Source organism: Engystomops pustulosus, chromosome 9 (assembly GCF_040894005.1).
Source record: "Engystomops pustulosus chromosome 9, aEngPut4.maternal, whole genome shotgun sequence".
Classification (NCBI taxonomy): domain Eukaryota; kingdom Metazoa; phylum Chordata; class Amphibia; order Anura; family Leptodactylidae; genus Engystomops; species Engystomops pustulosus.
Window position 1 is genome coordinate 4,790,413 of NC_092419.1, and position 72,089 is coordinate 4,862,501.

The window sequence follows — 72,089 nt, forward strand, 5'->3', positions numbered from 1 at the left end:
AGATCATCACTTACATGCACCTGGAAGAAGAAGGTGAACTCCGGCGGATCTTGGTGCGGAAGCGACACATGCAGGAAATTGGAAGCACGACCTTAGTGAATCCCAGCAGAACCCAAATCCTGGTCGGACAACGCACCGCAGGATTGCGACAGGACCGGGTGAGTAAATCTGCCCCATTGTGTACAGATTTTACACCTATGAGATGAGAAAAGTGGAATTCTCTAATTGTTTTCCGGTGTGATTGTATACTGTATATATAGTTTTTCTTGCTGTAGTTGATAGATGTGTAACATTTCGGCCTTCCTCTCTCAGACAGTCACTCGCTGCGCTATCATTACACATTGGTCTCAGCCCCGGGCCCCGAGCTCCCGGAGTTCTCTGTAACCGGATATGTGGATGGTCTGGCTATCAGTTTCTACAGTAGTGATGTTGGCAGAACTGTCCCCGTGGCTCCGTGGATGGAGAGCCATGTGCCACCGGAGGAGTGGGAGAGACAGACGTGGGTTGATATAGTGACCGAGGTCCAAAGCCAACATGAGGCAAAGATAGTGATGAGCCAGTTCAGAAAGACTGAGATGTACAAAGGTAGGAAAATATACTATATCCATACAATATATACACAGAGTATACACCTCACTATATACAATCCAGTATGTACTACCTACATCGTGGCTAGACAGATACCACACATACTGACAGGACCCCCATAACAGAGACAAGGGCTGGGAACTATGATATTCACAGGACCCCCATAACATTGACAGTCAGAGACTAGGGCTAGGAACCAGGATATTCACAGGACCCCATAACAGAGACAGCCAGAGACAAGGGCTAAGAGCGGGGATATTCACAGGACCCCCATAACAGAGACAGCCAGAGACAAGGGCTAGGAACCAAGATATTCACAGGACCCCCATAACAGAGACAGCCAGAGACAAGGGCTAGGAACCAAAATATTCACAGGACCCCCATAACAGAAACTGAGACAAGGGCCAGGAACCAGGATACTGACAGGACCCCCATAACAGAGACAGCCAGTGACAAGGGCTAAGAGCGGGGCTATTCACAGGACCCCCATAACAGAGACAGCCAGAGACAAGGGCTAGGAACCAAAATATTCACAGGACCCCCATAACAGAGACAGCCAGAGACAAGGGCTAGGAACCTAAATATTCACAGGACCCCCATAACAGAGACAGCCAGAGACAAGGGCTAGGAGCTAGGATATTCACAAGACCCCATAACAGAGACAGCCAGAGACAAGGGCTAGGAACCAGGATACTGACAGGACCCCCATAACAGAGACAGCCAGAGACAAGGGCTAAGAGCGGGGATATTCACAGGACCCCCATAACAGAGACAGCCAGAGACAAGGGCTAGGAACCAAAATATTCACAGGACCCCCATAACAGAGACAGCCAGAGACAAGGGCTAGGAACCTAAATATTCACAGGACTCCCATAACAGAGACAGCCAGAGACAAGGGCTAGGAACCTAAATATTCACAGGACTCCCATAACAGAGACAGCCAGAGACAAGGGCTAGGAGCTAGGATATTCACAGGACCCCATAACAGAGACAGCCAGAGACAAGGGCTAGGAACCAGGATACTGACAGGACCCCCATAACAGAGACAGACAGAGACAAGGGCTAAGAGCGGGGATATTCACAGGACCCCATAACAGAGACAGTCAGAGACAAGGGTTAAGCACCGGGACACTCACAGGACCCCCATAGCAGTATTACCCCAAAACATATGACACCATATACCAGGCTCCGTGTAACATGTTCTTGTACTTACCTCCTTGCTCTTATGACACCATACACCAGGCTCCATGTAATATGTTCTTGTACTTACCTCCTTGCTCTTATTCCACCATATACCAGGCTCCATGTAATATGTTCTTGTACTTACCTCCGTGCTCTTATGACACCATACACCAAGCTCCATGTAATATGTTCTTGTACTTACCTCCTTGCTCTTATGACACCATACACCAGGCTCCATGTAATATGTTCTTGTACTTACCTCCTTGCTCTTATTCCACCATATACCAGGCTCCATGTAATATGTTCTTGTACTTACCTCCGTGCTCTTATGACACCATACACCAGACTCCATGTAATATATTCTTGTGCCGGCACAGGTGACGTTGTCTTCCAGGCCGTGTACGGATGTGACCTGAGAGATGGCTCCAGCGCCTCAGGATTCTTCACAGTTGTGTATGACAGGAAAAACTTCATCACACTCGACACCGAGACGGGGAAACTTATTCCATGGATGCCCCAAGCTAATATCACCGCACAGAAATGGAACAGCCCCGAGGAACGACTCGGGGAGAAACTACTGAACCACCTGCAGACGGACTGTATCAGCGCCATGAAGACTTTCCTAAAATACGGGAGAGAAGATCTGGAGAGGAAAGGTAGTTTAGGGATGAATTCAGCCGATAGTGGGGCAAATTTACTTACCTGGTCCTGACGCGATCCCCGATCCGGACAGTCCGCCGAAGAAGAAGTCCGGCACGATTCACGTAGCTCGTTGCGCCCGATCATGTCGCTTCCCCCGCTCAGGTACACCGGAGTTCACCTTCTTCTTCCCGGTGCTTGTAAGTGCGTGTCTTGCGACACAATTTGCTTTGTTAAATCCCACGCCTTGTCCGAATCCATCGGATCGTCCGAGGGCCCACCCCTCCCCGTTTTGTGTCACATGAAAGCCGGCGCCGATGCGCCAAAATCTGATCACGTGCGCCAAAACAGAAATCGTTGTGTATTCCGATGATAGTGCGGACCGCGGACCCTTAGTAAATGAGCCCCAGTGTGTTATCTAGCAATCATTACAAGTCTATAGTACGGCGGGTACAGCCATACAAAATATATGAAGGAGTCGTCCATAAATACAAACAGAGATATTTCTTACCTACATCTCTAAGTACCGATACATGATGCAGGATAATATAGTTAGAGATAATTCTCCCAGAGAAATCACTGATTATTATTAGTATTCTCATTTATAGAAGGAAGCGTATCTCCTGCTTAGAAACGTATACATATACTCACACATATTTATACACTTGTATACTGTATGTACACACATTTATAAACTCATGCACACATATACAGCATATACACATCACATACACACACATACAGTGCCATATACAATCATACAGCATATACACACACATACAGTATACACATATATACACACCATACACCACATACAGCATATGCACATCACATACACACACATACAGTGCCATATACAATCATACAGCATATATACACACATACAGCATACACACATCAAACACACACACAGTGCCATATACAATCGTACAGCAGATATACACACATACAGTATACACATATATACACACCATACACCACATACACATGCAGCTTATACACATCTCACACATATAGCGCCATATACAATCATACAGCATATATACACACATAGAGTATATATTCACACCATACACACATACAGCATACACACATCACAAGCACACACATACAGTGCCATATACAATCATACAGCATATATACACACATACAGTATATATTCACACCATACACACATACAGCATACACACATCACAAACACACACATACATTGCCATATACAATCATACAGCAGATATACACACATACAGTATACACATATATACACACCATACACCACATACAGCATATACACATGACATACACACACATACAGAATATATTCACACCATAAACCATACACACATACAGCATATACACATCACAAACACACACATACAGTGTCATATACAATCATACAGCATCTGTACACACATACGGTATACATATATACACACCATACACCACATACACATGCAGCTTATACACATCTCACACATACAGTGCCATATACAATCATACAGCATATATACACACATACAGTATATATTCACACCATACACACATACACATGCAGCTTATACACATCACACACATACAGTGCCATATACAATCGTACAGCATATATACACACATGAGGACAGTCAGCTCATGGTGTTGCCTTCTCTGGGGCTTTGCTCTAAGGAGTCAACTTGCAGCAGTTTTATGCCCTGCTGTACTATATACTTGTTCCGGCAGTAGTTAACCCCTGGTGATTGACAGCTCCGCACTCCTCTGTGCTCTCTGCAGCTCTGGCACAATCACCTCGGAGGCTGGGACTTCTTATCACATATCTCTCTTGCACCATTTGCTGGTCAGCTCCTCATCGTGCTAGTGTTTGTATTTCGCTCACTTGGTATTTAGACTTGTTTTCTTGGTTCTCCCTCCTGTCCGGTGACTATGTGCTGCTTTTCCCTCTCTGTTGTGACCTGTTTTTGGTCTCTGTTATTTGTTGTTTGTTTGTCCTGTTTCGTGCTCCCACTTTGGTGTAGGGATGGACTGTCTTCTAGTTGTCCTATATTACCAAGGATACACAGAGGCAAGCAGGCAGGGTCATTACGGGGGCTGGAGTTTTGTAGTTACTAGGAGTTATTTACTAAGGGTCCGATTCGCACATTTTCCGATTTGCGCCATTTTTCCCTGAATTGCCCCGGGTTTTTGGCACACGCGATCGGATTGTGGCGCACCGGCATGCACGCGATGGAAATCAGGGGGCGTGGCCGTCGGAAAACCCGGCGGATTCAGAAAAACCACAGAATATGAAAAAAAAGCACTTACAAGCACCAGGAATAGGATCGTGAACTCCGACGGACTTCAGCGCAGCAGTGACACCTGATGGACATCGGGTAAATGTGCCCCAGTGTGTCGTTTGTCCTGCCTGAATCCAGCCCCCTTGTTACAGGTATTTTCCTTTTCTTTCTTATGGACTTACTTGCAGGGATTTATAGATCTGTTCTATAAGATGATATGAAGCTGATATTTGTATGATGGAGAAAGGGTCAATACAAGACACACATTTTAAATTTTGCTTCTCAGTTCAGCCACAAGTAAAGGTCACAGGTCGCAAACCAGATGAGGTCACCAAACTCCACTGTCTAGTGTATGGATTTTACCCCCGGGACGTCATCGTACGGTGGATGAAGAATGAGAAGGACGACATTCCCTCCAACATATCTGATCCGATCCTTCCTAATCCTGACGGCACCTATCAGATCAGGGTCAGCGTGGAGGTGATCCCCAGGGAGGGCGACACTTACTCCTGTTATGTGGATCACAGCAGCCTGGAGGAGCCGCTCCTTGTGCCATGGGGTGAGTCTGATCTACAGAAGAGGTGGAACCAGAGGATGACTGATATCATAGTTTATACGGGTGGATGTCCTTCCAGTTCGACCAAGGAAGGGAAGGGATTGCATGAGGAAGAGATTTATGGGAAACAATTCTATATACCAATATCTTTATGTCATAAATATCTGGGACCTTTTACATTGTGCAAAAGAATAGGGATGCCCAAAATATATAACAATTTGTAAACATTTTATTGAAAATTAGAGTACATACATTTAAAAACATTTAAAAAGCACTGATTGTGCAAGAACAAACCAGTAAATCCCGTGCCTATTTAATGTTTGCTATAGTATAGTAAGAACACATCACCAGCAATGAACAAATAGAGTCAAAATAAATGGTAAGTCCACAAGTGTGGTATAAGTTGATAAGCTGTATGATAAGTCAGAACATAATTACCTGTATATCATAAGTACAGGAGCTGGGCACCGGGAACTGGAAAGATCCCCACGCATTTCGCCTGTTAACCAGGCTTCCTCAGGGGTCTGGGACCTTAGGAACAGGGGGACCCTGACTTCCTTCTGAGTCCATCGGATCCCACCCAAGGTGGCCATGGATGAGAAGGTGGCCATGGATGAGAAGGTGGTCATGGATGAGAAGGTGGCCATGGATGAGAAGGTGGCCATGGATGAGAAGGTGGTCATGGATGAGAAGGTGGCCATGGATGAGAAGGTGGCCATGGATGAGAAGGTGGCCATGGATGAGAAGGTGGTCATGGATGAGAAGGTGGTCATGGATGAGAAGGTGGCCATGGATGAGAAGGTGGCCATGGATGAGAAGGTGGTCATGGATGAGAAGGTGGCCATGGATGAGAAGGTGGCCATGGATGAGAAGGTGGCCATGGATGAGAAGGTGGTCATGGATGAGAAGGTGGTCATGAATGAGAAGGTGGCCATGGATGAGAAGGTGGCCATGGATGAGAAGGTGGCCATGGATGAGAAGGTGGCCATGGATGAGAAGGTGGCCATGGATGAGAAGGTGGCCATGGATGAGAAGGTGGTCATGGATGAGAAGGTGGCCATGGATGAGAAGGTGGCCATGGATGAGAAGGTGGCCATGGATGAGAAGGTGGCCATGGATGAGAAGGTGGCCATGGATGAGAAGGTGGTCATGGATGAGAAGGTGGCCATGGATGAGAAGGTGGCCATGGATGAGAAGGTGGCCATGGATGAGAAGGTGGCCATGGATGAGAAGGTGGCCATGGATGAGAAGGTGGCCATGGATGAGAAGGTGGCCATGGATGAGAAGGTGGCCATGGATGAGAAGGTGGCCATGGATGAGAAGGTGGTCATGGATGAGAAGGTGGCCATGGATGAGAAGGTGGCCATGGATGAGAAGGTGGCCATGGATGAGAAGGTGGCCATGGATGAGAAGGTGGCCATGGATGAGAAGGTGGCCATGGATGAGAAGGTGGCCATGGATGAGAAGGTGGCCATGGATGAGAAGGTGGCCATGGATGAGAAGGTGGTCATGAATGAGAAGGTGGCCATGGATGAGAAGGTGGCCATGGATGAGAAGGTGGCCATGGATGAGAAGGTGGCCATGGATGAGAAGGTGGTCATGGATGAGAAGGTGGCCATGGATGAGAAGGTGGCCATGGATGAGAAGGTGGCCATGGATGAGTAGGTGGCCATGGATGAGCAGGTGGCCATGGATGAGCAGGTGGCCATGGATGAGCAGGTGGCCATGGATGAGCAGGTGGCCATGGATGAGCAGGTGGCCATGGATGAGCAGGTGGCCATGGATGAGCAGGTGGCCATGGATGAGCAGGTGGCCATGGATGAGCAGGTGGCCATGGATGAGCAGGTGGCCATAGGGTAAATTTTTCATAAATGTCTTAGATTTTATTCACTTATATTTTGTGTCTTAATAGGGTCCAAAACCAATGTCCGCGCACGTGTGATCATAGGAGTGTTCTTGAGTCTTGTCGCGTTAATCGGTGGCTTTGCTGGATTTCTGATTTACAAAAGTAAGAAATGGACCTCATGCTCTATCAAAGCCGATTCTTACAGGGATTCACCGCTTAATGTTATCTCAGGGTCAGTTAAAAAACACTGAATAACAATAAAATTTAGGCTTCTTCCTCCAACCAACATTTTCTTACTCAACATTGAAAATCACTCTCAGTGGAGCAAAAATCTAGCAAAAATAATTGTGACTTTTTTTAGCTGTTTATTTCAAGAATTCCATACAACTTCCATCCTACATTTGTTTCATTACTACAGACAGTCCCCTACTTAAGGACACCCGACTTACAGACGGCCCCTAGTTACAAACGGACCCCTCTGACCTCTGGTGACCTCTCTGGATGTTACTATAGTCCCAGACTGCAATGATCAGCTGTAAGATGTCTGTAATGAAGCTTTATTGATAATCCTTGATCCCATTACAGCAAAAAAATTTGAAACTCCAATTGTCACTGGGGCAAAAAAGTTTTTTGCCTGGGTCTACCATTATAAAATATACAGTTTCCACTTACATACAAATTCAACTTAAGAACAAACCTACGGAACCTATCCTGTACGTAACCTGGGGACTGCCTGTACTGTATTGGAGAGACCGGCTAGGACACACGGAGGAGCTGGTCTCTCATGCAGCTTTCAGAAAAATCTTTGTAATTAATTTCATCTCTTATCCTTATTTCAGAAAAGAAAATTATTGGCGCAGCAGCAGGCAGTAAGTATTCTACATCCTCACTACACCGCTTCATGATCAGCAATCTTTTTTGAGATATAGTGATCTAAGCAGATTTAAATCTACGTGGGGCCCAATTAGATTTTGGCAGAATATTTTATCCATTGTAATTGGTGAAATCGGAGGCCAAATTGGCAAAAAAACAATCCTAAGTTAAAATTATTTTTTTTAGGCCCTGGAAGGGCCTTATATAATAGGACTATTACAAATGGAACAATATGAACGGCACATCTGCAAAACTCAGAAGTATTTAAGTATAGTATGGGCAGCTTTGGGTGTGAGGCACCAAGTTATTTTTTTTTATATATATTTACATTTATATATAATATAAGGGGGATTTAAAATTTTCCCCAAAAAAATTAAAGCGGTTGTATCATGTTTTTTGTATAATGTGTTTATAAGTGTGGGACAGGATATTTGGTAATAACTAATATACATCTATTACTATTTCTTCTATCTTTTACCTCATCAGCCGGAGATTCCTGTGTCATGTGATCTCTATCTGTCCATGAGCAATCGCCCTGCCAGGACCTTAATCTTATATTCATGAATACTATTCATAAGGTCCCCGGCAGGGCCATTGGACATAGACAGATAGAGATCACATGACCCTCCATCTGCCTCCATTTTATAGTCAGAATCTCCGGCTGATGAGGTAAAACAGGAGACATCACTTCACATATCAGGAAAGCAGAGCAGGACTATTACTAGATGTATCTTGGTAAATTACCAAATATCCTCCCCCCCCCCCCCATACAATACACACATTACAAAAAGCTTGAGATAAGTGGGCCAACCCATTTAACTTTCTATTTTTTTAACTCTGCTAAATTTGTAGTCAAAATCACCTTAAATTATATGTTATGCTGAGATTTAGAACTGGATATTTATTTGCATTTCATGGGTTATACTTAGGACGCGACCCAATTAATATCAGTCTATTGCATTTCTTATATTGCAGATCGGGCTGTGAAGTTAGAAGAATTTCCCATGTCATAGCCGGCGGAGGTCGGGCCGGTCTAATCCTATCATTTATTGACTCTGTGTATAGTAACAATAAGCCGTAGGTTCTAGAATGTTTGTAGGACAAGAAGAAGAACCCAACGTGATCAACCTTCATGCGTTTTATCTGTAAATTCCATTACAAAATACAACCTAAAAATACAACCCCACAAACAAGAGGAAATACAAAGCCAAAATGTAAAGCTGAAGATTGGCCGGTTTCTTCGAGAGGTTATTTCAGGCATTTTGGAAGCAATTTGAAGTAGAAGGTGACAAACAACGCAGTCTATGAGGTCGAGATGTGTCGCGGGCCATACAGGGAATGAACGGCCTATTGCTAGATGTGATGTGATACTGCAAACTTCATGATACACAACCAAAGTTTTCGTTTAACCCAAAATTTGGTCTCAGTCCTACAAGCAGTAGGGTCACTAGTCCAACGTAGACGACCACAGCTCAGTCAAGCACTTCTTACCCCCCCCATTGACAAGAGGTTCTCACACGAGAAATATACAACATGGTCATCCTCTTAGTAAGAGTAGACGCCAATCACCTCAATAGTAGTTACAGTTATGGAACGTCTCTCCACCGATCACCCCAATAGTAGTTACAGATATGGAACGTCTCTCCGCCGATCACCTCAATAGTAGTTACAGATATGGAACGTCTCTCCACCGATCACCTCAATAGTAGTTACAGATATGGAACGTCTCTCCGCCGATCACCCCAATAGTAGTTACACATGTGGAACGTCTCTCCTGTCCACTTTGAAGTCCACAGACCTTAACAGGACACATGAATACAGTTGAGGACATCATCTTCTTGCATGTACTATTCTTCATTTGTCATAGACTATGGAGATTCCAGCAGAGGTATAGCCTGGGGGGTGCAGTGGGTGTTTTCATACCCAAACAACAATAAAATATAAGCAATATGCCATAACTGGGGCCCCTGGTACAGATTTTGTAGTAATGTCTCCTTGTAGATCGTCCTTCCATGCAGTTCTCCACTTACCTATTTTATTTCATCTCCTGCTCAATGATGTATTAGGAACCTACTGTATAAAACTGCTACAAAGTGTATACTATTATTGAAGGACTTTGTTAGGACTTTGATCAGAAAATGGGGGAGATTCATTATGCCTCATCCGTTCCGCTTCTCTGGTGGAGAACACACATAAATCTCACGTTCCTTGCCAGGTTGGGCTGTTTTCCGCCAGACGCCTCTTTGGGTGTGTCGGAGAGCAGGGCCGGCGGTGGGCGAGCAGGGATGTGAATGCCCTGGCCTGTTGCATTTACTATGGTCTCCACTGATAATGGTGAAGACTATGGAAGAAATGTCCACCAGGTCAGACCTGGTCTTAGGTCCAAATTGATGAGGATAGCACTCAGATCTAGGAAGAGGCCGGAGCCTTTAAGTAGATATGGGCGCTGGAGCTCCGGCAGGGGAAATGTTAAGACTGGCGTTTGAAATGCCAATGTCTAATGTCTTAATAAATTCCCTCCAATGTTTTCGTGTAATATCCTGTTGATACTTAGTAAAACCTGTTTGTTATATTTCAATTTAACCAAAAAGAGAACCTCAATAGAAAGAGGGGTCATCACCCAATGTACCCACTCACTCGGCTCAGAGAGCCACTACTATACACCAAAAGAAGAGGGCGGGAGTATAATAATCATATAGACAAAATATAAAATTTCAAAATTTTATTTGATACAATACCATAAAAAAATATATGTGAATGTAAAGATTACAGAGACAAATTATCGTATGGAGAAACCAGAAAACAATTCACATGAGAGTATGACTGGCTACAAAGTGGGTAGATATAGAAGCTACCGCGGTGTGTGTGTGCACCTGGCAAGAGACTAATGCCAGAAGGCCCATGAGAACAATACCAGTTATAACATGTCCTCATAGATATACTAATAGTATTGGCAAACACAAGGGATATAAGTGTACTGTAGTACTACTAGAGGTGAAGATGTAAATGATCACCAACAAAGGTTAGATACAAGGGTTAACAGTCTAAGGATGAGGCAGTGGAAAAAAAAATCGCATGATAAGAGAATCTCTCCCACAATTAGATGCATTACTCGAACCCGTGTATACCTTGTGTCATCTTGCCAGGAGAAGCACAGACACGCCGCGGTCCAAGAACCTCGACGTACGTTTCACCCTGCGGCTTCGTCAGGAGGCGTGTAGTAAGAATGAAAACGGAAGTATATATACTCTAAATTGATTAACAGATGTATTATACCTGGGTTGGGATTCCGCGGCGCACTTCCGCTGTGATGTCGGGATCCCGTCACGTGACCGCGCACGTGATTGGAGCTCAAGCCGGCCCCTGGATGATGTCACCAGGAATATCCTGGCAACAAGGTAAATGGCGCAGCCACCAGACGGGATCACAGACAGCGCACGCGCGGAGCACGCTCATCTCAAACTCAGGTAAGTGTTGTCTAAAAACCGATATACAGCAACTTTAAAAAGATTTATGACACATTACAAAAAGAAGTCCATCAATAACCATCACAGGAGGAAGTACATATTAATTATACTTAAAAGATTGAACTTTTTGTTCAGCATATTTGTTCTGAGCAATTGGATATAAAGAAGATGAGCCAAATACAATAATTAATTCATCGATTAAAGTGCAATAAGTGCATAATGTGCCAATATACATAAGCCGTTGTGTATACATGTAATAGTACGGTATATACAAAGAATATAATCAATTTAAAACAATCAAGACAAGGTGCAATTGTGCATTATAATAGTGATACATTTGAAAGATCGTACATTAATTCACAAAAAATAGTAGTACATACATTTATCATGAAAAATATCATATGAAATACCATCAACATGTGCAAACCATAACAATTGGACTAAAGTGCATGGGTGCAAAAGTCGTAGTGAAATGACTAAAGTGCAATAGTGCTGTGTAGAAAATAGAAGGGGAAGAGGTGACATTAAGGGAATGTTACAATTTGCATACTAATGTGCAGAACAAAAAAAGAAAATAATATATACCGAGAAGAGTTCAGTTATTAGACATGGTTATTGTTGTAAAGGTTTAATATGATGATATATATTAGGCTTCTTCCAATAGGTGCCGATGGTATAAGTATATATATCAATTTCCAGACCATTTTTGGATTCAATCTAGATTGATACATCATCGAAATGGGATTTTTGGTTATCTCGCTTAAAAAACAAGCAAAAAACAGCCTATAACAGAAAGTTGGACAACATACAATCAGACAAACAAGAATTATGTATACTTCCAAAAAGAACAACATATATTACACATGTTAAAAATTATTATTATAAAACATAACACTATTTAAGGAATGAAGCAATAAGGATAAATACTATGGAGACTCACAAAAATGGTCTAAAGCTCACGGATTCATTAAGGCCCGAGGGAGAGTGTGTATTGAGAGTTACTATCCATTTGGTCTCTTTTTGTAAAAGGACCCGTTTGAGATCTCCCCCTCGACAACCCATGTATGCTCTATCGATACCCCGAACCTTGAAACCTTTTGGGTTGCAGGAATGATGTTCACGAAAGTGTCGGGGTATGGTGTCCAACAGATCTATGCGTTCGGCCTGGGAAGCCCTCGAAATGCGGCTGATGTGCTCCAACACTCTCACCTTTAGGGCTCGGGTGGTCATGCCCACATAAAGATAATTACAGGGGCATTCTGCCAAGTAAATGACACCCACCGTGTTACATGTGATGTTGTGTATGATTTTATATTCTTTATTCCGTGCCGAATTGGGAAAGGTGGTGCATCTTACGATGTTCTTGCACACTGCACAGTGTCCACATGTGTATGTCCCCCATTTTGGTCCTCGAGTACCAAATGTGTTTTGTTTGGGAGGTATGTAGTGACTGGCTGTTAGAATGTCGCCCAAATTTTTGGATCTCCGCCAGGTCACTGAGGGAGATGGTGGTAGATGGGGGGTCAGATCGGGATCAGTGAGTAATACAGGCCAGTGTTTACGCAGGATATCTTTTACCAAAGTCCAGTCTGAGCTGAATGTGGTGATGAATCTCACTTGTGTATCGTAAGTTCTGGTTGCTTGTGATGCATGTGTTTTACTTACCAGTAGGGAATCTCTTGATGTATTTTGTGCTCTTCTGAGTCCTTTTTTGATTTGTCGGGAACTATACCCTCTCTCATGAAAGCGTTGGGTCAGGTCCATAGATTGTTTTTTAAAAGATCTCTAATCAGAGCAAATACGACGTGCCCTCAGAAATTGACCAACTGGAATAGCTTGTTTCACCGGAGGGAAATGTGAGGAGGTAGCATGCAATATGGAATTAGTGGCTGTGGTTTTCCTAAAGATGTCGGTAGAGACAAAACCAGAGGCATCAACATTAATCAACAGGTCTAAAAATTCCACCTGTAAATGGCTGCATTTCCAGGTCAATTTTATGTTCAAGTTGTTGCTATTTAGACGATCTATAAATTGTTCCAAATGTGACGTGGAGCCCTGCCAGATGAACAGCACATCATCGATATACCTGTACCATTGGAGTACGGCCTCGTGTCCTGGAGTATTAAGTACCACCTCTCTTTCCCACAGTCCGAGGAACAAGTTGGCATAAGATGGGGCACAAGTTGCCCCCATTGCTGTTCCTCGGAGCTGCAGGAAGAGACGATCCTTAAATAAAAAGTAATTGTGAGTAAGAGCAAATTGTAATAATGATATTACAAAATCTGTCAAATCAGGGTCTAAATTTGACATATTCAAAAAGAATCTCGAGGCTCGTACTCCATGGTCGTGTGCTATAGAGGTATACAGGGACTCCACGTCACAAGTTACCAATAGCATGTCTTTGTCCAAATGCAGTCCATTCAATCGTCTTAACATGTCGGTTGTGTCTTTAATATACGACGGTAATGTTTCGACGCATTGTTGTAAATAAAAGTCCACAAACCTGCAGATATTGACACACAGGCCGCCTATGCCGGAGACAATAGGACGGCCCGGTGGCTTCTCTGCATGTTTGTGGACCTTGGGCAGTAAATAAAACGTGGGCTTGACAGGGAATTCAACTGTCAGGCCCTCTGCTAGCTTGGGTGAAATTATTTGTTGTGTGACTGCGTCCATAATTAGTCCGTCTAATTCAATTTTAAAACGTTGTGTTGGATCTGAATCCAAACGTTTATAACAGTCGGACGTTCGTAATTGTCGAAAGGCCTCCTCCTCATACATGTGTACAGGCCAAATCACAATATTCCCCCCCTTGTCAGCTGGTTTTATCACGATATCATCCAACTTTTTTAACTGTTGGATGGCTAGTCTTTGGGACCTGGTGAGGTTCGAATGAGATTTATGTTGGGGAATTAATCTCTCAAGATCATTTTTTACCAGCTTAAAGAAAATGTCCACAGAAGGACAAGCTGACAAAGGGGGGAAATACTGCGACCGCCTGTACAGATGCCTGGGAATATTGGAACTAGAGGCGCCTTCCTGTTCCTCCAGAAGTGCACATAAATCAATAAATGCCTGTCTCTCAGTGGGTGAAGTCGGGGTTAATTCATCATTGCCCTGACTGAAATGTTTCTTAAAAAGTAATTTACGTGAGAAGAGTGCTAGATCTTTAATTGTGTTGAAAATGTCTGACTTATCTGTAGGAGAAATGGTAAGCCCTTTTTGCAGAACCTCAATCTGGGGTTCTGTCAGGGTATGTGTAGAAAGATTAATTACCTTTAATTCCTGCTTCTTTTGTCGGGCACCTTTGCGTTTTACTGAGGGGGTTCGGAGATTGAAGGCGGGACCGACCTCCCTGGAGTCCCGCCGTTCCCCTAAAAAAGATTCTCCACATTCTGTGTCCGAAACTGAAGATGTTGTAGAACGTGTTTGTGAGGTGGAACGGTACCGCCTCTGGTTTATAGCTTCTATATCTACCCACTTTGTAGCCAGTCATACTCTCATGTGAATTGTTTTCTGGTTTCTCCATACGATAATTTGTCTCTGTAATCTTTACATTCACATATATTTTTTTATGGTATTGTATCAAATAAAATTTTGAAATTTTATATTTTGTCTATATGATTATTATACTCCCGCCCTCTTCTTTTGGTGTGTTATATTTCAATTAGCAGAAGATCTTTTATAATTATAATTCAATTATTTTGTTTCATTGATCTTGGCAAGTTTCAGTTTCCTTCTTAACGACATCTTGACATCTCTATTTTTTAAGCTGTAGATCATCGGGTTGAGCATGGGGACGGCAGCTGTGTTGAACAGTGAGAACAGCTTATTGGACTCTAAAGAGTCCGATGTTGTGGGTCTCAGGTACTGACACACCAAGGTCACGTAGAGAAGGACAACAACCGTAATGTGGGAGGAACATGTGTAGAAGGCCTTATGCCTCCCTGTGTTAGACTGGATCCTTAGTATGGAGGCAATGATGAATACATATGGAGTGAAGGTCAGAACAAAGGGGGTAAGGCTTAGAAGTAACAAACCTTCGATAAGGCTGAGGAGCCTCAAGGTGGAAGTATCACTGCAGGAGAGATCAAGAAGAGGAACAAGATCACAGAAGAAGTGATTGATGATGTTGGATTTATAACAAGAAAACTGTGATAGTAATGCAACATATGGTATGACTTCTACAAGAGATGTAACCCAGCAGACCGTGGCTAGGAGAGCGCACATTTTAGAGTTCATGATAACAGAGTATCGTAATGGTTTGCAGATTGCGACGTAACGGTCATAACTCATGGCGGTCAGTATCAGCAGCTCACTGCAGGCTAACCAAGAAAAAATGTAGAACTGTATCAAGCAACCAGGGAATGAAACTTTACTATCTCCAGTCATGAACGCTCCCAGGATCTTATGTAGACTAACAGTGCTGGAGGAAATGTCCAAGACGGACAAGTTGGCCAAGAAAAAGTACATGGGAGTATGGAGGTAGGAGTCAAGGCAGACCAGCAGAAGAATGGTCATGTTTCCACCAAGAGTGAAAAGATAAATGATAAGAACGAGGAAGAAAATGAAAACCTGCAACCTCGGAAGACTAGAGATTCCCTGAATGATGAAGAAGGTCACCATGGTCTGGTTCATGGGCTCCATGCGTGATGCTGGGTTATGAAGGGACTAAAGAAATAGTGAGAAAGATGAGGACGAGGAAGACTTCTATGGTGAGAACTTTATTGTGGAACATCAACTATGGCCTCAACGTCTGGTCAACGAAGATCCAACCGGAACTCCAAGATCTGTCTCACTAGGAAGTGACTCTATGTGCCGATTGTCATCAGAGGGTCACAATACCAGACACAATTGTGTTACTGTCTACTGTACTCCATATAATGGTTATACTTACAGTATTGACTCCATATAATGATTATACTTACAGTGAAGAACATCTGAAACTGTTGTATTGAGACACCAAACTGTGATTCACAGAATGCCCCAAAGTGGTCAATCTAAAGTCTGACACAAATGTAGCTGATCTATAGAACGAAGTAGTAAATATATGACCAACATAATCTCCTCTCCAGTGCTGTAATTTTATATACAAATGGGATTTGTCTATATATGTAGTCATACGAGGGCATCATAGATTGTCATCACAGTCACCACTTACCTGCTACTCAGATGATTCGCATCACACGTTACCTTCACGCTAAGCTGAGAATTTAATAGTCCTCGACAGACCATGGAAGACGTCTCCAAGGGGAAAAGATTCCCAGAAGATCAATCAGTACAAGATGATAGTAAATATATATAACATTATTAAATCTAAAAATGTATTACATTCTATATAGAACATCTGGTGTTTACGTTGATTAGAGGACTTATTATTTCTTAGAGGGATTCTACTGGCTACAAGGTCTCATATTAACGAAACATTTGGTCTTGTAGGGGATGTGCCCTGAATTAAAGCTGCGTTGGTTGATTAAAATCTATGTCCTAAACAAAGAGAGATCATCTTATCTGCATATCAGCATTTTGGTGCATTATGGGAGTATTCACAAGCTTCCCGACCTACCCAGATCTACTTACCCGCAGCGTTAGCCGTGCTCTTCTCTGCCCGGTGAAACTGGACAATACAAGGCATTCCAGGTCACAGGACACAGGAAGCCCTCACAGAAATGTTCTACATATGTGAGGTAGATTGGAAGGAGGAAGCCACAGCACCGAAGAGTAAAATATGAAGAAATCTTTATTGGTGCATCATCAAGGCATAAAACAGCGACGTTTCGATTCTAATGCGAATCTTTTTCAAGCATAAAAAACATGACCATGACAAACATATATATAGAGAAATTAGTGATGACATCATTTCCTTTAGTGACGTAAACAGAGCTTAAAAGTGCATATTTATCATATTAATTCATATATACATAGTTTTGACAAGAAGTATAGATAGATTATAACAATCAAAGGTGCAATCTATTGTGCAATACAGTGTAGGACAGATAAGTATAGGGCCGAGATCAAAGCTCTACAGGTGTATCTCATTAGTGACGCAAAATAGAAAGGTCCTCAATACGATCGGGGCCGACTGCCCCCACTGCGCATGCGTGGTTATTGTGGTAGTCAAGACAACATCCTTCCTTCATTTCCGGTTTCTTTGCCGGCTTTGTCTGTCCCGATCATGTGATCCATAATCACGTGACCCGAGCCTCGGACACATGACCCTCTGAACATCAGAGGGGCCGACGATTGCGATGCCAGCATAAACAACATATTAGGTAAGTATATTATACGAATATATTGCAAAAAGGATCACAAGTATCTGGAGCAATCAGACAATGTATATCGATAATCAACCAATATTTAAACGGTATCTTTATGTGTAATATCCATATGATCCCCACACCCGGAGGTCCATCAATTGTATATCGTAATTTATAACTGTCACGTATTAGTATCGGATGGCACACCCATGAATCCCCACAGCAAAAGAATAATTTACCATAAAAAGATATAGTGAATTCGGAGGTCCACTCATCCATCTCATAGATTCCATTCTGATTTATTGAGTACCGTAGGGGATTTATAACGTACATTGAATATTCAAGCCAAATTTTAGCCAGATCATATAGATCAGTATGTGCAACCCCTCAATGTTTGGTACCAAACAGAAGAGACCAATCAGACCACACATAACGGACATGTATAAATAAATTCGTGAGGACACCGTAGGAGTATATCACTACTTGGGTCGACCAATAGGTCCAAAGCATAATATATTTGTCCGGGTGTGGTATAATATATAGAAGGTCATCATATAGTGGCTCTTTCAACATAGACATACATGCACCTCCATGCTATAAAAAAATCAAAAATCAAAACCAAAGGAGAGAAAAAAAAGGGGGGGTTTCAAATTGATATGCCATACTGGTACCTGAAACACGTAACAGTCTCTATCAAAGAAGGGGATGGAACCACACAAGGAAGTAGAAGGGTGTCAGATATCGATCTATGAGGTAATAAGTTCATATGATATGTCTGGAAAGAAACATATACAGGTGATTAGGTATGTGAGCATGCGCAGTGGGGGCAGTCGGCCCCGATCGTATTGAGGACCTTTCTATTTTGCGTCACTAATGAGATACACCTGTAGAGCTTTGATCTCGGCCCTATACTTATCTGTCCTACACTGTATTGCACAATAGATTGCACCTTTGATTGTTATAATCTATCTATACTTCTTGTCAAAACTATGTATATATGAATTAATATGATAAATATGCACTTTTAAGCTCTGTTTACGTCACTAAAGGAAATGATGTCATCACTAATTTCTCTATATATATGTTTGTCATGGTCATGTTTTTTATGCTTGAAAAAGATTCGCATTAGAATCGAAACGTCGCTGTTTTATGCCTTGATGATGCACCAATAAAGATTTCTTCATATTTTACTCTTCGGTGCTGTGGCTTCCTCCTTCCAATGAGCCATTTTTGAAGTCCTGAACGCCTGGACCTCTGGCTGCGGGCACCAAATCCCTGAAGGGATAAGTGTGGATTGCTGTCCTCCCTCTCGATTTTCTTCTACATATGTGAGGTCCATTCAAGGTTTCAATAAACCAAAACCGTGATCCCATCAAACTCAGAGACAAAAAATCCAGGTTTCACCAAAAACAACCCTGTTGGAAATCAACCTGGGCGTTTTGTAATATATGTGGCAGAATTATCCTTGGTCAACAAGGTCCATCTGAGAATGGGCCGATAAACATTGTCCTGTCTTCACTGTCAGCATTGATTAACTATGTACCACACCATGTAGTCTCCTTCCTGGTCCACTAACAATTGAACTGCTGTGATGGGCAGAATCCGTCTCCGATCAGCATTTAAAGGAAGCCTACCATGTGATGTGATGCAGTATGAAGCAAACATACCTGGAGAGTGCTGTAGCTACACTGATGCAGGGTCATATCTTGGTTAATCCCTGAGCTGAGTGGTTTTGCTGAAAAAACGATTATACCATTCAGGACCTTGGGAAAGCTGGGACAGACTGGCTTACAGAGCTTGGAATCAGGGCTGGCGCCAAGGGGCGGCAAACTGGGCATTTGCCCAGGGCCCCCTGTCCTGTCTTGATATACTGTACTGAATGTCACTGTTCATAAAAGTGTTATTTTGGGGCCCCACTTTTAGTTTTGCCCAGGGCCCCACTTTGTCTAAAACCGGCCCTGCTTGGAATTACAAATGGCTGAAAGTAGAGCATGACTAGTCAAGCACTAATCAACCTGAGCTGGACCACTCATAAGCAGCAGCTGGAGGATGGTGCAGCAATTGATTATTCTGTCTGGCAGGAAGAGAAGTGCAGGAGATGATGATGCAATCAGAGAGAAACTCTCCTGCTATGAGAAGCGGCAAAGCAAGCGCCAGAGCAGACATAGAAGCCACAGAGCTTCATTATCATAATGTTATATCTGTTTTATCAGCAAAACCACTGAGCTCAGGGATTAACCAAGATCTGATCCTGCGTCAGTGTAGCTACAGCATCTCAGGGTATGTTTGCTACATAATGCATCAAATCAAAAGGTAGGTTTCCTTTAAACCAGGATTCTGACATCACATAAAATATCCTGGCAACCGATTCTCAGTGCTAGTTATAGTTCACACTTGACCGACCTTTCATGTTTTCTATCTACTTCTATCTGGTTTCTTGTGACCCCTTGGCTTGTCTTCCTGGTTATCCCTTTGGTCTATTGATTTGGTACTTTGTTGTGCTTTAGGTTTTGACTCGCTCTGGCGACTTTTTATAATCCTTTGCTTTTTTTGTCCACTTTTGTTATGTCTTCCCCTAAGCAGGGACTGTCTCCTAGTTACTGGCCACTGACTAGGGTTGTCACGAGTAAGTAGGTAGGAACGGTCTAGTGGGTTTAGTTTTAGGGCTTAGAGTCTGTGTCCGTCTCTCTGTTCCCAGTCTGCCCTGTTACACATTTCCAATATTCCTTTTTAGGTTATTTAGTAGCTAAACTACATGAGAGATAATATATTGGGGCCCATATTGGAAATCTGACTGTATGATAGTTGAGAGCTCCAGAGCTGTCACGTGTGAATGGACATATATGGCCACTGAGGCCATCCATTGCAAACATCACAACACTTACAGTCCTGTGGGATCTGCAGCCCCATGAAATCAGGTGGAACCATGGCGGCCTCCATGGAGGTGAGGATAGCTGTTGAATTTTTTTACACAAAAGCTAAGCCCTGACACTTATTCAGTAAATGTACAACTGATAACAGATGTCCATACAGGTTAACTTTATTTGGAAATCCTCATTAATAAATTAGGTTTAAAATTTTGAAATTAATTGGTGCAAAATTCTTGCATCATTCCAGCCGGCCAGACCTTCACAGTATGTGATGATGGTGGCATTGAAGGAGTCAATCTATTTCCTCTGACTTCAGTTCACCCTGCACCATGCAGAAATGGCACCCTAACAATAACCACGCACCCTTAATGATAACTCGCTGTGACCATCTGCTGAGTTTTGGTTCCAAATCCACAAGGGAAACTCCCACCTGCTGAGATCTCCGGCAGTTATGGGATCATGAATGTGACTCTTTGTTGTTTCTCCATATCTTCCATATCATCTCTTGTCTCCATTTGCCCATCATTTTGGAGTTTAAGGGGTTGTCCAAAGTTTGACTGTTGTCCACGATAAACAGGAACGGAGTGGTCAGACCCAAACCAATCGCAAGAAAGATGTCCCAAATTACCAAATTAAGTTAAGAAGCTACAGATTAAAGGGGTTGTCCGACTATAATAAAAATGATCATCCGTGCTGGGGAGAGCTTTTTAAAAGAATAAAGCTTTACTCGCCTCCTCCAGTGTTCCCGGTGTCCTGTGCCTCGGTCCGTCAGAGCCTCGGTCCTGGCATTCCCATCCGTCTCCTGTCTTAGTGCCTGATACAATGCTGGGACATAGGGACAGGTGGTCCTGCCAGGACCTGGAAGTTGGGTGACCCCTGAAACTTTAGAAAAAGGTGGAGGTCCCAGTGGTTGGATCGTTCCCCATCTGGAGTGGTGGAGTATTTAAACTAGGATCTTGGTGGGGGGGCAAGAAAGAGTTTAAAGAGGTAAACAGGTGAGAGAGGGGGCAACCTATGATGGCAGGTGAAGTAGACGGTGAAGGGGGTGAGTAGGGTAGTGAATAGAGAGATCCACAAGTTACACACCTATAGTTAGGATATTTGTGCCCATTAAATTACTATTAATCAAATTTTTTAAAAAATGAATGTGGAATTTGTGCCAATTCGGACATTTAGGCACAGTTTCCTTTATGGGTTTATCGCAGGGAATAATTGTTTTTAATAAATCGTAAGCTGCGTTATCTAACATGTGAATCATTTTACTTGTTCTAGGAAAGGGGGGTGATTTCAGTTTTTTATTTTTTTACATTTTTTTAAAAAGTTTTCACATTTTATTTTGCTATTATTTCAGACCTTACTTGATCAGTCAGTATGACCCTCCTCTCTGGTCGCGGGCGCACCCCTGTCCCTCCCTTTGCCCCTTCCACTGTGCGGCAGGCTCACTCACCTGTCAGTGATCCAGCGCGGTCTCCCGTGATCTGGCGATCCCCGCCTCCTAAGGCTTCTCGAGATTTAAAGGGCCAGTACTCCGCTAGTTGGCACTGGCCACCTGGCAATCTAATAAATAGCCAATCTCTTCCCTAATGCCATGCCAGATATTTGAGCTTCGATTGCAATTGAGAAAGCTGTGTCCTGTGTTCTTTGCCCTGTGTATTTGTGTTTTCCCGTTGTGACTTCGATTCCGTTCCTGACTTCGCTCCTGTGATGCTTGTCCTAAACTTCCGCCAAGTCCCCGACTCTAATCCTCTGTCAGCCTGGATAGAGGAGCAGCTGTGGATATTGTGTTCCTGGACTTTACAAAGACATTCGGCACTGTCCCTCATAGACGCCTGATGGGTAAAATTAGGGCTATTGGTTTGGCAGGAATCATTTTCAATTGGATTAAAAACTGGCTGAAGGATCGTATCCAGAGAGTTGTGGTCAACAATGGACACCAGTTATACAAGGTGCACCCAAAGGTTCTGTGATACGCCCTCTAATATTTGTGGTCAGAATTAAGTGTTTGAGAACTGAGTGTTTGGTTATTCACTTGACAAATGAGGTTCAATGTGGGTAAATGTAAGGTTATGCACCTGGGGGCTAATAATCCAAAGGCAAAATATGTCCTTGCTGGAGTAAATCTGGGAGAGTCTCTAGGGTCTCTAGAGAAGGACCTGGGGGTACAAGTAGATCATACATTAAATAACAGCAAGTTCTTGTCATGCAACAGAGGTCTCGGGATAGGGATGTAATATTACACTGTACAAGGCATAGGTTCGGCTTCACCAAGAAAAAACGCACCAGTCCATAAAAAGGAGGCCCTGAGCTATGAGTCTCAGTTATTAGGAAATATTAAAAGAATTAGATTTATTTAGTACTGAAAAGAGACGACTAAGGGGAACATAATTAATTTGTGCAACTATATGAATTGTCCATACAAAAAATATGGTTAGATCAAATCAAAAGACAAGGGGCCACTACTGCTGGTACCTTAGTTTGAATACAAGTTAGATTGCATGTTCACTTTTAGAAATTGTATAATTTTAAGCTGAATGAAGATATAAGTTTAGTAGTATTAAGAGCAAGTGGTCAGATGCCAGGGTGGCACTGATATAGGACCACATATCTTCTTTCCGCCCCCCCCCCATCCTACCCCGTATTGTTTATAAATTTTTGTCCCTAGTCTTTCCCTAATCCCTCTTCCCCAAAGGTACAAAGAAGAAGAAATGTACGCAAATTGTTTTAATCAAAACATGTATGTAACCGCTGGATTTGGATTGTTTCCTATATGATTGTACCTCTCAGGCCCGGCGCCAGCACCCGGCCAACCCGGGCAAGTGCCGGGGCCCCGGGGTACTGGAGGGGCCCACTCAGGCCCCCGGATCAATTATACCAGTGTCGCTATAAGACACTGGTACAATTGATCACCATCCGGATCGATCACATTTCTGCCTCTATGCTGCGCTGGTCGGGAGCGCAGGGTATGCTACGGGACGGCTCTGAAGCCGGCGCACATGATGACGTCATTGGATCACGTGTGCCGGCTTCAGAGCCGGCGCGTACGGGAGGCCCAGGCCGAAGACAGCTGCAGGCGCTGCTCCGGGGAACCAGGAAAGGTAAATTTTTTCTTTTTTCTTTTCCGGAGGGAGGGGGTCAGTGTGTCTGCAGGGAGAGGGGGAGGGGGTCAGGGTGTCCGCGGGGGGCGGGGGGCTCAGTGTGTATACAGGGGGAGAGGGGGGGTGTTAGTGTGTCAGCATGGGGGGTCATTGTGCCCACAGGGGGATGAGGGGGGGGTCAATGTGTCTGGAGGGGGTCATTGTGTCAGCAGGGGGGGGGGTTCAGTGTGTCCGCAGGGGAGGAAGGGGGGTGTTCAGTGTGTCCGCAGGGGAGGGGGAGTGTTCAGTGTGTCCGCAGGGGAGGGGGGGGTTCAGTGTGTCTGCAGGGGGAGGGATCAGTGTGTCCCCGGGGGGGTGGGGGGGGGGTCTGTGTGTCCCCAGGGTCAGTGTGTCCGCAGGGGAAGGGGGCGCAGTGTGGCCACTGGAGGGCGATCCATGGAGGGGCCCACTAAGGCTCTGTCGCCCAGGGGCCCACTAAAACCTGGAGCCGGCCCTGGTATCTCTTATTGAAAATTAAATAAAAACGAGTTATACAAAAAAAAAAAAAAGACAAGGGGGCACAGTCCGTGTGTGGAGACACAAGGTTTCTTTACTCCAAGAGCTGTGATTCTGTGGAAAAGCTGAGCTCAGGAGCAGAGCACGGCAGGGGCAGCAGAGAGATTCAAGAAGCTGTTCGCCCATCCAATCCCTTCCCTTTCTCGTTTGAACCTGATGGAAATATGTCTCTTTTGTACCATATGAACTATATTAGCCCTAACCTGGATGAAAGATGACTATTCTATGACCATGACAATGACATAGAAGATAGTTGGCCTTATCTTATATCTATAGGCCAAGGTGGAAATCTGCACTTATGGAAAGTGTTGGGTTTTAGTAATAACATGTGTAGCTAACAGGAATCTGAGATGTAACCATCTATAATACAATAACATTTCTTGAATTTCTTGACAGTCCTAACACTGGCTAAGATTGGTGAATTTCGGAAAAATCAATTGGCTTGCCTGGAAATCATCCAATGTTTATGGCCAAATCCAGCCTTTGTATAAGTAAGGGGAAAGCTGCTGCTGCTACTTACATTTAACATGCCCAATCCTTTTCTCCCCAATATAGGTTGAACAAATGATGGCCGAACATCGAGTGTAAGATATACGCCGGTCTCGCTAAGGCTGGATTCACACAAACGTATGACGGCCCGGCTACGGAGCGATGAAGAGAAGGAGGGGTGACCCCTCTCCTCTCCATAGAGATGACGGTGTACTGCCGTGGGAAAGATGGGACATGGTATGGAGTGGTAGGGTGCCACACACTTCGTACTTCTGTGAGGGACGTATGTACAGCCACAAACTTTCGGCCGAACATACGTCCCCCATTGGGTCATGTGAATTTGGCCAAAGTATGGTGGGTTTGGCCAACTCAACTGAAATGTCTATACTCAACTTAAAGGCCTTCCAGTGCCTGCCTCCAGTGCCCAGAGAATCTGATTTGCATAAAAATTTACATAGCCAGATAAATGGCTATTTATGAAGGGAATTTGGAAAGGTTACACCGTGCCCTATACAATGCTAGTAGTAACTATGAATAAGAGGAAAAGTTTAAGAAATATACTCCCAAATTACAGTAGCTTTGTCATTGCTACAATATATCAACGACTGGAAACACAGCAAACAGAATTTGGTAAATTATTATAAATATGGCACCAAAAAAATCACATAATAATACAGAAAATTTTAAGAAAAACACTAATCATTTGAAAATTTCCCCGAGACAGAGAAGTAACACTGATTGTTATGTCATTAGTGATTTCAGCTGCTTTCTCGCTGCCGTCTTAACATCTTTATTTTTCAAACTGTAAATAAATGGATTCAGGACGGGGACAGCCGCTGTGTTAAATAAGGAGAAGACTTTGTTGGAGTCCAAAGTGTCGGTAGAACTCGGCCTCAGATATTGGCAGACGAGACTCAAGTAGAGGATAATGACCACGGTGAGGTGAGAGGAACAAGTGTAGAAGGCCTTGCGTCTACCGGAGCTGGAACGTATCCTCAGGATGGTGGCGATAATGAAGACGTATGAGATGAAGGTGAGAAGGAAAGGAGTGAAACTCACGAGGAGCAAACCCTCGATAAATATAATCATTCTCAAGAGGGTGGTGTCACTGCAAGAGAGCTTCATGATGGGCAAAATATCACAAAAATAGTGGTTGATCTCATTGGACTTGTAGCAGGAGAAGCGCGAGATGGCCAACATGTGAGGGACGACTTCCATGAAACCCAACGCCCAGCAGGATGCGGCCAAAGCTAGGCAGATCCCATTGTTCATAATCATGTGGTAGTGCAATGGATTACAGATGGCCACATAGCGGTCGTAACTCATGGCCGTCAGGATCAACAGCTCGTTGCAGGTCAACGAGGAGAATATGTACATTTGGGACATGCAGTTGGTGAACGACACAGATTTGTCTCCAGACATGTAAGACAGGAGTATCTTGTGTAGGGTTATAGTCAAGCAAAAAACATCTAAAAAGGACAAGTTGCCCAAAAAGAAATACATAGGGGTGTGAAGTTGAGGCTCGAGACAGACGAGGAGAAGGAGAGTCATGTTTCCACTTACTGTTATAAGGTAAATGATTAATACCGAGATGAACACAAGGGCTTGGATGTCGGGGGCTTCGGAAATCCCCTTGATGATAAAATATGTGATGGGGGTCCGATTCTGGAACTCCACATTTTCAAGGTCATTTGTGTTCTGGAAGAGAAATCATGACATATTCTTACGGCTTAGATTTTGAATTCTAACAAAACTTATCTTAAAGGTCAACATAGAAGGGATTAAAGGAATAAAACCCCTGGGAGGTCCAGAGCAAGGATAACAAAAACAATAATACTAACCTTACCCTACTGGTTTCAAATCACTGGGTCCCTCTAAGGCCAGTACAGGTTCTGTGACCAGCGACACTTACCCCAATGGGAAGCCTTACCAAACTGATGCTCGAGCCCGATAAGGGTAAGTATGTAACTATCATCTGAGATTCTTGAAAAACCCATTTAAAGGGAACCTGCCACCAGGTACCTCATTTTCACTAAATACAGGTCACAGAAGCCCATAACACAGGCATTACAATATAATTGTGTTTTAACTTACCTTGCACCCTGACAGAATCATGTTCTGAGTACCAGGGGTTGGGCTTTGGTTTGGATGCATTTCAAAACATACATGTGACTTGTCGGAGCTGCTCACTCCTCAGCTCTCAGCCCCCACCTTTGTGCTCCTGTACAGCTCCTCCCTCCTGCTTCTTCACTCACACAAGAACAGAGCTCACGCATGGCGAGCTGACATTAATGAGGAGGGGGGAGTTCTACAGGAGCAGCACAGAAAGGTGTATTTTTTTTTAAATTGGTTTAATGTGTTACATGAACTTCTTCCCATCGGAAGAAATAAGGTTGGATCCAAATATATAAATATAAATTATTTCAAAATGGCTGCCGTGGTCAACACCCATCTTGAAAAGTTTCCCCCTCCTGTATAGGAATGTGCCAAAAACAGGAAGTTGATATCACCAACCATTCCCATGTTACTTAGGTGCATCAATATAAATGGCCCACCCTGTATTACATTAGTGGACCACCTGGATTGGCACAAAACTCTTCAAAAACTTTACATAAGGATTTTTCCAGGTCTAATTTTTGAGTCTTGATGTGGTAAATTGTGATATAAACATAGACACAAAAATCAACCACGATGGGGGATCTACAAAATTTTACCTACAAGGTCATTGTCCTACAAAGTTGATTGTTTAGAAATTGTCCATCTGTATGTACCAGGTAGGTCAAGGGTTTCAGCTACTCCAACGTCCCATGATTCTAGATTATGATCTAGATCATTGGTGGCGAACCTATGGCACGGGTGCCAGAGGCGGCACTCGGAGCCCTTTCTGTGGGCACCCGGGCCATCGCCCCAGCACCAGACAGGACTCAAAGAATCTTCCTGCAATTGCAAGCCACTTAAAAGATGCTGTTTTCAGACATATTTTGATACTTACTTCGCTACTTCAAATAGTAGGAAGAGGGAGAATGAGTAGACTGGGCCGAATTATCTTTGGAGGATTCTCTGTGTGCAGAGGGACACTGGAAAGAAGCTAAAGTGATGCAAATTTTCCATCTTTCTACTGTGTTGCTGTCCTCAGGAGGCCAATCTGATTGAAAGTTGTTGAAGAACAGGGATCAAAAACCTACTGCTTTAATTTTTGGTTGGCACCTCGCGATAAATAAGGGGGGTTTGGGTTGCAGTTTGGGCACTCGGCCACTAAAAGGTTCGCCATCACTGGTCTCGATCAATGAATTCCTTTGAATGTGGCAATTCAGTTTTCATGATAAAATGTTATTTCTCATTGCTCCTGCACTGACCAACTCCGGGGCTGGTGACATGTGACTGAGTATTTCATAGTTCCATTAGTCTTTATATTATAAAATGAGTGGTGCTAAGCTCGGGATTCCAGCTTCTACCATATCCATTTATCATAAAGAGTATATAGATTAAAGTCTTAACCCCTTAACGCTCTGCGCCGTAGCTCTACGGCGCAGAGGTATAAAGGATGTATGAAGAGGGCTCACAAGCTGAGTCCTCTTCATACAAAGGTGGGGGTTGTTGCATATTGCAGCAAACTCCCACCGCTAATAACCGCGGTTGGTGCTTGCACCGATTGTGGCTATTAACCCTTTCAACGCCGCCGGCAAAGTCGCGGGCGGCGCTTAAAAGACGGCGGCGCGCGGGGGCACCCCTATCTTTATTACGATCGCCGCGCCCCCGAACGTCATCGGGGGGCGGCGATCGGTTGCCATGGTAGCCTCGGGTCTTCGTTTGACCCGAGACTATCTGGCATCTGCAGATTCGTTACAATGAGCCAGTGGCTCATTGTAATGAATGTGCTGCAAAAATGCCATATACTGCGATACAGAAGTATTGCAGTATATGGTAGCAGCGATCTGACCATCTAGGGTTAATGTACCCTAGATGCTCTAAGAAATAGTGAAAAAAAAAAACTGAAAAAAAAAAGTTTAAAAAAAAAAAAAATTTATAAAATATTAAAAATTCAAATCACCCCCCTTTCCCTAGAACGGATATAAAACATAATAAACAGTAAAAATCACAAACATATTAGGTATCGCCGCGTCCCAAAATGCCCGATCTATCAAAATATAAAAACGGTTATGGCCGGCGGTGACCTCCGAGGCGGGAAACGGCGCCCAAATGTCCGAAATGCAACTTTTACACCTTTTTACATCACATAAAAAATGAAATTAAAAATGATCAAAATGTCGCACAGACCTCAGAATGGTAGCAATGAAAACGTCGCCTCATTTCGCAAAAAATAACACATTACACAGCTCGGTGCGCCAAAGTATGAAAAAGTTATTAGCATCAGAAGATGGCAACATTTTTTTTTCTTTTTTGTACACATACTTTTAATTTTTGAAAATGTATTAAAACACAATAAAACCTAGAAATCCGGTGTCACCGCGATCGCACCGAACCAAAGAATAAAGCTGAGGTGTTATTTTGAGTGCACAGTCAAAGTCAAAACAACTGAGCCCACAAGAACGTGACGCACATGCGTTTTTTTTAAAATTTTTCCACATTTGGAATTTTCTTTCAGCTTCGCAGTACACGGCATGTTAAAATAAATAACATTACGGGAAAGTAAAATTTGTTACGCACAAAATAAGCCCTCACACAGGTCTGTACACGTAAAAATGAAAAAGTTATGGATTTTTGAAGTTGGAGAGCGAGAAATGAGAGGAAAAACCCTGCGTCCTTAAGGGGTTAAAGGACGTGTACTGATGGTAGACGTGTCCTACTAAGAAGCTCCTGGGAAGATGTTCCTCAGGACTTCTTCTACCGTATCTCTATACGCTGTGATTGCGGTCTGGGGCGCTCCGGTAACGTATGTATGTGAAGGGGTCCAGGTGTAACTGCTACCGAAACAGGGGAGTAACTAAATTACAGGACAAGGCGCTCCGATGACATAGCCGGAGCTTCTCAGGCCAATAACCATCATTTTTATAATCCTTTATTGCCGTAATCCTGGCGTAAAGAGTTATAATACAAGAAGAACTAAGTTGCTGAGGAACCTCTGAGTAGGACCCGTCTATCAGTAACACTAATGGTACAAGTCCTTTAATAATTGAACAAGTCCATGGCTACATGATGACACAATAATAAGCATTGATACCTTACATGTTTCTCCCTGTGTTAGAAAATTAAAAAAAATTTAGTAAAAACCTTCTATTGATCAAGAAGAAAAACTAAATTGTATTCAAGTCTAACGATCCCTTTAAATTATACTTCAAAGACTAATATGCAATAACCTGCAACACAATCAGTGTAAGTTCTCTGTGTAATGTGTAGGTTGTACAGAGGGTTACTAGGGGTCGTGTAATGTGCATTGTTTAGGTGCTGAACAGAGGGATCTAAGTACAGGCAGTCCCCAGGTTACGTACAAGATAGGGTCCGGAGGTTTGTTCTTAAGTTGAATTTGTATGTAAGTCGAAACTGTATATTTTATAATTGTAGATCCAAACAAAAAAAAATTTGTCCCAGTGACAATTGGAGTTTAAACATTTTTTGCTGTAATGGGACCAAGGATTATCAAGAAATCTTCATTACAGACACCTTACAGCTGATCACTGCAGCCTGGGACTAGAGTAACATCCAGAGAGGTCACCAGAGGTCAGTCTGTAACTAGGGGTTGTCTGTAAGTCGGGTGTCCTTAAGTAGGGGACCGCCTATATATAAGTTCAAATACAATTAGCCTGGAGAACCTCTAGAATAGTATCATCTCCAAATCAGATGGTAGGGGCCATAGAAGGCCCATTGTCTGGCCGGCCAGAACCTGAAGTCACTTACCTGAATGAGTAAATCCATTCTTCACTGTATCACTGGGAACTTTGCTTTTATAATCTTCTACAACTGAGAAAAGTCCCTAAAGGATGAAATCTCTAAAGAAATGTAGAATAGAGGGAATTGGTCGTAGAGATCATTTTTTTTGAAAAGTTCTGGATCATAAAAAGTAAATCAGATTGAGATCTAACAATGACCCAAGATGTATGAGCTGGTCTTAAAGGAAACCTGATATCATGGAGCACACCACCCTGAAGGCTATTTCATCCTGATGCCGGCAGATACTTTGGTTAGGCACAGAAATCTCTTTAGTTTAGCTATTCAAATGATTTACTCACATATGTAAATTAGCCTTGTTGATGCCTTCCGAGTGTAAATTACTCATGCCTCCTTCAGATGCCGAGAGCCTTTACGTCACCGAGCTCCCAGGGTTTATCGCGCATGCGCAGGCAATAACTCTCGCACAGCCGGCCGGCAATAAGTGCCGAGAGCCTGATGACGTCACAGCTCTCGGCACCTGAAGGAGGGCGGGTAGCAAGACAGAGGCGTGAATAATTAACACTCGGAAGACATCGACAGACAACTGATGAAGTAGGGGTAGCACCGGAGGGTAATTCACATATGTGAGTAAATTGTTTTTTTTAAGTTAAACTAAAGATCGCCATACCTGACCAAAGTATCCAGGATATCCAAGTATACAGGAGGACTAGGAACAGAAAAACAGACAAGACAGTAAGACCCAATTGGAACCCACCAATCTCACCTAACTTACTGGAACCACCCTAAGTGGTGGCGAGTAACTGGTCGACAATCCCTTCTAACACCATAGTGTAAAGTACGTAGCAAAGACAGAATAGAACCAAATCACAAAACAGTAGTAGTCTGAACAAGAGCCAAAGGTCACGATACCAGGAATACAATGAACAGAGTCACAAGCAAGGTAAGTAGCTAGCAAAGAAGGAACTCTATAGCCAGCATCTTAGTAAGGCCAGGCAGGGCTCTTATGTGATCTCAGAGCCCCAACCTCAATAGTGATTGGGCCAGAACTCAGAGATTCAGACAAATCAGGGAACAGATGACTAGTGTGAGCAGCTATCATTCACAATGGGTTAACTAACAAGGAACCAGAGCTAATGCTGCAGGAAAGAGACAGGGGTGGTGCTAATCAATCCAAACAAACTAGCCAGCTAAGCCCCTTGTCAGGATTCAAGGTTAGTGGACCCACTGAACCACCATGGACGATGACGTAAGCTGATACCTGGGAGCAGAGTATAAGTAGCACCTGGTTTTCACCAGAGCCCACCGCAAAGTGGGTTGGACTTTGTGTGGTACCACCAGGTGGCTCCACAAGCTTGACTTTGGCCAAGGCGGATCAGGATGACTGACTTCAGGAGGAAAACATGGAAGGAGTTCGGAATGTGCATGGTAGGAACACGGCAAAGCTTATAGGCCACAAGATTTACGTGATTCAGCACTTCAAAAGGACCCACAATACATGGCCCAAGTTTGTAGCTGGCGATCTACAGGCATACGTATTGGGAGGACAGCCACACTGGCCTGCCTTCCTTATCAGTTTGGATCTTGGTGTGGGTGGATGCCGAAAATAGAGACTGATGAGTCTGCTCCCGGACGGATTGGAAATCTTGAATCAAATCTTCCACCAAAGGAACATCCAAAGGAACAGACAGAGGGAGAAGTGGGCGTGGGATTTGTCCATAGACATTTAAGAAGGTGGCAGCACCAGCAGATTCAGTCCAAGGAATTATATGAGAATTATGCCCAGAGTACGAGAGTAGACCAGTTGTCTTGTCGAGCAGAGATAAAGTGCTGTTGGCAGCAGCCCAGAGACTGATTGACTCTCTCCACTTGTCCATTAGATTGTGAATGACATGCTGAAGAAAAATCCAGCTTTACTTGTAGTTGGTTACACAACGAACGCCAGTACTTGGAAACAAACTGAACCCCACGGTCTTAGACGATATGCTGAGGAAGTCCATGAAGCCAGAAGATGTGGAGGAAGAACAGGCTGGCAAGTCATGTAGCTGACGGCAGACCGAGTAGAGGAACAAAGTGAGACATCTTGGAAAACTGGTCTGCTACCACCCAGATGACGGTATTACCGGAAGAATATCCATAATAAAGTCCATGGCCATGTGAGACCACTGGCAGCAGGGTATCAGCAACGGGAGTAGATCAGCAGGCTTGAGATGACTTGTTTTGGGCACAGGAAGCGCAGGAGCTCACATAGTCTCGTATATCCTTGACCAGACCTGGCCACCAGTAGAAATGAGAAATGAGAGCGGCAGAGCGTTGCACCACAGGGTGCCCGGCCATACAAGAGTCCCCAAGTTAGTATACTCTTCCGAAGAGCAGGTTGGACATAAGTCTTGCTAGGATGAAGCTGCTGTAGGTCCACAGGAGCGGCAACAACCAGTTGTTCCGGGGGAACAATATGTCAGGGAGCAGGTTCTTTCCTAACAACATCAGAGGTACGAGAGAGGGCATCGGCTTTGACTTTCTTCTCAGCTGGAGGAAAGTGAATCAAGAAGTTGTAATGAGAAAAGAAGAGGGACAGTGGGCTTGTCGTGGGTTGAGACGCTGAGCAGTCTGGAGAAACAAAAGGTTCTTGTGATCTATATAGACACAACTGGATGGCGGGCACCTTCCAGTAGATAGCACCATTCCTCCAGGGCAAGTTTTATAGCCAGAAGTTTTCGATCTCCTATGGAGTAGTCCCTTTCTGCAGTAGAGAGGGTTTTAGAGAAGAAACGGGTGAGAGTCCGCCCTTTGGGCCCTTTCTGGGTAAGAACAGCACCCACTGAGGAAGCGTCAACCGCTAGCGAGAAAGGTTTCTCTGTATCAGGCTGTGTAAGAACGGGGTTGTGAGGCAAAGGAAGACTTCAGTTTAGAGAATGCTTCTTCAGCCCCCAGAGGCCAAAGTTTAGGATCAGTGTGCTTTTTAGTTATTGCAGAGTCCAAAGGGCATTACCAAATACTCAAAGTGTCCGACCTGAGTGTTGAAGGCGGTCTTCCATTATCCCCGCTTCTTATATGAGCTATGCCGATGTCTTTTCAGAGAAGCAAGTGGAGATTTTGCTCCCACACTATCCATGCCACTGTCCCATTGAGTTAGTCCTGGGCACATCTCCTCCACGAGGTCAGGTATACCCATTGTCTGTACCCGAAACAGTGGCTATGTTGGCCTACATCAAGGAGAATCATAGTCCATCCAGAGACTTGGGGGTCACCGCGGAGAGCACGGTGGACACAGGATGCAGAGCCATGAGACAGCGAGATTGGCACTCCGGGCCCCAACGCAGAATCTCCACAGTCTGCCAGTCGAGCACAGGAGCATGTTGCTGCAACCACAGGAGGCTCAAAAGCATGGAAGAATGGACCAGGAAAGCACATATAACAATAGTCTCTCTTTCTTCAATGCCCCAACATGCAGAGATAGAAGCTTGGTGCGGTAATGGACTGGATCACAGAGGATCTGCCCACTGACAGACAAGATGACCAGGAGCTTTTCAAGGTGGCCCACGGGAAGGTGATACTGAGAAACTAGTGCAGCATCCACTAAGGTGTGGAGAAGCTTTGCTCTCACCTAGGGATGCTTCTCCCAGGTGCGTTCAATTCCCGGACACTGAGGACGGACTGAACAAGTCTGAAGGAAGTGCTCTGGGCTGGCACAATAGAGATTACCTTGCCTTCGTCTGGAACGCTCTTGGTGGTCTTTGGAAGACAGGAGCCAGACGGGGCTGGCGGCTGTGGAGTGCTGGCTCTCCCCCAGTCACTGCTCCAGCTCCAGATCTCGTGTTCGGACGGGCGCTGCCTCTTCTGGTCATCTCCCCTTTGGCCTTTGGCGCTGACTGTGATGTAACAGCATTGTGCATGTCCTGGTCCTCTAGCAGGTATTTATTAGATCCTGCCCTCTTCCTCAATTCCTGAGGGTCACAGTACCTATAGTCTGCCTGAAGAGGTGTTTCTGCCTCTCTTCCTGTCTTGTATTGTTTCCTGGATCCCGCTATGCCTCAGGTCCTGTGCTGCTGTTCTTGTGGTATCATCGTCCCTGCCCGTCTGTACCACTGACATTTGTCCTGTAGTTTTTCCAGGATAAGCTGTCTCGTGTACCCAATCTCCTTAGAGGTGCAACTGGTGTCCCCGTGGATCAGCCATCTCCACCATTTGGAGCTCTGTGAAAACAAGGTATTCACTGGGACATTGCCCTCTATGGAGGTGGGTCTCGTGGCACAATGGGTTCGCATCCTTGCATCATGACACCTAGACCAAGTATCTCACTGCTCCATTATCTCACTGTCTTATAGATTAAAGGAAGGACGGCCACATAACGTTGGAATTACACTCGAGAAGTATTTCCTAGTGGAACACATGGTGGCTGATCCGTACTACAGACCATACAGTGTATGCATGAGGACCATCTATAGGCAGATGACTGGGACTATTCAATGACTATAATACTAGACCCCATAAGTTAAGGAGAAATACGCAAATGAATATTACTAATGTCAAATACTTCATATCAAACTACAAAAAAAATACCAAACATTACAGAATCAAAAACATTCAGATTATTCAACCACAACTTTTCTCCAAACTATAACTCAAATTATTCCCTTTCCTTAGTTTTACTCCTTGGCATTTTTCTGGTACATTCTATTTTTAATATCTATTAATCTACAAATTATTTCTGCCAAACAATAAGATAAATTCCCACTACCAGGTCTCTGATGACTCTTCATAGTTATCATCTGACTAATAAGGACCTGGTGGTGGAAGGCTCCTTGGGGGATCTCAGATAATAAGAAATGGAATGTTTCCAGCGGTAATGAGTCCCCGAGAGGACAACATGTAAATTATGGCGGTATTATTGTATAATTCATGGACTGAAGACCAAGTCACATCCATGAATGATGTCAGTCTAATGTCAATGGCCAGGTGTGTTTGTTATTTTGTATTGAATCTTAACAAATATTAAGGATTTTTATACAGCTCCAACATAATTGGCAACACTGTACAATATGGCGGGCACATATACACACAAAATCGGACATTACTATGTAATCAGCGAATTAACATTTCAATCAAGTGGAGTGAGGATCTAGCTTACAATATGAGAGGAGACAGAGGGGCACAAGAGGAGAGAGGACACTGATCAATCTATGAGGAGATGGAGACACATGAGGAGTGAGGACACTGATCAATCTATGAGGAGATGGAGACACATGAGGAGTGAGGACACTGATCAATCTATGAGGAGATGGAGACACATGAGGAGTGAGGACACTGATCAATCTACGAGGAGATGGAGACACAAGAGGAGTGAGGACACTGATCAATCTATGAGGAGATGGAGACACAAGAAGAGTGAGAACATTGATCAATCTACGAGGAGATGGAGACACAAGAGGAGTGAGGACACTGATCAATCTATGAGGAGATGGAGACACAAGAGGAGTGAGGACACTGATCAATCTATGAGGAGATGGAGACACAAGAAGAGTGAGAACATTGATCAATCTATGAGGAGGTGGAAACACAAGAGGAGTGGGGACACTGATCAATCTACGAGGAGATGGAGACACAAGAGGAGTGGGGACACTGATCAATCTACGAGGAGATAGAGACACAAGAGGAGTGTGGACACTGATCAATCTACGAGGAGATGGAGACACAAGAGGAGAGAGGACACTGATCAATCTATGAGGAGATGGAGACACAAGAGGAGTGGGGACACTAATCAATCTACGAGGAGATGGAGACACAAGAGGAGAGAGAACACTGATCAATCTACGAGGAAATGGAGACACAAGAGGAGAGAGGACACTGATCAATCTACGAGGAGATAGAGACACAAGAGGAGTGAGGACACTGATCAATCTACGAGGAGATAGAGACACAAGAGGAGTGAGGACACTGATCAATCTATGAGGAGATAGAGACACAAGAGGAGTGAGGACACTGATCAATCTACGAGGAGATAGAGACACAAGAGGAGTGAGGACACTGATCAATCTACGAGGAGATGGAGACACAAGAGGAGTGAGGACACTGATCAATCTACGAGGAGATGGAGACACAAGAGGAGTGAGGACACTGATCAATCTACGAGGAGATGAAGACACAAGAGGAGTGAGGACACTGATCAATCTACGAGGAGATGGAGACACAAGAAGAGTGAGAACATTGATCAATCTACGAGGAGATGGAGACACAAGAGGAGTGAGGACACTGATCAATCTATGAGGAGATGGAGACACAAGAGGAGTGAGGACACTGATCAATCTACGAGGAGATAGAGACACAAGAGGAGTGAGGACACTGATCAATCTACAAGGAGATGGAGACACAAGAGGAGTGGGGACACTGATCAATCTACGAGGAGATGGAGACACAAGAGGAGTGGGGACACTGATCAATCTACAAGGAGATGGAGACACAAGAGGAGTGAGGACATTGATCAATCTACGAGGAGATGGAGACACAAGAGGAGTGAGGACACTGATCAATCTACGAGGAGATGGAGACACAAGAGGAGTGGGGACACTGATCAATCTACGAGGAGATGGAGACACAAGAGGAGTGGGGACACTGATCAATCTACAAGGAGATGGAGACACAAGAGGAGTGAGGACATTGATCAATCTACGAGGAGATGGAGACACAAGAGGAGTGAGGACACTGATCAATCTACGAGGAGATGGAGACACAAGAGGAGTGGGGACACTGATCAATCTACGAGGAGATGGAGACACAAGAGGAGTGGGGACACTGATCAATCTACAAGGAGATGGAGACACAAGAGGAGTGAGGACATTGATCAATCTACGAGGAGATGGAGACACAAGAGGAGTGAGGACACTGATCAATCTACGAGGAGATGGAGACACAAGAGGAGTGGGGACACTGATCAATCTACGAGGAGATGGAGACACAAGAGGAGTGGGGACACTGATCAATCTACAAGGAGATGGAGACACAAGAGGAGTGAGGACATTGATCAATCTACGAGGAGATGGAGACACAAGAGGAGTGAGGACACTGATCAATCTACGAGGAGATGGAGACACAAGAGGAGTGGGGACACTGATCAATCTACGAGGAGATGGAGACACAAGAGGAGTGGGGACACTTATCAATCTACGAGGAGATAGAGACACAAGAAGAGTAAGGACACTGATCAATCTATGAGGAGATGGAGACACAAGAGGAGTGGGGACACTGATCAATCTACGAGGAGATGGAGACACAAGAGGAGTGGGGACACTGATCAATCTACGAGGAGATGGAGACACAAGAGGAGTGAGGACACTGATAAATTTACGAGGAGATGGAGACACAAGAGGAGTGAGGACACTGATCAATCTATGAGGATATGGAGACACAAGAGGAGTGGGGACACTGATCAATCTACGAGGAGATGGAGACACAAGAGGAGTGGGGACACTGATCAATCTACGAGGAGATGGAGACAAAAGAGGAGTGAGGACACTGATCAATCTACGAGGAGATGGAGACACAAGAGGAGTGAGGACACTGATCAAACTACGAGGAGATGGAGACACAATAGAAGTGAGGACATTGATCAATCTATGAGGAGATGGAGACACAAGAGGAGTGAGGACACTGATCAATCTACAAGGAGATGGAGACACAAGAGGAGTGAGGACACTGATCAATCTACGAGGAGATGGAGACACAAGAGGAGAGAGGACACTGATCAATCTACGAGGAGATGGAGACACAAGAGGAGTGAGGACACTGATCAATCTACGAGGAGATGGAGACACAAGAGGAGAGAGGACACTGATCAATCTACGAGGAGATGGAGACACAAGAGGAGTGAGGACATTGATCAATCTATGAGGAGATGGAGACACAAGAGGAGTGGGGACACTGATCAATCTATGAGGAGATGGAGACACAAGACGAGTGAGGACCCTGATCACCAGAGGTTGCAATCTATGAGGAGATGGGAAATACACAAAAGTAGGGTGGGTCATGGTCACCAGAGCTTACAATCTATGAAGAGATAGGAGGGGCACAAGAAGTGCGAGAGTCCTGATCACAAGAGCTTACAATCTATGAGGAGATGGGGGAGGCTCATGGGGAGGAACATAGTGTAGACCGTTTATGAGAGCCCGTGCAGCACATGGGATGTAAGTATTATGAAGGTTGTCAGTGTTTTAGTAGAATGTTAGAGGCCTGGTAGGATGTAGAGCTGTGGTGAGTTTTGTGGCTGTGATGGACAGATCCCGCCTTCAGTCACTTTGTGGACCGGGACTCTGATACCTGATAAGATCTTTATCTGTTCAATTCCCAGTGCTTGTTATAATTCTTCTTAAGAGCAGTCTAGCTTTTCTGGACTTATGTATTTTTGTAGTCTGACCATCCATTAGCCTCTGGATTCTGTACTGCGCTGTCCTCTTGGTTTAAACTCATATCTGTATGACTTTTTATTTGTGTGTTTTGTCCTGTTTGTGTCTTTATATTTTCAGAGACTGGTAGAATTTGCATTATGGCAAGAAAAAAGCAGCTAAGTAATGAAAAATCAGTGGCCATCATTACTTTAAGAAATGGAGGTCATTCTGAAAAATAGGAAAAACTTTGAAAATGTCCCCAAGTGCAGTTGCCATCAAGCTCTACAAAGTACCGTATATACTCGAGTATAAGCCGAGACCCCTAATTTTACCACCAAAAACTGGGAAAACCAAGTATAAGCTGAGGGTGGGAAATGCATTGGTCACAGCCTCCCAGTATATAGCCAGCCTGCCCCCAGTAGTATACAGCACTGCCCAGCCTGCCCCCAGTAGTATACAGCCAGGCCAGCCTGCCCCCAGTAGTATACAGCCAGCCCAGCCTGCCCCCAGTACTATACAGCCAGCCCAGCCTGCCCCCTTAAGTATACAGCCTGCCCAGCCTGCCCCCAGTAGTATACAACCTGCCCAGCCTGCCCCCAGTAGTATACAGCCAGCCCAGCCTGCCCCCTTAAGTATACAGCACTGCCCAGCCTGCCCACAGTAGTATACAGCACTGCCCAGCCTGCCCCTAGTAGTATACAGCACTGCCCAGCCTGCCCCCAGTAGTATACAGCACTGCCAAGCCTGCCCCCAGTAGTATACAGCACTGCCCAGCCTGCCCCCAGTAGTATACAGCACTGCCCAGCCTGCCCCCAGTAGTATACAGCCAGCCCAGCCTGCCCCCTTAAGTATACAGCCTGCCCAGCCTGCCCCCAGTAGTATACAACCTGCCCAGCCTGCCCCCAGTAGTATACAGCCAGCCCAGCCTGCCCCCAGTAGTATACAGCCTGCCCCCTTAAGTATACAGTCAGCCCAGCCTGCCCCTTTAAGTATACAGTCAGCCCAGCCTGCCCCCTTAAGTATACAGCCTGCTCAGCACTAACAAAAAAAAAAACTTATATATTCACCCTCCGGTGGCCCCGATGTCCGCGCTGCTCACCCGATGTCCGCGCGGGTCCTCTTCTGTCTTCTGTCTTCCTCTGTCTTCTGTTTTCCGCAGCGCGTCGCCATGTTTCTCGGGCGGCAGGCGCATAGTATGACGCGGCCGGTGCTGACGTCATACTATGCGACGGCCGGAGAAGAACATGGAGGCGCCCTGCAGAAGACAGAGGAAGATAGAAGACAGAAGAGGACCCGTGCGGACATCGGGTGAGCAGCGCGGACTGCCGCACAGAGGTCCAGCAGCAGACACATATCTACAACATCTAGTAAGAGGAGACTGTATGCAGCAGTAAAATAGAAGCTAGGAAACCACTAAGAACCAGCACCAAGCACAAGAGACGCAAGGAATGGACATTACATCAGGGGAAATCAGGGCTTTGGTCTGATGAGTCCAAATTTGAGATCTTTGGTTCCAACCACTGTGTCTTTCCACGACACAGAAAAGATGAATGAATGGATTGTACATGCCTGGTTCCCACCGTGAAGCCTGGAGGAGGAGGTGAGATGGTGTGGGGGGCTTATACTGAACCAGTATGGTTACCACAGCATCTTTCAGCGGCTGCTATTCCATCCGGTTTGCGTTTAGTTGGACCATCATTTATTTTTCAACAGGACAATGACCCCAAACACCTCCAGGCTGTGTAAGGGCTTTTTGACCAAGAAGGAGAGTGATGGAGGCTGCACCAGATGACCCGGCCTCCACAGTCACCAGACATGAACCCAATCCAGATGATTTGGGGTGAGCTGGACCGCAGAGTGGAGACAAAAGACCCAACAAGTGCTAAGCATCTCTGGGAACTCCTTCAAAACTGTTTGAAGATCATTTCAGGTGACTACCTCTTGTATCTCATCAAGAGAAGCCAAGACTGTGCAAAGCAGTAATCAAAGCAAAATAACCTAGAATATAAGACAGATTTTCAGTCTTTTCACACTTTTTCTGTTAAGTCTATAATTCCACGTGTGTTAATACATAGTTTTGATCCCTTCAGTGTGAATCTTCAATGGCTTCTGGTGACATATGCGCTCAGCATAAAAATAGAGATGTGCACCTAGCCTAACAAGTGTCACTAGTATAGAGGTCTGGAAAACCCCTTTGAGCATCTGTAGTAAAGTGAATACAATAATAAGGGCAGAATTTAAAAGCGACAAATTGGAAATAAAAACCATATAAGAAATAATTGGTGACAAGGGAGTAGAATCCACGAGGACCGGTTCTGGAGCTCGTCTGGAGAGTGAAAGGTTTGTATAAATATCAAAGATGGATTTCTATATAGACTTGGCAGAGCTGATTGTTATGTATTGCACTGTATGGATATATACGTGTACTGGAACACTCGGTATATAACAGACTGTACATCACGGATGTTCTATGGCGCTTGACTGGGTCAATCTGTAGAGCACATGTTTTCTATTACCATCCATGGAGCGTTACATCACAAACTTTCCAGGACCTTCTATGGACCAGAAAAATGAGACAGCGGTGCTTTACTTCATCTTGAAAGGGATTTCCGACGTTCCTAAACTCCAGCCTCTGGTCTTCTCTTTGGTTCTGCTCATATATCACATCACATTTGGTGGCAATGTTACCATCCTCCTCTTGGTCTTCTTGGACTCCGAGCTGCACACCCCCATGTACTTCTTCTTGTGTAACCTTTCCGTCTTAGATATACTGTCCACCACAGTTACCCTACATAAGGTCCTCTCCATAACAGGCCATAGTATCATATCTTTTACTGGGTGTATGTTACAGATGTCTATTTTTTCCTGGCTCTCCGGCAATGAGTTGATACTTCTAACAGCGATGAGCTACGACCGGTACGTGGCCATCTGTAACCCGCTGCGTTATACCATGGTCATGAGCAGTAGACTCTGCGTGGCCCTGGCCTCCTTCTGTTGGGTTATTAGTCTTCTGCAGATATTACCTGCCGTGGTTCTTCTCTCGAGGCTCACGTGTTACACGTCTCACGTCATTGACCACTTCTTCTGTGACATCATGCCACTGATCGATTTGTCCTGTAGTGACACATCTGTTTTACAATTACTAATATTCACCGAGGGCGCCCTACTTTCAACCTTCACCCCGTTTCTTCTCACCTTCATCTCTTATGTGTTCATTATCTCCACCATAGTTAGAATACAGTCCTCCAATGGAAGATCTAAGGCTTTCTACACCTGCTCCTCCCACCTGACTGTTGTCGCTCTTCATTACTCGAGCCTCGTCTGTCAGTACCTGACACCAGTCGGAACCATCGCGGCCAATAAATTTTTGGCTCTGTTGAACACGGCCGTGGTTCCCATGCTAAACCCAGTCATCTACAGCTTAAAAAATAAAGATGTGAAGTCGGCCGTGCAAAGGAAACGCCAATATTTTACCACTCGGTTTAGCCATTCGCAAATTTTTGGGCTGAAGGACCAGATACTTTTGTAAAATGTTTTTGTCTTTGTGTTCAAGTGTTCAGAACTTTTTAGATTTTCTTTATTTGTGCATTTACACAATGATAAGTTTAAAGGGTCAGGTCTGAGGAGACGTGTCCTTCTGTTGGGTGGATGGTGTCTGACCCTACGCTTGTCTGCTGAAGGTCAAGGGACACGTCTCGTTGAGTTCCCTTGCTGTATAATTGATTGAAGCACAATGGGGGTCATTTACTAAGGGTCCGATTCACGCATTTTCGTCGGGTTTCCCATAATTTTTCCAATTTGCGCCGTTTTCCCCTGAATTGCCCTGGGATTTTGGCGCACACGATCGGATTGTGGCGCATCGGCGCAGGCTTTCACGCGACGGAAATCGGGGGCCGTGGCTGTTGGAAAACCCGACGGATTCGGAAAAACCACGGAATTTAAAAAAAAAAAATGTGCCGCTTGACACGCACTTACCTGCACCAGGAAGAAAATGGTGAACTCCAGTGAACTCCAACGGACTTCGGTGCAGCAGCGACACCTGGTGGACATCGGGCGCACTACCCTGGTGAATCGCCGGAAGACACGAATCCACGACTGAGAACGTGCCGCTGGATCGCGACAGGACCGGGTAAGTAAATCTGCCCCAATGAGCCCAGAATTATTCATCAGTATTACATTCTATACAGTTTCTATCTCTTTTAATGAATGGAATATCTATTTCATTTGACCTACTGCACTTTGACCTATCTCTTGATGTGATAAAATGCTAATGAGCGCTGTTTACATTTTTGTACCCTATGTTTTATTTTACTTTGACGGTCACTTATTTTGTAAACCATTATATTATTATTAAAGACAGGAATAAAAGTAAAGTAATAAAAATATGCAAACAGGATGTGTACAATGTTTTTAATCTTTGTAAAAATTATATATATTTCAACACTAGTAGAGATGAGCGGAACTTAAAGGGAATGTGTCACCACATTCTCACACATACAGCGAGTGACATGTCCCCAAAGAGAACTATTAAAGGAAACCTACCACCACGGATCTACCTATTAGGCAGACAAATGTAAGGATAGCCCTTTTTATGGCTAATCCTGTAGTCCCCAGAATCTTTTAGAAAGTTTAATGGCCTTGATATGCACATTTTCTGGAGCTGAGGCTACAAGGCACGGCTACTCCACGCTCCAGTAGCCTCTTTGATCCTCCTAGCAGATATCTCCTTCTAGCTGCACGCACTTGTCCACGAAGCTGGAGTTCTGTGCATGCGCAGAACGCAGGCCAGCGGTTGCGCGATCTCGGCTCCAAAGACGGAGCTACTGCGCATGCACAGAACTCCAGCTTCACGGACAAGTGTGCGCAGCTACAAGGAGATATCTGGTAGGATGATCAAAGAGGCTACTGGGGAGTGGAGTTTTTCTGTCTTCTCTTTGGTCTGAACCCACAAGGTTTCATCCTCCACTTCTACTATTCCCTATTCACACTTGCTGCAAGGCACAGCTACCATCCAGGTATACACACAGGTATATACACAGGAATATACACAGTTATATACACAGGTATATACACAGTTATATACACAGGTATACTCCATACTCTCTCCTATATGACCTGTCTTTCTGATGGAGGGTGGAACCCTAAAGGCTGAGACCCTTCTTTCATGAGAATTGTAACCATGTCACACCAACTTCATCAATGTGTCCCTCTAATACCCTGACCTACCCCGCTTCACCTGTAATACTTGGGGTATTTGTTAACATACACTTTAATTTTCCACGTCCATCTTTTGGATTGGTATTTATTGTAAGTTTGTGGGGGCACATTCCTTCCCTTGATTTTAAAAATATAGAAAATAGTTGGGTGCCGCCTGCAGATATCATATGGGGCATACAGAACAAATCCTGCAGAACAAGGGGAGGACTTTACACTTCATATTGAAGTTATCCAGTTAAAAACTAAACAGGGGCTTGAAACTTCTGATTGGGACGCAAAAGGAATCGATGAAGTTTTTCTTATCTCTAAACAAAATGTAATAATGTAATATGTGTTCATCTTTTTGGCTGCTGTATCTTGCTTTGAAAGTAGCCAATTGCAAGGGAAATTTACCCAAACCCTTAAAGGGGTTTTCCCACGAACAAAAGTTAGGCCCTTTCCAAGGGATAGGGCCTAACTTGCTGATCAGTGGGGGTCTCAGTGCTGAGACCCCCACAGATCACGAAAACGACGTGTCCAACACAGAGCAGACGGCCGTGCTCACCGATTTCCATCAGCTCCATAGAGATTAATGGAGCAGTCAGCTCTAGGAAGACTCCATGTTTTTCCAAGTTTCTTTCTTTTAAGACTTACTGAGGTCACTACCCTCTTGGGAAATTTAGTTGAAGCAAAAACATTTTTGTCTCTTTCTATGCCTACACATACGTCTGTCTTTGAGTTGTAGAGACAGTTCTTTCTTCCATATGTCATGTTTTTGGTTGGATATTCATTGTTAGCTGTGAGACCTTATACAGGCAGTCCCCGGCATACATACAAGGTTTGTTCTTAAGTAGGTTTGTTCTTAAGTTGAATTTGTATGTAAGTCGGAACTGTATATTTTATCATTGTAGCTCCAGCCCGAACTTTTTTGGTCTCTGTGACAATTGGATTTAAAAAATGTTGGGTTGTCATAAGAACCAGGATTAACACTAAAGCTTCATTACAGACGCCTGTGATAACTGCTACAGCTGATTATTGTAGCCTAGGACTAAAGTACAATAAATTACCAATATCCAGAGGTCTGTTTGTAACTAGGGGTCGTATGTAAGTCAAGTGTTCTTAAGTAGGGGACCGCCTGTATAGGCAAAGTCTTTACAAATCATGACCAATCAACAAAATTTACCACAGGTAGAATCCAATAAGGGTGTAGAACCATCTAAAAGAGGATCATGGAAATCGGAGGCCCCTGGTGCTAAACTGTTATAGCAAAGAGTTTTGAATACGGTCTTTTTATAGGGTATTATCAACCGCAGAATAAACAGGAGGTGGGAGGTGTGTAAATTAAATGTTTAATTTTGGCACAAAGCATATTTATAGCTAATATTTTTAGTTTTGTGAAGCCATGCCGCAATTATTAGAAATGATTAGCAATTATTAGAAATTATTGGGTTATGTCCCCTCTTCACATAACTGGGAATCTTGTGTTATGCAAATATAATGGCCACCACAACGTAGAGTTATCTGTTTACTTATATATATATTTATTGCCCCAAACTACCCCCCACTAGTGTGCCCACACAGTATTATATTCCATTGTGCCAACACGCCAAGGTAGAGAAGCAGCACTCCGTAACAAATAAGTGTTTCATTCACAAGTGGGAAATATAACATTTCAGCTATCTCAATGTAGCCATTTTCAACATTGAAACATTGACATAGCTGAAACGTTGTATTTCCCACTTGTGAAATAAACACTTGTAACATATGTTACGGAGTGCTGCTTCTCTACCTTGGCTTATTGGAACTTTGGGATCCTCGAGTCGGACCTCCATAAGCTTGCACCCTATCTTTGGATCTAAATCCGATTTCACAGTGCCGCTTCATCTCTCTATTTTTTTCTCCATTGTGCCAACACAGTATTATACCCCTTTTGCTTGGACCGAAACCTATAACGCCCCCTTCATTAGCCACCCATATATATAATGCCCCCTCTCAAAATTCCCCCTTTCTATAGTTCTCTCCCTTATGCCCCAGATCATAAGGATCAGTGGAAGTCCAAGAGTTTGAACCTCCAGAATCAAGTGGTAGAATTTATTTTAAGTGCGTTTAGAACATTGTCAGAACAACTGATGCAAATTGCCCTAATCTTTTAATTTTGACTTTTTGAAATATAAAACTGTCCTCCGCATTAGAGCTGACTTCACAGTCTTATTTTTCAGGCTATAGATTATGGGATTGAGCACAGGGACGGCAGCTGTATTAAAGAGGGAGAACATTTTATTGGAGTCTAATGTGTCCATTGTTGTTGGTCTCAAATATTGGAAAAAAAGAGTCCCGTAGAGGAGGACCACCACTGAGAGGTGCGAGGAACAAGTGTAGAACGTTTTTCTCCTCCCTGAGCTGGATTGTATCCTCATGATTGATGTGATAATGAAAATATAGGAGATGATGGTGAGAAGAAATGGTGAGACGCTTAGAAGAAAAACTCCCTCTGTAAAGATCAGGAGCTCGAGGGCGGAGGTGTCGCTGCAAGACAACTTCATGATAGGATTGATATCACAGAAGAAGTGGTTGATTATATTTGATCTGTAACAGGAAATCCTAAGCAGAAGAATCATATATGGTACAAATTCTATAAAACCAACCAACCAGCAAGCCAAAGCCAACACGACAGAAGCTCGAGGATTCATAACCACGGAATAATATAATGGTCTGCATATGGCCACATATCGATCGTAGCTCATCGCCGTCAATATTAGAAGCTCGATAGATGTAAAACTAGAAAAACAATAAAACTGCATCATACATAAGGGGAAATCAGTTCTGGAATTTCCTGTTACAAACGTGATAAGAATTTTATGTAGCGTAATGGTGGAACAAGATATGTCAAGAATGGACAAGTTACCCAGAAAGAAATACATGGGATTGTGGAGCTGACGATCCACACAGATGAGAAGAAATATTGTCATGTTACCAGCAATTGTGAGAAGATAAATGAGAAGAACCAGAAAGAAAGTAACGACTTGTAACTCTGGGTCATCTGTAATCCCTTTCATAATGAAGTAGCTAATTCCGGTCTTGTTTACATTGTCCATTGCTAGGAAATGGTGACATAGATCAAAGCAGGGACCTGAGGAAACAGTGTACAAAAACTGTTCTAAGGAGAGTTTCATGAAATGATTTGCCTGGTTAACTAGTTACATTTACAGAAATCAAATAGCAGATAATGATTTTAAAAAATCTATGTGCAATTTGTGGGCTGCAGGGAACAGGCTAAGGGTCGGACTGGCCCACCAGTGTGCCAGTGAAAACACTGGTGGGCCCTGATGCCTCCGCCTCCCTCTGCCCAAATTATGGGAGGGATATGAGAGGGGGTCAACATTATGGAGGGTAAGACACAGGGCCCACATTATGGGGGATATGAGAGGGGGAAAATATGGGGAGTATGAGAGGGGGCTACAAGATAAGAGAGAGATGAGAGGGGGCACATTATGAGGAGAGGGGGCCCTCAATTTGGGGGGTATCAGAGGGGGCTACAATATAAGAGAAAGATGAGAGGGGACACATTATGAGGAGTGTCCGGATTCGGGGTCAGTGGATCCTGTGGACCACCGCGGGAGGAGGTACTAGCCGAAACCTGGGACCGGAATCTAAGTGGCACCTAGTCTTCACCAGAATCCGCTGGAAAACGGGATGGTCTTGATGCGGCAGGGTACCACCAGGTCATCCCACAGGTGCAACTAGCCCACGGTAGCAGCCGAGGTCGAAGTACCTTAGCGGAAGACAGTCTCGTGGTCAGGTTCAGGCACAGGGTCAGGAGAGATGCAAGGTCAAGTCCAATCTAGGTCGGGAGGTCCAGGCAGATGGGAATGGGAACACAGGACTCAGGAGCAGGAACACACAGGAACGCAGAAATACTTAGGAATGTAGCAGGGAAGCTTTCTCATTGGCGTAGGCACAAAGATCCGGCAGGGTGTGAAGGAAGAGGCAGGGTTAAATAGCCTTCTGGGAAAATTTCCTGAAGCCGGCGCCCTGGGAGACGGGGACGCGCATGCACGGGCCTGGACGGCAATCCAGAACGGGCACAGGTGAGTGGCACTGGCGCTGCGCTTGCGGGCAGCAGGGAGCAAGGGTGAGCCCGCGGCTCACGATATGGGTCGTGGGAACACCCGTGACAGTAACCCCCCCTTTCGGCCTCCCCCTCCTCTTGGGATGGAGAAATCTCTGCAGGAGATCGTGGTCCAGGATGTTGTCCTCATGCTCCCAAGATCTCTCCTCCAGCCCGAACCCCTTCCAGTCAACCAAGAAGAACCGCTTACCTTCCCCGTCTTCATATTGAGGATATCCTTTACCTCATAGATGTCAGAGGTGTCAGCCACAGGAGAAGCAGGAGATATTTGCCAGGAGAAGCAGTTCAGGATGACAGGCTTGAGCAGGGAGTCATGGAAGGAGTTCAGGATGCACATGGTGGGAGGAAGGCGCAACTTGTAGGACACTGGATTGATGCGAGGCAAGACCATAAAGGGACCCAAGATTTGTGGACCAAGCTTGTACCTGGGAATCTTCAGCCACATGTACCTAAAGGACAACCAGACCTTGTCACAAGGAGAGAAGACAGGAGGAGGCCTGCATCTTTTGTCAGCCTTCAGCTTTGTACGGGTAGAAGCCTGTAAGAACGAAAGGCGAGTCTGCTCCCAGATGGACTTCACATCTCGTACCAACTCCTCAACAGCAGGGACATCTGAGGACACAGGCAGAGGAAGAGGAGGGCGTGGATGCAGTCCATAGACAATGAAGAAGGGAGTGGAGCCAGATGAATCGGAATCCAGGAAATTATAGGAGAATTCCACCCACAGCAACAGAGTGGACCAGTCATCTTGACGGGCAGAAACAAAATGATAAAGGTAACATCCGAGAGTCTGGTTAATCCTCTCCACTTGTCCATTGGACTGAGGGTGGTAAGCTGATAAGGAATCCAACTTTACCTGCAGTTGGCTGCAGAAAAAACGCCAGAAGCGGGAAACAAACTGAACTCCCCGATCAGAGGCGATGTGTTGAGGAAGACCATGTAACCGGGAGATATGTTGAAAGAAGAAGTTGGCAAGACGCAGAGCAGTTGGAAGACCTGGAAGTCAGTCACCACCTAGATGACGCTCCTGCCTGATGAAGGCGGCAGGTCCGTGATGAAGTCAATGGCCACATGAGTCTGAGGACAGCTGGGTATCGGCAATGGCAGAAGAGACCAGTAGGCTTGAGACGTGTCGGCTTATTCCAGGCACAGAAAGCACAGGGACCCAAGTCCCGAACATCCTTGGCCAGATCTGGCCACCAGTAGAATTGCGAAATGAGGCTGACAGAGCGCTGCACCCCAGGATGCCCAGCCACACGTGAGCAATGTCCCCAAGTCAGAATCTTCCTCCGTAGAGCAGGTCATACGTGGGTCTTGCCAGGAGGTAGTTATCAAAGATCCACAGGCACGGACAGTACCAGTCGCTCAGGAAGCGATAACATGCCGAGGAGCCTGTTCTTCCCCAATGACATCCAAGGCACAGAAGAATACGTCAGCCTCGATGTTCTTCTCAGCCAGACGGAAATGAATGAGGAAATCGAACCGGGAGAAGGAGAGTGACCAGTGAGCTTCACGTGGATTGAGTCACTAAGCATTCTGGAGATAGAGGAGATACTAGTGGTCCGTGTAGATGTTGACCGGAAACTGAGCTTCCTCCGAGTGCTTAATCGCAAGCAATTCTCGATCTCCTACAGAATAATTCCTGTCTGCGGAGAAGAACGTCTTGGAGAAAAATCCACAGATGAGGGTTCGGCCTTTGGGACCCTTGAGCATGAGCACCGAACCGGCCCCTACTGAGGAGGCATCCACTTCCAGATGGAAAGGTTTCGCTGTGTCGGGACACACAAGAACTGGAGCTAAAGCAAACGTAGATTTTAAGTTCAAGAAGGCCGCCTCAGCTGCCGAAGGCCAGAGATGGGGCCACTGAAGAACCGCAGATAGCTTGGCAGGATCCATCTGGAGACCTCTGTCAGATATGATATAGCCAAGAAATGGATGACTCCGAAGGAATTGGCACTTCTCAAGTTTGGCGTAAAGGCCACTGGCCCTTAACCTACTGAGGACTTGCCGTACGTGGACTTGCTGGGTCTCAAAGTCCGGAGAGAATACCAGAATATTGTCCATATAGACCACAACACAGACATAAAGCATTCTCTAAAGATGTAATTAACGAATTCCTGGAAGACGGCTGGTGCATTACAGAGTCCAAATGGCATCACCAGGTACCCGAAGTGTCCATCACGGTTATTAAAAGCGGTCAGTGATCAACGGCAATGGATAGCGTTTCTTAACTGAGACCTTGTCAATGCATGGACGGAGTGATATGTCCTTTTTGGTCACAAAGAAAAAGCCTGCACCGGCCGCAGAAGAGGACTTACGTATGAAACCTCTCTGCAAGTTCTCTTTGATGTAGTCCGACATTGCTGCGGTTTCTGGTACTGAGAGTGGATACATACAGCACCGAGGAGGGGATGTACCCGACAGCAGATCCACAGGACAGTCGTAGGGGTGGTGAGGGGATAAGTCTTGGCCTGCTTCTTCAAGAAGAAGAAGTCATGATAGAAAGCGTGAAGACCCTCCAGGGGCTTGGGAGCCACAGAAGTAACCAAGACTGGCACTGGATGAGGTATCTCCACACAGAGAAACAGGCTCCGGATCCCACCAAAGGATCTCCCCAGTCTTCCAGTGTATGGACGGGTGCATGGAGATGCAGCCATGGTAGACCCAACAGGATGGAGGACGTGGACCGTGGTAGTAGATAAAAAGACAGTCTCTCCTTGTGCAGCACACCTACCTGCATGGAAAGAGGCTTGGTGCAGTACTGGACCGGGTCAGAGAGGATTTGGCCACTGACATAAGGAGATGACCAAAGGCTTCTCGAGATGAACTATGGGAATGTGATGCCGGGAGACCAGAGCTGCATCCACAAAGTTCCCTGCGGAACCAGAAAGCTGAGACCTGGATCTGGGTGCCGGTGCCAATGCTGAGAAGCACCAGAATCATCAGGCGTGGAAAAGCTTTGCTTACACCTAGGGATGCTTCTCCCAAGAACCCTAGGTGCTGGTGTTTCCAGAACGCTGGGGATGGATAGGACAAGACCCAAGGAAGTGCTCAGGACTGGCACAATAAAGGCAGAGGTTTCCCTGACATCTTCTGAAACGCTCCTGGGAAGAGTGTCTGGCTCTGTCCACCTCCATAGGCTCCTCTACAGATGGTACAACTGGAGGCTGGAGCGGCCTTCGGAAAGCAGGAGCCAGGCGAGGAAGACGTTGTGGACGGACTTGGTGTTGCTCAAGGCGTAACTCTTCGGCACGCTCCCTAAACCCCACGTCAATCCGGGTGGCTAGGGTGATGAGGCCACTCAGGGTAGACGGCAGATCACGAGCAGCCCAAGCGTCCTTAACATGAGAGGAGAGTCCCTTTTTGAAAGATATGGACAGGGCCGCATTGTTCCAGGAGAGTTCTGAGGCCTGGGTACGGAACTGGACAGCATATGCTCCCCAAATGAGTTCCCCTGGCACCGATTCAACAGTGCAGTCTCAGCAGAAAAGTCCTATGCAGGTTATTCAAACGCAGAATAGAACTCCGCCAGAAATGCCGTCACCTCTGTCTCAAAAAGGGGTAGCCCAGTCCAGGGCTTTCCCAGAGAGGAGACTAAAGATGAATGCCACCTTGAATCGCTTCAGGACAAATTGAGAATGCATGCACAGCTTGGATCTCCATCATACTTTCTGGACAGAGACAGCCGTAGCCTAGCTTCAGAGGCAAGAAGACAGGTTGGGGTAGCAGAAGTCGTGGGAGCAGTCTCAGGAACCTGTTGCTGATGCTGATTGGCTGTTACAGCATGGCGGTACCTTGTCCAAGCTGTTCACGTTGAGCGGCAATCTGCCGAGATTGCTGGACCACGATTACTGTCAAGACTCGGGGTCAGTAGATACACCTCAGACCGGAGTTTAAGTGGCACCTGGTCTTCACCAGAGCCCGCCACAAAGCGGGATGATCTTGATGTGGCAGGGTGCCACCAGGTCATTTCACAGGTGAGACTAACCCGTGGTGGCAGCCGAGGTCAGGTACCTTAGCAGAAGACAGTCTCGTGGTCAGGTTCAGGCACAGGGTCAGGGCAGACGGCAGAGATGCAACGTCAAGTCCAATCCGGGGTCAGCAACGGGAGTTCCAGGCAGATGGGAAGGGGAACACAGGTACACTGGGCACAGGAACGCAGGAACGCAGGAACACAGGAATGCAGGAAGACAGGAACACGGAACTCAGGAGAAGGAACACACAAGAATGCAGGAATACTCAGGAATGTGGCAGGGAAGCTTTCTCAATGGTGTAGGCACAAAGGGATAAATAGCCTTCTGGGAAAATGGCCAGCACCAATTAATGGTGCACTGGCCCTTTAAATTCTCTGAAGCCGGAGTGCGCACGCCCTAGGACAGTGATGGCGAACCTTTTAGAGGCCGAGTGCCCAAACTACAACAAAGACCCACTTATTTATCTCAAATTGCCAACACAGAAATTAAATTTTTGATTTATACTCCCTTCTCTGTCACAGTTTTCATTGATACCAGCACCTCAGGCACCAATATAGCAGAAAATAGTCCCAGGTAGAGCTGTCACTTTAAAATACCTCTGTGCACAGCAAGTCCCCGGCTGTCTGTGACTGCAGGAAGATTCCTGGAGTCATCTCTGGTGATGGCCTGAGTGCCCACAGAAAGGGCTCCGAGTGCCACCTCTGGCACCAGTGCCATAGGTTAGCCATCACTGCCCTAGGAGACGGGGATGCATGTGCACGAGGCCTCGGACAGGGATCCGGAACGGGGACAGGTGAGTTTCGCTGGCGCTGCACCTGCGGGCAGCAAGGAGCAGAGGTGAGCCCGGGACCTGCGATATGGGTCGCCGGAACAACCGTGACAAGGAGATAATGAGAGAGTGCACAATATGAGGGGAAGATGAGAGGCCACAACATGAGGGAGGATGAAGGGTCACAATATGAGAGGTAGGTGAAAGGTCACAATATGAGGAGGAGATGAGGGTCCACAATATGAGGAGGAGATAAGGGTCCACAATATGAGTGGAAGGTGAGAGGCCACAATATGAGGGGGAGATGAGAGACCACAATATGAGGGGGAGATGAGAGACCACAATATGAGGGGGAGATGAGAGACCACAATATGAGGGGGAGATGAGAGGTCACAATATGAGGTGGAGATGAGAGACCACAATATGAGGGGGAGATGAGAGGACACAATATGAGGAGGAGATGAGAGGCCACAATATGAGGGGGAGATGAGAGATCACAATATGAGGGGGAGATGAGAGACCACAATATGAGGGGGAGATGAGAGGACACAATATGAGGAGGAGATAAGGGTCCACAATATGAGGGGGAGGCGAGAGGTCACAATATGAGGAGGAGATGAGAGGTCACAATATGAGGAGGAGATGAGAGGTCACAATATGAGGAGGATATGAGAGGTCACAATAAGAGGAGGAGATGAGAGACCACAATATGAGGGGGAGAGCAGAGGTCACAATATGAGGGGGAGATGAGAGGGTCCACAATATGAGGGGGAGATGAGAGGTCACAATATGAGGGGGGATGAGGGGTCATAATGCGAGGGGGAGATAAGAGGAGGCCACAATATGAGGGGGAGATAAGAGGAGGCCACAATATGAGGGGGAGATGAGAGGCCACAATATGAGGGGGAGATGAGGGGCCACAATTTAAGGGGAAGATGAGAGGTCACAATATGAGGGGGAGATGAGAGGTCACAATATGAGGGGGAGATTAGAGGCCACAATATGAGGGGGAAATGAGGAGCCACAATATGAGGGGGAGATGAGAGGTCACAATATGAGGGGGAGATGAGAGGCCACAATATGAGGGGGGGTGAGAGGTCACAATATGAGGGGGAGATGAGGGCCCCCAATATGAGGGGGGAGGTAAGAGATCACATAATTTGAGAGGGAGATGAGGGGCAACAATATGAGGGGGAGAAAAGAGATGACAATATGAGGAGGAAATGAGAGAAAACACAATGTAAGGGGGATATGAGAGGAAATAATATCAGGGGAGATGAGTGTGGTCACAGTATGTGGAGGAAATGAGAGGTCACAATATTGGTGAGATGAGGGTCCACATTATGATGGTCAGATGAGGAGCCACAATATGAGCTGGAGGTGAGAGGTCACAATAACAGGGGGAGATGGGAGGGCACAAAATGAGTAGGAGATGAGGGGCCACAATATGAGGGGGGGGTGAGGGGTCACAATATGAGCTGGAGATGAGAGGCCACAATATGAGGGGGAGATGGGAGGGCACAAATGAGTAGAAGATGAGGGGCCACAATATGAGAGAAGGAGGAGAGGTCACAATATGAGGGGGGGGAGCAGAGGTCACAATATGAGGGGGAGAGCAGAGGTCACAATATGAGGGGGAGAGCAGAGGTCACAATATAAGGGGGGGAAAAGAGGTCGTAATATGAGGGGGAGAGTAGAGGTCACAATATGAGCGGCAGAGAAGAGGTCACAATATAAGGGGGGGAAAAGAGGTCACAATATAAGGGGGGGGAAAGAGGTCGTAATATGAGGGGCAGAGAAGAGGTCACAATATGAGGGGGAGAGGAGGCCACCATATGAGAAGGAGTGAGGGGGCACAATAGGAGCTGGCAGAGGGACTGACTGCTTTCAATAGGTGCTACCTAATGCTGGACCTCGCATCCATGTTCACAAGATTAAATTACATTTAAGGCGCATCTGGGGAATCTCCGCCCTGACGTCCGAATACAGACATTCCGGTAAGAGATTCCTCCGATGTGCCTGAGGGTGAAGACACACGTGGAGTTTTTAGGTCGTTTTTGGGCCGTTTTTACTAAGTGCGTTTTCAGATCTTAAAAAACGCATGCGTTAAAAAATTCGGAAAACCGGACAAAAACGCATGCGTGTAAGTGCGTGTCTTACGACACAATTCTAAATGTTAAAGGGAACCCGTCACCACTATTTTCACAAATACAGGTAGTGACAGGTTCCTATAGAGCTCTAGTAACTATCTGACACCCTGCTTGTAGCTAAAAATTATGCCCCTGAGATTCCCATATATTCAACTTTATAGTTTTATCTGGTAACTAAGCATGGCTACATGTAGTCCAGGTGGGCGTGGCCTCCTCGGGCTGAGTCCAGCAGCTCCTCTCCATCCCTATCTCTGTATGCTGCTATAATGTCATGTGACCAGGGTGACATCATCACAGGTCCTATAGCTTTTGTTGCATTAGGAACTGTACACTAAGCATATATGTCATGAAATCACAGCATATTTTATCACATGAAATCACAGCAGGCTGCATGGAGAGGATTAGGAGTCCATGGAGGCTGCTGTGATTGTTTTATGTGGTCAGATATGCACATGGGGTATAGTTTTCATGTTAAGTAGCTCAAGGACCTTTGATGATGTCACCCTGGTCACATGACATTAGGCCATGCCCCCTGTGGACTCGCTCCAAAGCTGCATAGATACCAGGCAAGATTATAACTCTGATTTTATGGGGATCTGAGGGGAACAATTTTTAGCTAAAAGCAGGAGGTCAGATAGTTACTAGAGCTCTATAGGAACCTGCCACTACCTGTATTTGTGAAAATAGTGGTGACGGGTTCCCTTTAAATCCTGCGCGTAGTCCGAATCCGTCGGGTTGTCCCATGGCCACTCCCCCCGATTTCTGTCGCGTGCAAGCCGGCGCCAATGCGACACAATCCGATAGCGTGCGACACAATCCCGGGGCAATTTGGCGCAAAACGGAAATCGTTGGGAAACGCGGCGATAATGCGTCCGACGGACCCTTAGGTAAGTGAGTCCCAATGTGTGTAATATCCAACCGTAGGGGGGCTGATAGTTTAGTGGGTTAAAAGTAGGGGGAAGGTTCCCTTTAAAGTAGATATGAAATGGTTCCTTGTTTAGTATGAAAAAATCTTACTCACCTCTCCAAGATCCTCCAAGATCCAGGGGCTACATGGGTAACCACCCCACCTTATAGAGCCTGACCAATTCTGAAATAAATGAATAACACTGGGTAGAAAGTTTATGGGTTTTAAGCAAGAAAAAAGGCAAGTGTATCGATTCAAATGATAAGATCTTTACCTCAATTTGATAAAATTCACCACCTGAGTGCAGCAGCTTTATTGGTTGTGTCCATGAGGCTTTGCTGTAAATAGATAAGGAAGAGTGCGGTAGCAGTTGCCTTCTCTCTTTGTGGTTGGGATGACGAGCAAACACAAGGAAAGGTTTACACGGCCGTCATCACTTCTACGATACCTATAGATACTCCACTACAGGGGGAAACCAATTTACTGAAAATGAGTATTAGGATCATACACGGTGGTAGTGGGTATTCTTATTGGTATTACCCATTTACTCAAAAAGACACAGGAAAAAAAACGGAAGGCAAAGTGATAAAAAAAAGTCCTAAAAACAAAGGTTAGGCACAAGTTGTGGATGCACTTTATTTCATATACAGGCGGTCCCCTACTTAAGAACACTCAACTTACATACGACCCATAGTTACAAACGGACCTGTGGATATTGGTAATTTCTTGTATTTTAGTCCTAGGCTACAATAATCAGCTGTAACAGTTATCACAGGCGTCTGTAATGAAGCTTTAGTGTTACTCCTGGTTCTTATGGGAACCCAACATTTTTAAAATCCAATTGTCACAGAGACCAAAAAAGTTCTGGCTGGGATTACAATGATAAAATATACAGTTCCGACTTATATACAAATTCAACTTAAGAACAAACCTACAGACCCTGTCTTGTATGTAACCCGGGGACGGCCTGTACAAGTTGAGCAGCTTTAAGGGCTTCCTAATAATCCATTACCAGGATTTATAGAGCAGCTCAACCAGTCAGACCATGCTTGTTTTTTTGGCTTCATCTAGAAATTGAATTCCGAGGTCAGAGGTCGCACTGACATTTTTGAGGAGTATCTTTCGCGGAGGAGGAATATGAAATTTTCAGCAATCTTTATAGATAACTTTGAGACAAATAAGATGTAAAAATATATAGGATGCGTTTTTCTGTATTTAAATAGCCAAATAAGGCATCAAACCGCTCCACACCAGACTATGGCTGACCACAAGACCCCCAGATCAGTCTATTATTTGTTGCTGTGTCGTATAAACTTGCAGGGATTTTTTTTTTTTAATCTTTTATTAAATTACATTATTTTTCTTTTCAGGGAGGGGGGGGGCCTTAATTTTTTACTTTAATTATCCTTTATTAATATTTTTTTTTTGGGGGGGTTTTAGATACAATTTTTCAATTGGGGCACCATTTAGCAGGGAGCGCATTATATATGTGTCCCCTGCTGTTCTTATATAGATGACATATAACAGTGATCTTATGGTAAGAACCCATAAGATATATCAGTGATCTATATATAGAGACATGCAGGGAGAATGCACATAACATCTTCTCTGTCTGTCTATTAACCCCCTCTGCTCCAGGAATCCCTGTGATGTCAGGATCCCCCCTGCAGACTTGTCACAGTATGACCCCCTGATCCTGCTGCGGCTCTGTGCGCAGGTTACAGCCAAGTTACCAGAATTTGATAGTTATCACCTATAGGATATTACAGATACATTGTATGAGGGCTTATTATCCACAGGACAAATTGTAGTCCCTAGTGGCACCGTATAATACTCTGCGCCATTTCCTTACTGGGTTTGTTCTGGCTTTCACTGTGTATTAGATGCAAAACAGGTGATGGTTGTTTCTGATCAAGAAATGCATCTGTGATCAGGCCAAGACCATCCACAAAATGCAATTCATACGCAGACGTGTGAATTAACCCCTGCTGCTCCTGAAAATGATAAAACAAAATGTCAAGTAGTGAACATATTAACTTACCGTTACACTAGAGGGTTAACGTTTCGATGCATTGTCTGTACAGCGGTGGCTGCAGCAACAATGGCACACATGGCGGAGGAAAGAGCGGGGCAGCAATGTACACATCCATCCCCAAGCGTCTGACCACCCAGCTGTGTGTGACCCTCCAGTGCACAGTATCAGGACTCGCTGCCGGGAGAAGGACGGGGACAGGGAGGCCTCTGCATGAGTGTGTGCACCGCCGCTCAGGGAGAGGGAGAGGGGACAAAAGTCCTGCGGATTTATCCGTCTGGGTCTTTTTTTCAGGAGTAAAACTTCTTGTAAAGGCGTTAATGCGACCTCTGTCTGATGAGATAAATTGGTTGTATAAAGTTACGGCGGAGGGGAAGAGTTTAGTACTGAAGTCTTACTGACATCATTCACCAGACTTCTGGAGAGCGAGTTACTATGTCTCCGGACACAGGGGCATCAATTACAGTGAAGGAGGCAGAGGTGGGAGAGGTGGACTTCTGGATGATGCCCCCACCTCTAGACATGAAAGAAATATTACTGAAAGGTGTTCAGCTATAGTATAACATACTGCTAGTGGTTTATTAGGTTTCTGCTGACAGACTGGGATTCAAAATACCAACATTGTATGATGATTTATATCCTTACCTTTCCAAACACGGCATTCCCTAAAATGTCTATTAAAGTAGATTGACACTAACAATACAGGATAGAATGTAACATTGTATAAAGTAAAAAGAGCTACAGTAATTGTAAGAGAAAACAGTGTTAATAAATGACACCTGCGTACAAATGACAGAGAGAGAGAGAGAGAGAGATCGCCCTCTTACATCTGACTCTGTCTTTATGTGTAATCCGCGGCACAATGAATATCACAGTACAACGTCTTCTGAGAATATTAAAAACTCAGGAGGACAACCTGCTATAAATATTTCTATGAAACAAAACAATCATTAACAAAATTTTCCTTCTTCTGTTTAGGTTGAGATTTAAAGTTCTAGTTTAACCTCTGCCGGTCCATTGAGGGTGCAGTCACACCTTGCAGTTAAAACTGCATCGCAATTAGTGTTCAGGGGGTTTTAGGTGCAGTTTTGTCAATTTCACAGGTGAAAGACATGAACTCAATGGGGGATATTTATCATACGCTGGCGCCAGCTGCGCAGCGTTTATCCTACGCCAGGCAGGGCCTGGTGTAGAAAAAATCGCAGCCAGCGACTTTTCACGTATGAAAAGTCGCCGGCAGCAGCGAGTGCGCAGGCGCGGGGACAGTAACGCCCCGCGCCGGCCCACTCCCGGCCGGCCGCGCCCCCCGCTCGGCCGGCCGCGCCCCCCCCTTCACGCCCCACTGGCGTGAAGGTGGCGGATTGGGGAAAATAATCGCAAAAGCTAGCAATAAGCTAGCATTTGCGATTATTTCAGGGTCTCTGCGCCACTGGCGGTGCGCAGAGGTCCTGATAAATATGCCCCAGTGGGTGAATTTGATTTTGAAGGAGAAAGCTGTTCCACAAATTTCATTTACCTGTTGATTTGATGTCTTTCACTTGTTCAAATAAGTAATATCCCCTAAAACCAACCCAAAACTAATTGGGATGCAGTTTTAACTGCAACGTGTGACCGCACCCTCAATGTAAAGATACAACGAACAGCCGTCAAATGTGCATGGAGTGGGATCTCAAGCTGAACACTTTCCATACAGGGCAGGTGCCTGTTGCCTTAGGCCGGCGCCACACGTGCAAACGCAGACAAAAGCACCACGTGTGGCGCCAGCCTTAGGGAGAAGACTAGAGATGAGCGAGCACTAAAATGCTCGGGTACTCGTTATTCGAGACAAACTTTTCCCGATGCTCGAGTGCTCGTTTCGAGTAACGAGCCCCATTGAAGTCAATGGGAGACTCGAGCATTTTTCAAGGGGACCAAGGCTCTGCACAGGGAAGCTTGGCCAAACACCTGGAAACCTCAGAAAAGGATGGAAACACCACGGAAATGGACAGGAAACAGCAGGGGCAGCATGCATGGATGCCTCTGAGGCTGCTTAATCGCACCATTATGCCAAAATTATGGGCAACAGCATGGCCATGACAGAGTGACCGAATGAGGCTAGATAGCATCTAAAACATCCAATAATTGACCCTGACACTATAGGGGACGGCATGCAGAGGCAGCGGCAGCAGCGGCAGGCTAGAGAGTGTCATGGCAACATACCCTAAATGGCTTCAAACCAATGGGTGGCAGAGAGGAACCAAAGGAGGTGAGCAAGAAGCGCTCAAATAATATCGGTACATGATAAAAGTTTGCCAGTATATTTTGAGGATTACACAGCAGGGTGGCGACAAAGTTAACATGGAAGCCATGAAAACAATCCAAAATTCTGCCTGACACAGCACGTTTGATAAGGGGACGATGTATGGAGGCAGTGAACTAGTAGTAGATTAAAGGTGCTGCAGTTAAAACTATGTTAGTTGGTTCTTGGCATGGAGCTGGCGCTCCGCTGCCAGGCGAGCTTTCGCCAATCCAAGCCCCTGTCTCTAGGCTACTCCCCAAACAGCACTTCTAAGAACCTTTTGTATAAGATCAAGTGTAGTAGCGTTCTTATAAGTTTAGGATATGGCGGGTGAGGGGAATGTAAACAGATGCGCAAGAAGCGCTGAAATAATATCCGTAAATGGTAAAAGTTTGCCAGTGTATTTTGTGGATAACACAGCTGGGTGGCGACAAAGTTAACAACTTTGATGTGGAATCCATGAAAACAACCCAAATTTCGGCCTGACAAACCTCGTTTGATAAAGGGACGATGTATGGAGGCAGCTATATGGACGACTTTTGGAGGTAGCAATGGAGACAACGTGTGGAGGCTGCTATGGAGACAATTCAATTTGGATAGTGCCTGTATGTGGCAGTCCAAAAAAGTTTTCAAACCAGAGGAGCAGGTAGGTGGCCCTCCAGAAAAATGGAATAGATTGAGTGCCTGTATGTGGCAGTCCAAAAAAGTTTTCAAACCAGAGGAGCAGGTAGGTGGCCCTCCAGAAAAATTGAATAGATTGAGTGCCTGTATGTGGCAGTCCAAAAAAGTTTTCAAACCAGAGGAGCAGGTAGGTGGCCCTCCAGAAAAATTGAATAGATTGAGTGCCTGTATGTGGTACTCCCAAAAATTGTTTAAAACAGAGGACCGGGTCGGTGGCCCTCCATAAAAATTAAATGCATAAAGTACTATAGCTAGAGCCAGTGGGCCCTGTCAAAAAATAGCCAGTTTCCTCTGCTTTACTGTACAAAGAGGAGGAGAAGGAGGAAAATGAGGAGGAGAAGGAGTGGATAAATTATTCAGGTTGAGCTTCCTTCACCTGGTGGAGATTGGAAATTAGGAGAAATCCAGGCTTTATTCATCTTGATAAGCGTCAGCCTGTCAGCGCTGTCAGTCGACAGGCGTGTACGCTTATCGGTGATGATGCCACCAGCTGCACTGAAAACCCGCTCGGACAAGACGCTAGCGGCAGGGCAGGCAAGAACCTCCAAGGCGTACAGCGCCAGTTCGTGCCACATGTCCAGCTTTGAAACCCAGTAGTTGTAGGGAGCTGTGTGATCATTTAGGACGATGGTATGGTCAGCTACGTACTCCCTCACCATCTTTCTGTAAAGATCAGCCCTACTCTGCCGAGACTGGGGACAGGTGACAGTGTCTTGCTGGGGTGACATAAAGCTGGCAAAAGCCTTGTAAAGCGTACCCTTGCCAGTGCTGGACAAGCTGCCTGCTCGCCTACTCTCCCTCGCTACTTGTCCCGCAGAACTACGCACTCTGCCGCTAGCGCTGTCAGAAGGGAAATACTGTTTCAGCTTGTGCACCAGGGCCTGCTGGTATTCATGCATTCTCACACTCCTTTCCTCTCCAGGGATGAGAGTGGAAAGATTTTGCTTGTACCGTGGGTCCAGGAGAGTGAACACCCAGTAATCGGTGCTGGAATAAATTCTTTGAACGCGAGGGTCACGGGATAGGCAGCCTAGCATGAAATCTGCCATATGCGCCAGAGTACCAACGCGTAAGAATTCACTCCCCTCACTGGCCTGACTGTCCATTTCCTCCTCCTCCAACTCCTCCAACTCCTCTTCTTCTGCCCATACACGCTCAACAGTGAAGGACTCAACAATGGTCCCCTCTTGTGTCTCGCCAACATTCTCCTCCTCTTCCTCCTCATCCTCCTCCACCTCCACCTCCTCCGATATGCGCTGAGAAACAGACCTAAGGGTGCTTTGGCTATCAACAAGGGAATCTTCTTCCCCCGTCTCTTGTGAGGAGCGCAAAGCTTCCGACTTCATGCTGACCAGAGAGTTTTTCAACAGGCCAAGCAGCGGGATGGTGAGGCTGATGATGGCGGCATCGCCACTGACCATCTGTGTTGACTCCTCAAAGTTACTCAGCACCTGACAGATATCAGACATCCACGTCCACTCCTCATTGTAGACTTGAGGAAGCTGACTGACCTGACTACCAGTTCTGGTGGAAGTTGACATCTGGCAGTCTACAATCGCTCGGCGCTGCTGGTAAACTCTGGATAGCATGGTCAGTGTTGAATTCCACCTCGTGGGCACGTCGCACAACAGTCGGTGAGCGGGCAGTTGGAGGCGGCGCTGCGCTGCCCTGAGAGTGGCAGCATCTGTGCTGGACTTCCTGAAATGTGCACAGATGCGGCGCACCTTCGTGAGCAAATCAGACAGATTGGGGTATGTCTTGAGGAAACGCTGAACTATCAGATTTAACACATGGGCCAGGCATGGCACATGTGTCAGTCTGCCGAGTTGCAGAGCCGCCACCAGGTTACGGCCGTTGTCACACACAACCATGCCTGGCTTCAGGTTCAGCGGTGCCAGCCACAGATCAGTCTGCGCCGTGATGCCCTGTAATAGTTCTTGGGCGGTGTGCCTTTTATCGCCTAGGCTCAGCAGTTTGAGCACCGCCTGCTGTCGCTTAGCGACGGCACTGCTGCTGTGCCTAGAGCTACCGACTGATGGCGCCATGCCCACGGATGGTCGTTCGGAGGAGGAGGTGGAGGAGGGGTGGGAGGAGGAGGAGGCATAGTAGGCCTGAAACACCTGGACCGAGGTAGGCCCCGCAATCCTCGGCGTCGGCAGTATATGACCAGCCGCAGGGTCAGACTCGGTCCCAGCCTCCACCAAGTTAACCCAATGTGCCGTCAGCGATATATAGTGGCCCTGCCCGGCAGCACTCGTCCACGTGTCCGTGGTCAGGTGGACCTTGTCAGAAACGGCGTTGGTCAGGGCACGGATTATGTTGTCTGACACGTGCTGGTGCAGGGCTGGGACGGCACATCAGGAAAAGTAGTGGCGGCTGGGGACCGAATACCGAGGGGCGGCCGCCGCCATGAGGCTGCGAAAGGCCTCGGTCTCTACTAGCCTATAGGGCAGCATCTCCAGGCTTAGCAATCTGGAGATGTGCACATTAAGGGCTTGGGCGTGCGGGTGGGTTGCACTATATTTGCGTTTCCGCTCCAGCGTCTGGGGTATGGAGAGCTGAACGCTGGTGGATGCTGTGGAGGATCGTGGAGGCGATGATGGGGTTTTTGTGGCAGGGTCCTGGGCAGGGGGCTGACTATCAGCTGACACAGGGGAAGGAGCAGTGGTGTGCACGGCCGGAGGTGAACGCGCTTGTTGCCACTGAGTGGGGTGTTTAGCATTCATATGCCTGCGCATACTGGTGGTAGTTAAGCTATTAGTGGTGGAACCCCTGCTGATCCTGGTTTGGCAAATGTGGCACACCACAGTCCGTCGGTCATCCGGTGTTTCCTTAAAGAACCTCCAGACTTCTGAAAATCTAGCCCTCGCCGCAGGAGCCCTCGCCACGGGAGCTTCACTAGTTGACACATTTGGCGCTGATGCACCAGCTCTGGCCCTGCCTCTCCGTCTGGCCCCACCACTGCCTCTTCCAACCTGTTCTGGTCGAGGACTCTCCTCCGTCTCAGAAGCACTGTGTTCACCCGGCCTCTCAACCCAGCTTGGGTCTGACACCTCATCATCCTCCGATCCCTCAGTCTGCTCCCCCCTCGGACTTCCTGCCCTGACAACAACTTCCCCACTGTCTGACAACCGTGTCTCCTCATCGTCGGACACCTCTTTACACACTTCTTCCACTACGTCAACAAGGTCATCATCACCCACAGACTGCGACTGGTGGAAAACCTGGGCATCGGAAAATTGCTCATCAGCAACCGGACAAGTGGTTTGTGACTGTGGGAAGGGTCCAGAAAACAGTTCCTCAGAGTATGCCGGTTCAAATGGCAAATTTTGCTGGGAGGGGGCAGACTGGGGGGGAGGAGGCTGAGGTGCAGGAGCTGGAGGAGTGCCGATTTCGGTGACATGGGTGGACTGCGTGGAAGACTGACTGGTGGACAAATTGCTCGAAGCATTGTCGGCAATCCACGACATCACCTGTTCGCACTGTTCTGGCCTCAACAGTGCTCTACCACGAGTCCCAGTAACTTCCGACATGAACCTAGGGAGTGTAGCTCTGCGGCGTTCCCCTGCTCCCTCATAAGCAGGTGGTGTCTCACCCCGCCCAGGACCACGGCCTCTGACCCCTGCAGTAGTTGGACGCCCACGTCCCCGCCCTCGTCCTCTACCCCTAGCCCTCGGGTTAAACATTTTGAAAATGAGAGTTATAACTTTAATTTTTTTTTTTACTTTTTTTTGTGTTTTTTTTTTTTTTGTGTGTTTTTTAGTTTTTAAAACCAAACGATGCTATCCTATTGCTATGGCTATTTTCTAGCCAAGTATGAAAGCACACTGCTATGCCAGATGAGATGACGCTGAGTTATGAAAAAAATAAACGTAAAATAAAAAAAGAAATGGTAGACTGTGCCTAATTGAAATACAACCCCGGGCCCTAATAAATTTTCCCACTTCGGTCTTTGCGATGGATATGTGCGTCACTAAGCGCAAAACACAGTGGTCGCAAGTCTCACTCCAAATTGCTCACAATTTACTAGTAGATGCACTGCAACAACTACAGCCACCAGCAGATCAACCAGAAATCAAATATATATAACGCTACTGTAGGCGTAAGTAAGCCGTTTGGATTCTCCTATGGCTATTTTCTAGCCAAGTATTAAAGCACACTACTATGCAAGATGAGATGACACTGAGTTATTAAAAAAATAAACGTAAAATAAAAAGAAACTGGCAGACTGTGCCTAATTGAAATCAAACCCCTAATAAATTGTCCCACTTTGGTGTTTGAGGTGGATATGTGCGTCACTAAGAGCTAAACACAACGGTAGCAAGTCCCCCTGCTAATTCCTCACAATATGGTACTAGCTGCACTACTAGTGCCAGCAAGCCCAGCCACAAGCAAATAAAAAAAAAAAGTATAACGTTATTGTAGCCCTAGGAAGGGCTGTTGGGTTGTTGTAGAATCACTCCTGCCTAACACTATTCTAATAGAACAGCCTAACGCTTTCCCTGACCAGCAGCAGCTCTCTCCCTAGCGGCATCCAGACACAGAATGATCCGAGCAGCGCGGGCAGCGGCTAGTCTATCCCAGGGTCACCTGATCTGGCCAGCCAACCACTGCTATCGACGTGTAAGGGTACCACGTCATGCTGGGTGGAGTGCAGAGTCTCCTGGCTTGTGATTGGCTCTGTTTCTGGCCGCCAAAAAGCAAAACGGCGGGAGCTGCCATTTTCTCGAGCGGGCGAAATACTCGTCCGAGCAACGAGCAGTTACGAGTACGCTAATGCTCGATCGAGCATCAAGCACGGACGAGTATGTTCGCTCATCTCTAGAGAAGACACATGTGCGCAATTAAAAACGGACAAAACGCATTTTTAACGCTCAGAGGTGTCGGCTTATGTCATCGTCCGCGGTGGTTCAGTGGGTCCACTACCCCTGAATCCTAACAGATCCTGCATGCAGGGGGCTACTCTATTGAGTAGTAGGGCGTCAAGCATCTCGTGTGACATTTTGGGGCGTGGACCCTTCTTTAGACATGCTCAGTGACAATCCCTCCGCCATCCTATATACAACAATCAATATGACAAAGTTCTAACAGACATGAAAACAATATTGAAACCAATTGACAATGTAATATATCTGGTGTAAAGCAGGGAAACTCGGATTCTAACGCTCTACAAGTGGTTTACTCCATTATCATTATAATACCAGTTAGGTGAATTTAACAGAGAATTCCAACCTAAACATGAAAAATATCAATCTCAATCAATGCAGCTTAACAGCAATTAATTCCACAGTCAATATTTGCCTAGAAAATGAACTTTTTCACCCAAAACACATTTCAACTTCATTGCAGGCGCCTTAATAGGAGCAGCTGCAATGGTGTCAGTGATGTCTCCAGTAACACAGGTGCCGGGGCTGATGGGGACAGGGCTGGGGACAATGTGTCATGTGTAAGTAACAATCACCACTGGGCAGTATAATAGGAGCAGGTAACATGGTGTCAGTGATGTCCCCAGTAACACAGGTGCGGGGGCTGATGAGGACAGGGCTGGGGACAATGTGTCATGTGTAAGTAACAATAACCACTGGGCAGTATAATAGGAGCAGGTAACATGGTGTCAGTGATGTCTCCAGTAACACAGGTGCGGGGGCTGATGGGGACAGAGCTGGGGACAATGTGTCATGTGTAAGTAACAATCACCACTGGGCAGTATAATAGGAGCAGGTAACATGGTGTCAGTGATGTCTCCAGTAACACAGGTGCGGGGGCTGATGGGGACAGGGCTGGGGACAATGTGTCATGTGTAAGTAACAATCACCACTGGGCAGTATAATAGGAGCAGGTAACATGGTGTCAGTGATGTCCCCAGTAACACAGGTGCGGGGGCTGATGGGGACAGGGCTGGGGGACAATGTGTCATGTGTAAGTAACAATCACCACTGGGCAGTATAATAGGAGCAGGTAACATGGTGTCAGTGATGTCTCCAGTAACACAGGTGCAGGGACTGATGGGGACAGGGCTGGGGACAATGTGTCATGTGTAAGTAACAATCACCACTGGGCAGTATAATAGGAGCAGGTAACATGGTGTCAGTGATGTCTCCAGTAACACAGGTGCGGGGGCTGATGGGGACAGGGCTGGGGACAATGTGTCATGTGTAAGTAACAATCACCACTGGGCAGTATAATAGGAGCAGGTAACATGGTGTCAGTGATGTCTCCAGTAACACAGGTGCGGGGGTTGATGGGGACAGGGCTGGGGACAATGTGTCATGTGTAAGTAAGTAAGAATCACACCACTGGACACTTTACAAGGAGGCTGGTGCTTGGCATCATTGTTTCTCTTCTGTTAACCATGACTATCTCTAAAGAAACACGTGCAGTCATCATTGCACTGCACAAAACTGGCCTAACAGGGAAGAGTATCGCAGCGAGAAAGATGTCACCTCAGTCACCGATCTATCGCATCATCAAGGAATTCAAGGAGAGAGGATCCATTGTTACCAAAAAGGCTCCAGGGCGCCCAAGAAGGACCAGCAAGCGCCAGGAGCATCTCTTACAAGTGTCTCAGCTTGGGGATGGGGCTCCCAGCATCGCAGAGCTCAGGAATGGCAGCGGCAGGTGTGAGGCATCTGCACGCACTGTGAAACTGCGGAGACTCCTGGAGCAAGGCCTGGTGTCCAGGAGGGCAGTAAAGAAGCCGCTTCTCTCCAGAAACCATCAGGGACAGACTGATATTCTGCAGGAGGTGCAGGGAGTGGACGCTGAGGACTGGGGGACAGACGGATATTCTGCAGGAGGTGCAGGGAGTGGACGCTGGGGACTGGGGAAAGTCATTTTCTCTGATGAATCCCCTTTCCGATTGTTTGGAACATCTGGAAAACATCTTGTTTGGAGAAGACAAGGTGAGTGATACCACCAGTCTTGTCTCAGGCCAACTGTAAAGCCTCCTGCAACCATTCATGTGTGGGGCGGCTTCTCAGCCAAGGGAATCGGCTCTCTCACAGTCTTGCCTAAAAACACCGCCATTAATAAAGAATGGGACCAGAATGTCTTCCAAGACCAACTTCTCCCAACCGTCCAAGAGCAGTTTGGTCATCAACAGTATATATTGATTACTGGGGGCTGTATATAGTAAATACTGGGCGTTGTATATAGTGATTGCTGGGGGGGCTGTATATAGTGTTTGCCTGGGAAGCTATATATAGTGATTGCTGGGGGGGTTGGATATAGTGACTTCTGGGGAGCTGTATATAGTGATTGCGGAGGGCTGTATATAGTTATTACTGGGGGCTGTTTATAATGATTTTGGTGGGCTGTATATAGTGATTACTACGGGAGCCGTATATCGGGATTGCTAGGGGGTTGTATATAGTGATTGCTGGGGGAGCTGTATATAGTGATTACTGGGAGCAGTATATATTGATTACTGAGGGCTGTATATAGTGTTTGCCTGAGGGGCTATATATAGTGATTGCTGGGGGGGCTGTATATAGTGATTTCTAGGGGGCTGTATATAGTGATTGCTGGGGGGCTGGATAAAGTGATTGCTGGGGGAGCCGTCCAAGAGCAGTTTGGTCATCAACAGTATATATTGATTACTGGGGGCTGTATATAGTAAATACTGGGCGTTGTATATTGTGATTGCTGGGGGGGCTGTATATAGTGTTTGCCTGGGAAGCTATATATAGTGATTGCTGGGGGGGTTGGATATAGTGATTTCTGGGGAGCTGTATATAGTGATTGCGGAGGGCTGTATATAGTTATTACTGGGGGCTGTTTATAATGATTTTGGTGGGCTGTATATAGTGATTACTATGGGAGCCGTATATCGGGATTGCTAGGGGGTTGTATATAGTGATTGCTGGGGGAGCTGTATATAGTGATTACTGGGAGCAGTATATATTGATTACTGAGGGCTGTATATAGTGTTTGCCTGAGGGGCTATATATAGTAATTGCTGGGGGGGCTGTATATAGTGATTTCTAGGGGGCTGTATATAGTGATTGCTGGGGGGCTGGATAAAGTGATTGCTGGGGGAGCTATATATAGTGATTGCTAGGGGGCTGTATATAGTGATTGCTGGTGAAGCTGTATATAGTCATTGCTAGGGGGTTGTATATAGTGATTGCTGGGGGAGCTGTATATAGTGATTACTGGGAGCAGTATATAGTGATTACTGAGGGCTGTATATAGTGTTTGCCTGAGGGGCTATATATAGTGATTGCTGGGGGGGCTGTATATAGTGATTTCTAGGGGGCTGTATATAATGATTGCTGGGGGGCTGGATAAAGTGATTGCTGGGGGAGCTATATATAGTGATTGCTAGGGGGCTGTATATAGTGATTGCTGGTGGAGCTGTATATAGTCATTGCTAGGGGGTTGTATATAGTGATTGCTGGGAAAGCTGTATGTATTGATTACTTGGAGCAGTATATAGTGATTGCTGGGGGGGCTGTATATAGTGTTTGCCTGAGGGGCTATATATAGTGATTGCTGGGGGGGCTGTATATAGTGATTTCTAGGGGGCTGTATATAGTGATTGCTGGGGGAGCTGTATATAGTGATTGCTGGGGGGCTGGATAAAGTGATTGCTGGGGGAGCTATATATAGTGATTGCTAGGGGGCTGTATATAGTGATTGCTGGTGGAGCTGTATATAGTCATTGCTAGGGGGTTGTATATAGTGATTGCTGGGGGAGCTGTATATAGTGATTACTGGGAGAAGTATATAGTGATTACTGAGGGCTGTATATAGTGTTTGCCTGAGGGGCTATATATAGTGATTGCTGGGGGGGCTGTATATAGTGATTTCTAGGGGGCTGTATATAATGATTGCTGGGGGGCTGGATAAAGTGATTGCTGGGGGAGCTATATATAGTGATTGCTGGGGGGCTGTATATAGTGATTGCTGGGGGAGCTGTATATAGTCATTGCTAGGGGGTTGTATATAGTGATTGCTGGGAAAGCTGTATGTATTGATTACTTGGAGCAGTATATAGTGATTACTGAGGGCTGTATATAGTGTTTGCCTGAGGGGCTATATATACTGATTGCTGGGGGGGGGCTGTATATAGTGATTTCTAGGGGGCTGTATATAGTGATTGCTGGGGGGCTGGATAAAGTGATTGCTGGGGGAGCTATATATAGTGATTGCTAGGGGGCTGTATATAGTGATTGCTGGGGGAGCTGTATATAGTGATTACTGGGAGCAGTATATAGTGATTACTGAGGGCTGTATATAGTGTTTGCCTGAGGGGCTATAAATAGTGATTGCTGGGGGGGCTGTATATAGTGATTTCTAGGGGGCTGTATATAATGATTGCTGGGGGGCTGGATAAAGTGATTGCTGGGGGAGCTATATATAGTGATTGCTAGGGGGCTGTATATAGTGATTGCTGGTGGAGCTGTATATAGTCATTGCTAGGGGGTTGTATATAGTGATTGCTGGGAAAGCTGTATGTATTGATTACTTGGAGCAGTATATAGTGATTACTGAGGGCTGTATATAGTGTTTGCCTGAGGGGCTATATATAGTGATTGTTGGGGGGGCTGTATATAGTGATTTCTAGGGGGCTGTATATAGTGATTGCTGGGGGGGCTGGATAAAGTGATTGCTGGGGGAGCTATATATAGTGATTGCTAGGGGGCTGTATATAGTGATTGCTGGTGGAGCTGTATATAGTCATTGCTAGGGGGTTGTATATAGTGATTGCTGGGGGAGCTGTATATAGTGATTACTGGGAGCAGTATATAGTGATTACTGAGGGCTGTATATAGTGTTTGCCTGAGGGGCTATATATAGTGATTGCTGGGGGGCTGTATATAGTGATTTCTAGGGGGCTGTATATAGTGATTGCTGGGGGGCTGGATAAAGTGATTGCTGGGGGAGCTATATATAGTGATTGCTAGGGGGCTGTATATAGTGATTGCTGGTGGAGCTGTACATAGTCATTGCTAGGGGGTTGTATATAGTGATTGCTGGGGGAGCTGTATATAGTGATTACTGGGAGCAGTATATAGTGATTACTGAGGGCTGTATATAGTGTTTGCCTGAGGGGCTATATATAGTGATTGCTGGGGGGCTGTATATAGTGATTTCTAGGGGGCTGTATATAGTGATTGCTGGGGGGCTGGATAAAGTGATTGCTGGGGGAGCTATATATAGTGATTGCTAGGGGGCTGTATATAGTGATTGCTGGTGGAGCTGTATATAGTCATTGCTAGGGGGTTGTATATAGTGATTGCTGGGAAAGCTGTATATAGTGATTACTTGGAGCAGTTTATAGTGATTACTGAGGGCTGTATATAGTAAATACTGGGAGCTGTATACAGTGATTACTGAGGGCTGCATACGTAAGAACACATAGTAATAAGTTACTGCTTAAAATGCCACTTTGGCACTTCACAGTAAATAAGTGGATTTTGGTTGTAGTTTGGGCACTCGGTCTCTAAAAGGTTCGTCATCACTGTTATTGGATATTATCAACTACAGAATAAACTGGGGGTGGTGTAAATAAAATTTTTAATTTTGGCACTAAGCATATTTATAGCTGACGGCACTCACCGGTTCCAAAAACGTGAAAAGCGTCCTTTATTGGTGGAGAGGCATGCAAGGGGATAGGAAGACAGATTCCGGCAACGGGGCCGTTTTGCGCACTATGGCCCTTTCTCAAGCCGACGGCTTTTCACGTTTTTGGAACCGGTGAGTGCCGTCATCTTTCTCTACGTAATCTGTATGGATACCTTCTCACTTGTACCTGATTGAGCACCACTGGGTTGTCCTGCCGTGATCACCCTTGCCCCTGGAAAGTTGAGTTACGTGTTGGGCTGTTGGCAGTATCGTTGGGGCTGTGCCCGCCAGAGACACTTCTTTATTTGACAATATTTATAGCTGATATTTATAGTTTTCTGAAGGCAAGCCGCAAGAGTATGACATTTTATTAAAATTAGAAATTATGGGGCCACATATCTTTGGGCCCAACTTGTCACGTAACTGGGAATGTTGTGGTATGTGTATATAATGGCTACCATGACAGTTATCCGTTTACTAATATATATTTTT

At 45.6% G+C, this 72,089-nt stretch overlaps 5 protein-coding genes and 1 long non-coding RNA gene across 6 annotated transcripts in view; 3 read left to right on the forward strand and 3 right to left on the reverse strand.

Moving 5' to 3' along the window:
- The window catches only part of LOC140077489 (uncharacterized), a 6,090-nt gene extending 322 nt beyond the window's left edge, over nt 1-5,768 (forward strand). The window contains exons 2-5 of the mRNA XM_072124728.1: nt 313-585; nt 1,710-2,426; nt 4,963-5,295; nt 5,743-5,768. Of these exons, the coding sequence (XP_071980829.1) occupies nt 313-585; nt 1,710-2,426; nt 4,963-5,295; nt 5,743-5,768 (1,349 nt within the window). The remainder of the gene's footprint in view (nt 1-312; nt 586-1,709; nt 2,427-4,962; nt 5,296-5,742) is intronic.
- A 2,147-nt stretch (nt 5,769-7,915) lies between these two features.
- On the forward strand, nt 7,916-9,699 carry LOC140076541 (uncharacterized). The gene is made up of 2 exons (XR_011849614.1): nt 7,916-7,947; nt 8,927-9,699. It is a non-coding gene; the product is annotated as an uncharacterized lncRNA (long non-coding RNA).
- Nucleotides 9,700-15,117: 5,418 nt separating this feature from the next.
- LOC140077491 (olfactory receptor 8G17-like) lies at nt 15,118-16,065 on the reverse strand. Its single transcript, XM_072124730.1, has one exon. It carries the CDS (start codon nt 16,063-16,065, stop codon nt 15,118-15,120), a length of 948 nt encoding a protein of 315 aa, XP_071980831.1.
- Nucleotides 16,066-25,406: 9,341 nt separating this feature from the next.
- On the reverse strand, nt 25,407-26,322 carry LOC140077356 (olfactory receptor 6Y1-like). The gene is made up of 2 exons (XM_072124447.1): nt 26,248-26,322; nt 25,407-26,153 (listed from the first exon to the last, which is right to left on the reverse strand). The coding sequence occupies exon 2, from the start codon at nt 26,104-26,106 to the stop codon at nt 25,426-25,428; it is 681 nt and encodes a 226-aa protein (XP_071980548.1). The 5' UTR covers nt 26,107-26,153; nt 26,248-26,322; the 3' UTR covers nt 25,407-25,425.
- A 15,147-nt stretch (nt 26,323-41,469) lies between these two features.
- LOC140077492 (olfactory receptor 6C1-like) lies at nt 41,470-42,441 on the forward strand. Its single transcript, XM_072124731.1, has one exon. It carries the CDS (start codon nt 41,470-41,472, stop codon nt 42,439-42,441), a length of 972 nt encoding a protein of 323 aa, XP_071980832.1.
- A 3,808-nt stretch (nt 42,442-46,249) lies between these two features.
- LOC140077353 (olfactory receptor 5AR1-like) lies at nt 46,250-47,223 on the reverse strand. The gene has a single exon (XM_072124438.1). It carries the CDS (start codon nt 47,201-47,203, stop codon nt 46,250-46,252), a length of 954 nt encoding a protein of 317 aa, XP_071980539.1. The 5' UTR covers nt 47,204-47,223.
- Between the last annotated feature and the right edge of the window lie 24,866 nt (nt 47,224-72,089).

What these genes read in the sequence shown, in the direction of transcription:
- LOC140077492 (XM_072124731.1), top strand. Translation starts at nt 41,470, where the DNA reads ATGGACCAGAAAAATGAGACAGCGGTGCTTTACTTCATCTTGAAAGGG.
- LOC140077356 (XM_072124447.1), bottom strand. Translation starts at nt 26,106, where the DNA reads ATGTCTGGAGACAAATCTGTGTCGTTCACCAACTGCATGTCCCAAATG.
- LOC140077353 (XM_072124438.1), bottom strand. Translation starts at nt 47,203, where the DNA reads ATGGACAATGTAAACAAGACCGGAATTAGCTACTTCATTATGAAAGGG.
- LOC140077491 (XM_072124730.1), bottom strand. Translation starts at nt 16,065, where the DNA reads ATGGAGCCCATGAACCAGACCATGGTGACCTTCTTCATCATTCAGGGA.